The sequence below is a fragment of the Mustela putorius genome, unplaced genomic scaffold, assembly GCF_011764305.1.
Source record: "Mustela putorius furo isolate JIRA1106 unplaced genomic scaffold, ASM1176430v1.1 tig00003836_pilon_pilon_pilon, whole genome shotgun sequence".
Lineage (NCBI taxonomy): Eukaryota > Metazoa > Chordata > Mammalia > Carnivora > Mustelidae > Mustela > Mustela putorius.
In genome coordinates, this window is record NW_025421989.1 from 35,397,917 (window position 1) to 35,460,130 (window position 62,214).

General features: G+C 44.5%; 1 protein-coding gene and 1 long non-coding RNA gene across 2 annotated transcripts in view; both read left to right on the forward strand.

The window, feature by feature from the left end:
• Positions 1–1,530, forward strand: part of LOC123394742 — a 19,927-nt gene extending 18,397 nt beyond the window's left edge. Inside the window, exon 6 of the long non-coding RNA XR_006609498.1 lies at positions 1–1,530. This exon is cut by the window's left edge and continues 695 nt beyond it. This is a non-coding gene — a long non-coding RNA (uncharacterized LOC123394742).
• A 25,310-nt stretch (positions 1,531–26,840) lies between these two features.
• On the forward strand, positions 26,841–48,705 carry ATP6AP2 (ATPase H+ transporting accessory protein 2). The gene is made up of 9 exons (XM_004754908.3): positions 26,841–27,018; positions 34,002–34,132; positions 35,961–36,092; positions 41,597–41,692; positions 41,874–42,011; positions 42,874–42,927; positions 44,185–44,334; positions 45,087–45,206; positions 47,662–48,705. Exons 1-9 carry the CDS (start codon positions 26,979–26,981, stop codon positions 47,854–47,856), a joined length of 1,056 nt encoding a protein of 351 aa, XP_004754965.1. The 5' UTR covers positions 26,841–26,978; the 3' UTR covers positions 47,857–48,705.
• The last annotated feature ends 13,509 nt before the right edge of the window (positions 48,706–62,214 follow it).

Consider the following 62,214-nt stretch of genomic DNA (forward strand, 5'->3'; position numbering starts at 1 on the left):
TGCTTCTCCCTCTCCCTCGGCCCCTCCCCCTGCTTGTGCTCACACTGTCTCTCAAATAAATAAAATCTTTTTGAAAGGAGGGGTGGAAACGGCATGCTCTGCTTCTAGCATGGGGTACATTCTCCTTACATTCAAAGGGATTGAGGGTGTTTACAGAAGCCCAAGGTCCTGCTGGGGCTCCCTGAGGACAACAGCTCCCCCTAGACAGCTCTCCTGCCTCCCCTCCAGGCCACTACCCCCCTGGGGCTCAAAAATATTAGAAAAGGCTCCTACAGGCCGCCCTGCAGGTTGTCACACCACGTAGCCCACGAGCGCCACTGAACCACCGGCCTTGGCATAGCGGGAGGGATGCTGGCCAACACAGGACACACTGGCGAGGGACGCGCAGAGCCTGGCAGCACTCAGTGAGGGGCAGAGTGAAAGCAGGAGACAGTCCCTTGCAGCAACTTGCTGTCATTTCCAGTCAGCGGGCTCTGGCCTCTGCACATACTAATGAGAATCCCTGCCTGGTCCTGGCGGCTGAGCCTGGAACAGGACAGCTCGAACAGTCTCTCAGTGAATCCCCATCACAAGCCTCGGGGACAGCATCGCCACAACTACTCCACAGATGAAGGAAGCCAGGCTCAGGGAAGGCAAATCAAGTTGTCTAAGGGTCACGGGTTGGGTTCCCAGGGAAGGAGACTCTGAGGCAGAGGCGAGCACACAGGATGTTTATTAGGGACCGTGGAAATAAGAAAGGAACAGGGGAGGGTGGGCAGAGGGCAAAGTCAGCTATGACGCAGGCCCGGTGACAGCCTTGGTCACCCCTGCCCCCTGCAGGAAGCTCTGGAAGAAGAAAGGCCCTTCAGAGTTGTCCTAAGTTTTGCACAGAAATGAATGGATTTTGATACTCCGGCAGCCATCTGTCAATAGAGGGGGCCTGCCCTCAGAAGACCATGACCTTGGCAAGGTGTGCTCTGGAGCCAAAACAGACCATGAAGGGGCCGAGAGCTGAGGGCTGTCCACCAACAGCACTGTCAATGGCGGTCAGAGCAACACATCTTGACCTTGGCCTCTTCACATCGCTGTGCCCACCACACCAAGGACATCCAGGGGATGACAGAGCCATCACAGAAAGCTTGCAGTCCAATAGCTGCCATGTGTGCCGTGCTACTAAGCTAAGCTGCCCCCTCTGGGCTCCAGGTTTGGCAGCAGCCCCAAGCTGCCCGCTAAACTGGATCCTCTCCTAGACCATGTAGGAAAAATCGAGCCCCTATCCGAATCTGGATTACCAGGCTCTTCCATGTGCTCCCAGAGCCCAGCGAGAGGAGTTCCCTGCCCAGCTATTCCCATGACGAGGGCTGTGGGATCTTTCACTTTTCCCTCAACCACACCAGACATTGTGACTCTAGCCCACAGGTGGGCTATTCGGCCCCCCACCCTGCCCATCACCACCACGGGTTGCTTCTACCACCACCTTTAGCCCCACCACATCCTTTAGCAATTTTAACAATATTTTATTTATTTATTTCAGAGAGACAGAGATCGTGAGAGAGAGCACAAGTGGGAAGGAGGGGAAGAAGCAGGCTCCGAGCTGAGCAGGGATCCCAATACGGGACCCAATTGCCGCAGGACCCTGAGATCACAATCTGAGCCGAAGGCAGATGCTCAACCGGCCGAGCCACCCAGGCACCCCATTTTAGCATTTTTTAAAGATGGATTGTAAAGATCCAGGGGTGCCTGGGTTGCCCAGTGGTTAGCGTCTGACTTGGGCTCAGGTCATGATCCCAGGGTCTTGGGATCAAGCCCTGCATCAGGTTCCACACTCATCGAGGAGTCTGCTTCTCCCTCTCCCTCTGCCCTTCCCCCAGCTCCTGTGCTTTCTCTCTCTCAAGTAAATAAATAAAATCTTTAAAAAAAAAAAAAAAAGACAGATTGTAACGATCCAAAGGAATTTTGCCAAAACCTAAGGAGATTTACAAGGGAAACAAAGCATTCAAGCACGTGAGTGACACTTAGAAACTATGGTTTTCTCATCCTACAGTAGCTTTCCAGGCATCAGTAAGCTGAATTTGAAACTCTGATTCAGAGACGCCCCCTTTTCACCTCTTTTCAGGTTCTTACTCACCACTTTGGCCCAGGCCCAGAGCCACACCAGCCAGGAGTTAGCGAGCCCCTCAGCCCTATAGCCCCTGCAGCTCATTCCAGGGTGAGTGACACAGAGGACAACCCACTCAGGTAAGGCCCCCACACCCCCTCCTGCCCCTCCTTCGGGGAGAGCTGCTCTTTCATTTTGAGGTAACCGGATTCTGGGATCTAAACACACAGACACACAGCAATGGCTTGGGAACAGTGGTCTTGGCGGCTGGAAATTGGATGGAAATGAATGGGCTAAGGAAGAACATTGACGTAGATGCCAAGGGGCAAAGGACACAGGAGAAGAGACAGAAATGGGTCACAGATAGAGAGGGACAATAACAGCCTTTGTCAGCATCCTACTCTGTCCACCCTGGAGTATTGGTTTCTTAGGGCTGCTATTGCAAAGAACCACACACTGAGGGGCTTAAACAACAGAAAGGCTCTGTCTCACAGTTCTGAAGGCTAGAAGTCCAAGATCAAGGGTCCAGCAAGGTTGGTTCCTTCCAAGGGCCATGATGGGGAATCTGTTCCGGGCCTCTCCTCTAGCTTCTGGTGGTTTTACTGCCTTCTTTGGTGTCCCTTGGCTAATAGAAGCATTGCCCAGATCTCTTGAACACAGGGTATGTGGAGCATAAATGCCAGGTTATGGCATTTTGATTAGATGCTGCAGACTGGGGAACCAAAGGCAGTTTTCCAAATATAAGTAGCATAAAATGAAGTCTTCCTAGGACAGTAATTCCAGTGGGAGGGTAGAGGGCAGAAGCTGAAGTGGCAGGAGAGAGACTGGGGACAGGTCAGGTAGAGGGCCACCGCAAGAGTCCTGAAAAGGGATAATGAGGCACAAACCAAGGCATGGGGTGAGCACTGAGGCAAGAGGCCAGATGTAGGCAGAATCTCTGGGGTATAAGGGATAGATGTTGGGATGGAGGCCTGATGATGACTAGTTCCGGATGACTGGCCTGAGTCCTTTAGACAGAGACCTGAGGAAGGAACACCAGTCTATTGTGTCTCTGAAACTTGACAGAAATTTGTTTGTTCTAATTCTCTGCTTCCTTTTTTTTTTTTAATTCTCTGCTTCCTAAACGGTTTTCTGGTCTATACTTCAGTCTACTGAGGAGATCAACCTTCCTGGAAGAATGTTCTCTGTGTATCAAACACTCGTGTTCAGAACCCAGAGAGGGATCCCTAATCAAAATATACACTCCTGGGGGTACCTGGGAGGCTTAGTCATTGAAGTGTCAGCCTTTAGCTCAGGTCATGATCCCAGCGTCCTGAATCAAGCCCCAAATTGGACTCCCTGCTCAGTGGGGTGCCTGCTTCTTCTCCCTCTGCCTGCCTGCTACTTCTCCTGCTTGTGCTCTCTCTCTGTATCAAATAAATAAATAAAATCTTTACTCCTGTTCTGCTGCTAAGGAATTAGGTCCCATTTTCACATTTTGGCTGATGTTCTTCCTTCTGGAACAAATGGGTACATTTTCTCCTCTATATGTAAGATGTAAGAGTAAAGGAGACAGAATTTGCTGATAGACTGAATGTCGGGTGTGAGGAGAAGAGTGAAGATAACACCAGGCTTCGGACTTGAGTAACGGGAAGAACAGAATTACCACTTACTGAGAGGAGGAGGAGGCAGAGGTTGGGGGAGATAGGTTTTAGCTTGGGACGTGCTATGGGTGAGATGCTACTGGGCAGGCAGGTGGAAAGGTGGAGAAAGTACCTGAGTGTATTAATATAAAGTTCTACACTATTACCCAAACTGGGACAAAGAAAGACGAAAAGCATCAAAGAAGGATTACAGGATATGAAGGAGAGAATGAGACAGTCTAATAAAGGTTTAATTGAAGTCACAGAAGGGAAAAATAGAAGAAAGGTAACATTTGAGAGGATAATGGCTGACAGTTTTCCAAAATTAATGAAAGGCATGAATCTTCAGGTCTAGAGAGCCCAACAAATTCATATAGGATAAAAGAAATCCACATTGAAACATATCACAATGAAACTGTGGAATAAAAAAAGGAAAGAAAGAAAACGCAAAAAAAAACCCAAGAACAACAAAAAACTCTGAACACAGAAAACCAAGAGAAGATTCTAAAAGTAGTGGGGGGGGGGGTATGGAATAGGACACAATTACCTATAAACAAATGAACAATTAGAATGTCAGCATATTTGCCAACAATAACAGTGGAAACCAGGACAGCCAAATTCTTTAAAAATATATATATATATATATATTTATTTCACATACCATGCAATTCATCCTTTTAAAGTATGCAATTAAGTGGTTTTTCATATATTTACAAAGTTGTGCAACCGTCACCACTATTTGACTCCATAACAGTTTCATCGCCACCCCCTCCCTGCAAAAAAACCCACTACCACTACCCATTGGCAGTCACTTCTTGTTCCCCTGTCCCTTCTCCTCCCAGCAAGCACTAACCTACTTTCTGTGTCTATAGATTTGCCTATTCTGAACAGTTCACATCAACATAGAAATTTTCCCCGGCTATAGGCTAGTCATGCTTGTGTTCTAACCCTCCTACTCACCCCCTTTTCCTGAACCCTGTGAAACCCCAGAACCATGAGGAATAATAAGAAAACAATCGTTATTTTAAATCACTAAGATGATTTCTTAGGCAGCCATAGGTCACTGAAAACTGCTGCCTTATTTTGAAGGCCAATTTCCTAGCACCATGGGCAGAGTAGGGATGCTATCATGGTCATTCAGAAAGGATAAGGTCCCAAGCTTCTTCTTGTGTGTGTGTGTGGGGGGGTGCGTGTTGGGGGGATGAAGGGGGTGGTCCTAGGAAAGATAATATTGGTCTCTGAAACCAGTCTACTGGGCACCAAGCACCAATTATCTTCCATACTGAGGGCCGTATTGGGGGTTGTTATATCCATCAGGCTCCTTCAAGTTTACCTAATATGATTCAGTCCACAACAGCCACATCCTCCCTGGGTAAAGAGAACATCACATTTGGGGGCTCCAATGCTGAGGCCCAACCCACTCCAGTGACTTCACCAGAGGGGTGACCCCTATGAGGTTGTACATTCTTTAGCTGCAACATTTTGGCCAAGACTAAGAAAGCTTACGTTTGTGAAAGCATTTTCATTAGCTCAATACCTTTTAGTGCTTACTGCTTTCTGAAAAACTTAAGAATGGACAGACTTTGGGATGTCTGGCTGGCTCAGTAGGTGGAACGTGGGACTCTTGATCCTTGGGTCATGAGTTCAAGCCCCACATTGAGCATAGAGTCTACTTTAAAAAAAAAAAGAAAGAAAGAATGGACAGACTTCTACCTGGAAGCTTTAAAGTGGAGTCTTTATTATTATTATTATTATTATTATTATTATTATTGTTGTATTTAGAACACTTAACATGAGATTTACCCTTTCAACAATTTTTAAGTGCACAATACAGTGTTATTAGCTATAGCTGTACAACTTTGTGCAAATGAAACTTTATACCCATTGATGATTAACTCTCCATTTCCCCCTCCCTCTCAAGCTGCCACTTACTTGAAATAATTCTTTTTTAATTAACAAAGCATAGGCCAAAAATACATCCCTATGTTATGTATAACAAGTATCTAACCTTCTCAAAAATAAGTTCACTGGAAGTGTAAGCTTTACATTTCTCTTTAAGAAATCCTTAAAGTTTGAGATGTATATGCTAAATAATAAGTTTTCAGAATGAATTCTTCTGGACACCCACAATTATTACAAATGAGACCCCCCAAATTAAATATGTTATATCTTTTTTTTTAAAGATTTTATTTATTGGACAGAGAGAGAGAGAGAGATCACAAGTAGGCAGAGAGGCAGGCAGGGGCGGGGGGGGGAAGCAGCTCCCTACTGAGCAGAGAGCCCGATGCGGGGCTCAATCCCAGGACCCTGATCGTGACCTGAACCAAAGGCAGAGGCTTAACCCACTGAGCCTCCCAGGTGCCCTGTTATGTCATTTTTTAAAAAGATGGTACATTTTAACTAATTTCACAATTTTCTTTAAAGATAAGGGCATTAGGAAATATTGAATACATTTTTTAAAAGATTTTATTTATTTATTTGACAGAGAGACACAGTGAGAGAGAGAACACAAGCAGGGGGAGTAGGAGAGGGAGAAGCAGGGGAGCCCGATGCGGGGCTCAATCCCAGGACCCTGGGATCATGATCTGAGCCGAAGGCAGATACTTAACCAACTGAGCCACCCAGGCACCCCTGAATACATTTTTAAATAAAACAAATTACAAAATTACAGACTTTGTAGTAATACTGGCTCTCACTCACCTTTATTCACCCAGGCATTCATATTCAGGAACTACTCTGAGTGCCCAAGATAAATCGTAACAAACAGTGAGTCTTTTTATGTATCAGAGACTATGTAACACTGTAGATATCACCTTGTCTGATCCTTTTCATAGCCTTTCATGTGTATGTTTTTTTTTTAATTCCTATTGCCCAGATGAAAACAGATGAGGTCACTGAGGCAAAGAAAAGCTACCTTGCCTGGTTACTAAGTGGCCGCACCCAGATGGGAGCGGCGGGTGTGTCCAGTACTCTTTCTTTTAACCACTGTCCTCTGCTGCCTCCATGTGCCCGGCAAAAAACTTGGGTGCTGAGATGGAGAGAGATGTTGAAGGCAAGTTCTTCATTCCATGGGGGTGACTCTAAGAGTGAAGACATCAAATAGTTCAACCCAGCCAAGGAACAAATTGTATAGACCATAATTGACAGGGCAGGTTTTTACCAGTTTGGGGTTAAATAAATTCATATGCGGGGCGCCTGGGTGGCTCAGGGGGTTAAGCCTCTGCCTTCGGTTCAGGTCATGATCTCAGGGTCCTGGGATCGAGCCCCGCATTGGGCTCTCTGCTCAGCTGGGAGCCTGCTTCCCCCCCTCTCTCTGCCTGCCTCTCTGCCTCCTTGTTATCTGTCTGTCAAATAAAGAAATAAATAAAAATCTTTAAAAAAAAATTCATATGGCCTTGGTCTTTAAGAAAATATATATTTTTTTAAAAATTTAATACCTTCAAACCAAAACAAAAGAAGAGAGAATAGCGTAATAAGCCCCCACATACCCATCATCCAACCACCCAGTGTAACTAGTTCTACCAATTTATCGCCAGTCTCGGTTCCTCTATACGCCATCCACTTTTTCCTTCCCCCACCTCCTCCCTACTGGATTTTTTTAAAAAAACATTTTAAGATTGTATTTTTAAGTAGTCTCTGCACTCAGTATGGGTCTTGAACTCACGACCCCAAGATCAAGAGTCACATGCTCTACCAACCAAGCCAGCCAGGTACCCGCTTACTGGATTTTTTGAAACAAGTCTCAGCCACCCTATCCTTTTATCCACAGATCTTTTAAAGACAAGGAATCCTTGTTACCATAACCACAATACCAATATCTCACCCCCACCCCAACAATTAACAATGACACCTTAATAATCACTCAGTCTGTAGGGGAGGAAAACTCATTTTCCCTCTACCCTTCTAGATTCATGGCTGATAATAAATGCATAATAAAAGACAGAGTAACAAGAGAAAAACAAGCACATCTGATACTGTGTATACCTCCTTTATGCATGGGAGAGACCCAGGAAAACTGAGTAACTCCCCAAAATGGTCCAGACCTCCACCTTACATACCATCTCCAACTAAAAGACAAAAGAAGATGTTGGGGCGGGGATGCCCGGCTTGCTCAGTCGGTAAAGCATGCCGTTCTGGATCTCTTGGTTATGAGTTCGAGCTCCACTTTCAGTGAACAGATTACTTAAAAATTAAATCTTTAAAAAATAAAAAGTCAGGGGAGTAAAAGCTCACTTATGGGAAGTTATCAGGCAAAGCACAGTAATCAAGGGTAAAGGTGTTCCGCAGATTTAGGTCATTGCCTTCTCCACGGATAAGTTTCCAGAGACTGAGTCATCCTGGTACAGAGAGGGAGACACCTTACAAATGGAGAGCTCCCTTATACATGTAATTTTCTCTTACAAAAGGGTAACTTTCACGGGGTTTTCAAAGTTTTTCTTCTGTCCACTGTTTCTTTTTTTTTTTTTTTAAAGATTTTATTTATTTATCAGGGGGGGGGGAGAGCAAGCACAGGCAGACAGAATGGCAGGCAGAGGCAGAGGGAGAAGCAGGCTCCCCGCTGAGCAAGGAGCCCCATGTGGGACTCAATCCTAGGATGCTGGGATCATGACCTGAGCCGAAGGCAGCTGCTTAACCCACTGAGCCACCCAGGCGTCCCATTCTGTCCACTGTTTCTTAAAAAAGAAAAAAAAATCCGGGGCACCTGGGTGGCTCAGTGGGTTAAGCCACTGCCTTCGGCTCAGGTCATGATCCCAGGGTCCTGGGATGGAGCCCCACATCGGGCTCTCTGCTCAGCGGGGAGCCTGCTTCTCTCTCTCTCTCTCTCTCTGCCTGCCTCTCTGCCTACTTGTGATCTCTGTCTGTCAAATAAATAAATAAAATCTTTAAAAATAAAAAAAATCAGTCTAATGTAATCCTTTTGCCAAAGAGGCATAGTTTGGGATGACAGATTCCACTCCCCTTCAAGTCACTGACATATTCAAATTGACTGCTTAGGGGTCCACATACCCAGATGAATAAAAAGCCCAGTTTCTCTCTTGGAGCTCCTCTAATGGCGAATTATCCTAGATGCCAGTCCCATTCCAGTGCGGTCCTGCTTCCAAACACCTGGAGGAGAAAGAACTAGAGAATATGAGCCATCCCCCAGCAGGGGCCCTCTTGACTTGCCTCCATGTAGCCCCTGTTTGCACAACACACCTGGGGCTTGGTCTGCAAGAACTGATCTTCCCCAGCAACAGCCAACGTCAAAGGTATTGATCCTAGTCAAGCTTCTTCCTTCTTGGTGCATTTCCCCAAACGTTCCATGTCCCCTCTCTGGCCAATAGACTCCCCACCCCCGACACACACACAAGGACCCTTTCGACCCATCGGAGAAGGGAGACATCTTTAACATCCAGGAATCCCTTAAGCCCTGCACAGATCTGCCTGGTGACAGTCTCTGCTGGGAGGAGGCTGGCCACATCCAGCCTCAGGAAAAGATCCTCTTAGACCCCTCCCCCCCACCCGTCACCGCACATTTACATAACCAAAAAAGGTGGTTTAAGGATCTCTTTTTTGCCTTCCTTTTGGTTATTTAATTTCCATTTAGCGCATTTATGTTTTGAACGCGTCAGACATTTGCATGGTTCAACATTCAAAAGATATCGAAGGATACCTAGAGAAAGTGTCCCCACCACCACCACCCTGCTCTCAGTCACCCAGATCCTCCCGGAAAACAACCAGTTTTACCGGTTTCTTGTGCTTCCTCCAGAAATAGTTTGTCTGTACGGGCCAATATACATGCATCTATATAGTCCCCTCCTTTTTACAGAAACGGTTGCATACAGTCCTCTGTGCTCAGCTCCTGGATTTTTTTTTTTCACTTCACAGTATAATCTTGATAATCAATCCGGGGGGCTTTCTGTTCCTATGACAGCTGCACAGTATTCCAAGGTGTGAACATGCTGGAAGTTGTTTAACCCAAGGTCTTCGACGGGTGGATTCTCGGGTTGTTTGCCATCTTTTTCAATTATGAATAACACCGCACAGAATAAATTTATAAACAGGACCCAGACAACTTTTAACAAGCAACTTCTCTTGCCTCGAAACAAATTAAAATTCTAACTAAGTAGGCACCCTGCTGTATAAGATAAAGAATGATAAAATACTCCGGAGGATCAGAAAAGATAGAACTTACTTTCTAGCTGTCTGGGGGCCATGGAGAAGAGTTGTGTGGGGCGGGGAAGACTGGATCTCCAGGAGGGGAAATCACAGAGGAATTCACGGAAGGAAAAAAAAAAAATTAAGTTGCACTGAACTACGTATAGGATGTATGATCAGGAGGGGCCAAGTCGTTATTTCAATTAAAACAACAAACCCTCCTCTAACTTAAAAACTCTGGTATTCACATCACATTATATAAACTGCTCGCCTGAGAATGTACATATCAGGCACTCCAAAATAAATTACAGACATAATGCAAAATCTGACCCAGTTCTTAGGAACACAGACTATAAAACACTATAATGAAGGCAAAAATCCACATCAAAATCTTCATTGTCTCGGAAAGTGGAATTTAAAGAAGTCCCTTCCCTACTCAGTAGCGTTATGGCTGGTATATTAGAATAATGCTATTCCCTCCCTTTGTAATGAATATATGCTTGCCGCTTCTTGGCACATGTCTCTAGTTTGCCTTTTGGTTGGTGGGTGAAAGGTGATTGTAATGCAGTTAAGGTAGCAAATTTTCCCACAAACAGGCAGCGCAGACATAATATCATTCCACCCTGCATTTGATGCTCTGAATTATTAATTAGGATGTTAAATATATTGCTCCGTGCACGAGGTTATATTTAACTCCATTTACTGACAGTCTGGGCTTTGCACCTTCCTGGCTTTGAAAATTAGATTTGTATCGACAGGATTTCTTGTGTTTGTTCAGAAAAAAATCATACCTGTCACGAGGGTAGAGTCATTTCAAGTGGACCCCAAGAGGTGAAAAGTCAATTGAGGTCTGGGTTGAAATGCCCACATAGGAGCTGGGAGAAGAGCAACATCCACAATCAGTTCCTGGCACCTTCACGCCCAGGTTCCATGTTCTCAAAAATTCTGTCGAGCAGTATTGGACAAGACTTGGGCTTCTCCATCAGCCAGATCTGAATTCGGATCTAGAGTCTGCCCAAACCTGAGATACAAAATGATAGGAGATTCGATCGGTAAATTAGGGTGCATCCACACAAGGAAATAAACAATTATTGAAAAGATGTATGCGGGTAGTTCTGTTAAATGGATGGTCCCACAGCATTTCATGTAAAGGCAAAACATTGGAAACATTTTAACCATCTGTGGAGACGGGTTTGGAAAATTAAACTGTGGTACATGCATAATGTTGTGAACTCACTATGACCAGACAGGTCAAGGCACTCCCATGAGGCTGTCATGCTGCAGTCGTCATCAGTCCGAGGCATGTGGGACCTGTTTATGCCTCACCTTGCCACCAGCTTGTTTTGTTTTGTTTTGTTACATTCTATTTTTTTATTGAGGGAGAGAGAAAAAGTGTTGAGGGTGGTGGCAGGGAAGAAGGGCCAGAGGCAGAGGGAGAAGGAGACCTCCTGCTGAGCAGGGAGCCCTACACGGGGCTTGATCCTAGGACCCTGGGATCATGACCTGAGCCGAAGGCAGATGCTTCGCCGACTAAGCCCCCCAGGCACCCCTTGCCACCAGCTTTTAAGGAGAGTGAGTCTCAGGCCCAAAGCAGCCAGGTATATATTAACCAGCACACCCAGCAATAGTAGCACAACCTCTTCCATGTGTGTAAAGGAGTCCCAGCTCCATCCTTGCGTTCAAGGTTGATTTGAGGCCAAGGCTGGAATATTCTAGAAGCAGGATTCTGTTAGCCTTGGAGGCAGGCTCAAGCAACCAGAATGTCCAAATTCATGTCTGAATAAGGACCCGTTAGACATCAAGCCTTAGGTGCCACCAAGCCCAGGCCGTACGCCTGCTTAGGTTCAACTACCCTGTTTGTGCAAGTATGAGAAACATCTCAGAAATATAGCTCAGCCAGGGCACCTGGGTGGCTCAGTGAGTTAGGCCGCTGCCTTCGGCTCGGGTCATGATCTCAGAGTCCTGGGATCGAGCCCCGCATCGGGCTCTCTGCTCAGCAGGGAGCCTGCTTCCTCCTCTCTCTCTGCCTGCCTCTCTGCCTACTTGTGATCTCTCTCTGTCAAATAAATAAATAAAATCTTTAAAAAAAAAAAAGAAAGAAATATAGCTCAGCCGATCTATGTACATTGAACACTTCTCAATCCAACAATTAGAGCCCATTTTGAAAAGCAGAGCTTAAACTAAACAGCAGACACATACATAACACTCTGCCTATATGTAAAGTATAATACAGTGACACCCAGCTGGCCCAGTGGGTAGAGTACGCAACTCTTGATCTTGGGGTTGTCGACTTGAGCCCCATGTTGGGTGTACAGATTACTTAAAACAATAAAATCGTTGAGAGAAAGAGAGAGAGAGAAAGAGAGATAAGAGAAAGATACGCCCCCCCCCCCCCGATTTGGTGCAGTTGGTTAAGTGACTGACTCTTGGTTTCAGGTCAGGTCATGATCTCAGGGTCGTGAGATCAAGCCCCCCCCCACCCGCTCAGGCTCCATGCTCAGCACTGAGTCTGCTTGAGATTCTCTCTCTCTGCCCCGTTCCCCTCTCTCTTTTGCTTTATCCAAAATAAGTAAATAAATCTTTCTTAAAGGGACAGAGAGAAGAAAGGGTAGAAAGGCATAAAACCTATTGTTACCCCTAGGGAGTATAATTAGAGGGAAGAGAAGACGAAACCATCTACTTTTTTCTTTATGCATTTCTCTATTTTGATTTTTTTACAATGAGTATGTAGCTGATTACATGAATTTTAAAAATGCACACTTCTTCTAAAAGGATGTTGTAGAAGAATAATTATGTAGAGAAATGTTTATAATATATTCTTGGGTAGAAGACATGGGAAAGTATTATATTAGATGTGACAACCATTGTCTCCTAATCTGTACGCAAATCCCATGTGGCAGGTCATATTTTCCAAAGATGGCCAGGCCAATAAATATCCCAGCCCACAGGCTCTTCATCCAATGTGCCTTCAACAGGCATCCACTGACAGGTGGTGTGTTGTGGGGGGGAAGGGCGTCTATGTTCCCTCCCCTCACACATGGGCAGATCTTTCTATTGCCTTGTCCAAGCCAGCAAGCAAAGAGGTGATGTTCAGTGGCCTTCTGAAGCCAGATTCTAAAAGGTGATTGGGCTTCCACCTGGCTTTCTCTCCTTCTTAGGACACATGCTTGAACCTTGGAGTCCTGAGTCCCCCTATAGGACAGCTGGTTACCCTGAAGCTGCCATGCTGGAATGTCCATGTGGGGAGACCATGCAGAAATAGAGAGATGTCCTGTATGCTCCAGCTGGCCCAGCCCCCAGCTGTTTGAGTCTTCCCAGCCCAGGTGCCAGACAGGTGAATGTAGAAGCCTTTGACAAGATACAGCCTCCAGCCACCATCTGACCCCAACAGCACGAGAAACCTTAAGCCAGTACCACCCAGGTGAGCTGCTCTCAAACACCGGACCCACGGAAACCCTGACAGATCATCATAAATGAGCATTGTTGTTTGACGCCACTGAGTTTGGGGGTTACTAGTCAGGGATAATAGATAACTACCATACCCCCCTTTTTTATTTTTAAAGATTTTATTTATTTAGAGAGAGAGAGAGAGAGAGCAGGGGAAGGGGCAGAGGGAGAAACAGGCTCCTCGTTGAGCAGGGAGCCTGATGTGGGGCTCGATCCCAGGACCCCGAGATCATGATCTGAGCCGAAAGCAGAGGCTTTTAACCAACTGAGCCACCCAGGTGCCCCTACTACACCCCCTTTTAAGAGAATCCGCCACCCCCTCAGCCTACGAGAGAAAGCTTTAGAATCTGTTGGCTCCACACAAGCACCCACACATGCCCACACTTGTGGGACCCCTGGGGGTCGCCTGATCCTGATGGGGGCTCAGGATCTCTCTTCCAGAAAGTTTCTCTCTTCCAGAAGTTTGGAATGTGAATGCTGACACTGAGTCTTCTAGCTTGGGGACACTGGACACTAAGTTTTATTTTCTACCTGTGTCCCAGCCTGCAGAGGACAGCAGAAGGAATCACTCAGAGAGGAGCAGGAGAGAGATCCTGTAGCCTTAAACGAAAATGAGAGGAACCTTCTTTCCTGTTTTTCTGTCCTGTTCCTGATACTCGTCCTACCACTTGGTTCTTCCTTGAGATACTGTTATTATCATCATCATATTCGTTATAGCTAAGGATGACTGAGTGCTCACTGTACCCAACACTGTTCTAAGTGCTCGGCGTGTGTTAACCTTGATCCTCACCTGATATATGGCATTGATACCACCATTATTGTGATTTTACAGATGAGGAAACTGAGCCCTGAAAGGTAAAGTAACAGTAACTAAAGTAACTGTCAACAGACAGTTGAAAGATGCCTTTTTTTGTTTATTTATATTTATTTATTTATTTATTTAAGTGATCTCTACATCCAATGTGGGGCTCAAACTCACGCCCCCCCCCATCAGGAGTTGCACAATCTTCCGACTGAGCCAGCCCAGCGCACCCCACCCCCAACAGCAGTTGAATAACGGAGTCTGTGCTCTTAGGAGCTCTTTATCCAACACTGTTATAAACCCTGAGGTTTTGCCCATAATGGACCCCTGTTTTTGTTCCAGTCTTAAGGTGAGTAAATGAGTCACCTGAAACCAAATGATTTCTGAAGAAGCCAAGTACATACAGTTACCAGTTTGGTAGAACGTGATACGGCTAGACTTAACATGATTTCAAGAAGGAAGAGCACAATGGTTGCAGGAAACACCATGATAGCTGCAGGGATGAGTGCTGGTCAGAAGCGCTGGTCCCTGGGCCTTTCAGGGTTCAGGCTCACCTACCTGCTGGTGCCCTCGTTGCTGGGAGCTGAGGAGGAGAGAAGCATGGATGTACAGGGGTGGGGGAGGGGAGGGACCTCAGGTGCAGAACTCCAGGTCTAGGTCAAGGCAAATTCAGGAGATGAGGATGGAAGGAAAGAAATCAAAGCTCCAGCTGGATTATGTAAGAACTGAGGGAATCTGGAGTATGGGCTTTAGTGAATAATAATGTGCTCACATTGGTTCATCAGTTTTGACAAATATACAGCAAGAAGAAAAGATGTTAACAACAGGGAAACTGGATATGGGACGTGGGGATCTCTCTGTACTATTTTTGCAATATGTCTGTAGACCTATAACTCTTCTAAAATAGGAAATGTACTGGGGTGCCTGGCCAGCTCAGTCAGTAGAGTGTGCGACTCCTGATCTTGGGGTGTGAGTTCGAGTGCCGTGCTAGGTGTAGAGAGTACTTTAAAAAGAAAACCTTTAAAAACATTTTTTTTCAGATTTTATTTATTTATTTGATACAGAGAGAGAGAGAAAAAGAGAGAGAGAGATCACAAGTAGGCAGAGAGGCAGGCAGAGAGAGAGGGGGAAGCAGGCTCCCTGCTGAGCAGAGAGCCCCATGCAGGGCTCGATCCCAGGATCCTGAGATCATGCCCTGAGCCATCCAGGCGCCCCAGCTTTAAAAAAATTTTTTTAAAGCGTACTTAAAGGATCCAGCAAACTGCAGCTGGGTAGCTGAAGCAGGTACCAAGAGACAGCCTGACAACGGATGAAAGAGGGTCCACCCAAATGTCCAAACACAGAGTGGGTTAGGAACATAAGGCTGGGTCTGACCCACCTTTCTCTCCCCAACCCCAGTGCCTCACCTAGCATGGCAAACTTAAGACCAAGGCAGGCCAGGCGTAAACACACAGCAGTGCAGAGCCAAGGTCAGACGCTTCCCTTTCCACTCTCACTAATCTCACTAATGACCGAAAGTGGATCAGTACGAGGCACTCGGCGGGCTGCTGTGTGCCGTGTTCTTGGTAGGGCCTTCCCGAGGGTGAGGGAGGGTGTCTGGAGACTGGAGATTTTTCATTCATAAATCATCGCATTCATAAAGAAGGGGAAGTAGCTGGCAGCAGTGATGAGAGGAGACAGCGCAGTTGGTTTCCTGATGCTGGTAATGGATCGGTAATGACCAATTCACGCTTCACAGTCTAGACTCTTTCCCCTTATGGTCAGAACGATGGATGCCACCAGCTAGCTGGTGCTAGCAGTGTGGTCTCCCAGGGGACTGGAGGGCGGATAGGGGCTTAAAGACATTGCTGGAAGCTTTAAATAGCTGTGGAGGTGGGGGACGGTGGGAAGAGGCAGTGACCAGGTCAGGGGAAAGAATGGTCAGGCAGGCTGGAGGGCTCAGCTGAGAGCCTATCCTAGGGGCAGGGGAGTTTCCACAGCACCGGTCAGCAGCCCGGGATGGGAAGAGAAGGTAGGCAGCCACATGCTTCCCAGACCAGGGTTTGGTCCAACACGTAGAGGAGAAGACAGAGAGGAAAGGGAATCAGGGTGTGGTTAAGAGAAAGAATGAGGAGGGGTGGTACATCTGTTCAAAGTGGGCTGAGAAAAGCAGAAAAGACAAAAGGGGAGGTGTTGGGAGAAGTAGAGGACCAAGGATCTGTTCAGGTGATCAGGCATCCCAGCCAGCTCCTGTGAGCTCCAGAGACCGTCTTTTTTCCCCTCGGCCACTAAAGAGAACTCTGCAATTAAAAAAATGTTTTTTTCATTTATTTATTTGACAGAGAGAGTGAGAGCAGGAACACAAACAGGGGGAGAGAGAGAGGGAGAGGAAGAAGTGGTCTACCCGCTGAGCAGGGAGCCTGACCCAGGGCTTGATCCCAGGATCCCGGGATCATGACCTGAGCCGAAGGCAGATGCTTATTGACTAAGCGACCCAGGAGCCCCTCCAGAGAATGTCTTGAAAACACTTGTCGCTGAGGCATGGTCTTGTGCTGTGCTGGTTTTTTTCTCTTTTGTTTTGTTTTGTTCTGTTTTTTAAGATTTTCTTTATTTATTTGAGAGAGAGAGTGAGAGAGAGCATGAGAGGGGAGAAGGTCAGAGGGAGAAGCAGACTCACCATGGAGCTGCAAGTCCAATGTGGGACTCCATCCTGGGACCCCGGGATCATGACCTGAGCGGAAGGCAGTTGCCCAACCAACTGAGCCACCCAGGTGCCCTTGTTTTGTTTAGTTTAAGTAATATCTACCCCCAACATGGATGGGGCTTGAACTCATGACCTAGAGATCAAGAGTCGCATGCGTCGGGGCGCCTGGGTGGCTCAGTGGATTAGGCCGCTGCCTTCGGCTCAGGTCATGATCTCAGAGTCCTGGGATCGAGTCCCGCATGGGGCTCTCTGCTCAGCGGGGAGCCTGCTTCCCTCTCGCTCTCTGCCTGCCTCTCTACCTACTTGTGATCTCTCTCTCGACTCAGTCACTGAGCCAACCAGGTGCCCTAGTCTTGCCCTGTTTTTGCCTTCGAAATTACCTGGACGTTGAACTTGCTGTGATCTCTTCATTAGCGGAGATTCCCTCCATTTCACTCTTCATAGCTAAATAGAAGCCATCATTTGTTAATTTCTTCACTTATTCATTCATTTATCCATCCATCCAGTGTTGTGTTTACAATGTGCTCTGTGAACTTGGGTCCCTGCTCACAGGGAGGTGAACCGTATGAAAGGAAGCATTTTCCCCTTCCCCCACCCCAAACAGGATACAAATTCTCAACTTATTTCCCCAAGATTCAGCTCCAAGTTAGCAGAGCCGAATTCACAGAGCACATTGTAAAGGCACAACGTTGGATTCAGGAATGAATGAGTGAGTGAATGAACAAATTGAATGAACAAGGGCTCCTATTCACGTTGGTTTAAATACGATCATCCGCAAGGTGGAAACTGAGAATAAGCTAAAAATACGTTAAGTGTAATTTGCATGTAACACACATGAATCGCAAGCGAACAGCTTGTTGTATTTTCATCTGTGTGTATCCTCCGTGTAAACACCATCCAGATCAAGATATGGAACGTTTCCATAACCCCAGAAAGTTCCCATAGACCCTTTTTCAGCCTACCTCCCTCGCCCTCAGAGATAATCAATAGTCTGACTTCTATCATCATAGATTCAGAGAACCCAGTGCTTTTGATTAGGTTTTTTGGGGGGAGTTGAAGAGAACTATCCAAAGTCAGTGTAGACAGTATTCAGTGGCTTGATGAGGGTAAATGCCCTCAAAAGCTCAGAAGTGAGATCACCATGTCTCAGGCAGGGTTTAAAGATTTTATTTATTTATTTGTCAGAGAGAGAGAGAGAGACCAAGAGAGTGAGCACAAGCAGGGAGAACAACAGGCAGAGGCAGAAGCAGTCTCCCCACTGAGCAGAGAACCTGATGCGGAACTCGATCCCAGAACCCTGGGATCATAACCTGAACCGAAGGCAGACACTTAACCAACTGAGCCACCCAGGCATTCCCATCAGTCAGGGTTTAATCAGGGGAAACAAACATGATAGGGACCACAGATGGGGGTGGGAAGCTCTCCTGAGTGGAGAGGTAGGGTCTGTGCAGTTACGCCAAAAAAGGTGGCTTATTACAGCATTCTGACAGTGTGGCACAAATATCCAGCCTGCCCCGGGGAGTCCATTCCAGCTGTGGAGATGGCTACAGCAGAGAGCCATACATTAAATATTTGCTCTGATTGTATTCTCACCAAGTTGATTTTGAGTAACTAGGATTCCTGAGTTACTTCCGTTTCTGGGGAGAATACACTGACCAGGTTTTCATGACTATGAAGACTGCCACATACTTATATCTCATTGCGAATGAACAAAATGCTATTTTTAAACAGTAAGATCTTTTGAGTTTATTATTTTAGGTCGATGTCGTGGAATCAGATTCACTCTGAGACACTGACAGAACTGGGGTTCTCAGGCTGGCCGGCCGAGACCTAGATGCTGTCCTGTGGTAAATTCCCATGATAGATACCGCCTCTAAGATGTCTTGGAAGACAGTTATTACCATGCCAACCTAACTCTGGCCTTTCTTTGGAAACTTTCACACTCATCAAGGACATGTTTTATAAACACAAGATTCTCCAAACATACATTGACATCACATACAAATAATTCTTACCAAGTCTTACGATCCAAAAAAGCAAACTAGATTTTTAAAGCTTTTTTATTGTAAAATATAACATGAAAACCTACAACGTCACTGTTCAGAATATGGATAATTATGAAATGAGCACTAGTGTAACAACCACCTTCTAGGTCATTAAGAAATGGCCAGCATCACCAAATCCTTGTACGTGCCCCTTAAAAAAAAAAAAAAAAGTATCCATCCATCTATCTATCTATCTATCTAACTATTGAGAAAATGCAAGCAGGGGAAGGGGCAGAGGGAGAAAAAGAATCTCAAGCAGACTCTGTAGTAAGCACAGAGCCCAACTCAAGACATGATCCCAGGACCTTGGGATCATGACCTGAGCCAAAGTCAAGAGTTGACATTTGACTAAGCCACCCAGGCACCCCTTGTATGTCCCTTTTAGACACATCCCTTTCTCTACCACCACACAAGTAAGCACTATTGGATTGTTATGGTAATCACTTCCTTGCTTTTCTGTATACTTTGAATGCCCATGCTACATACCTAAACAATATACTTTTGGGGCACTTGGGTGGCTCAGTGGGTTGGGCGTCTGCCTCTAGCTCAGGTCACGATCTCAGGGCCCTGGGATGGAACCTTACATCCGGCTCCTGCTCAGTGGGGAGTCTGTTTCTCCCTCTCCCTCTGCCCCTCCTCCAGCTCATGCTCCTCTCTCTCTCTTTCATTCTCTCTCAAATAAATAAATAAAATCTTTTTTTTTTTTTTTTAGATTTTGTTTATTTGTCAGAGAGAGAAGCAGGGAGAGCTGCAGGCAGAACAGGCAGAGAGAGAGGGAGAAGCAGGCTCCCTGATGAGTAAGGAGCTCAATGCAGGACTGGATCCCAGGAGCCTAGGATCATGATCTGAGCCAAGGGGAGATGCTTAGCCGATTGAGCCACCAAGGCGTCCTTAAGTAAAATCTTTTAAGATAAAAACAGTGTACTTTCTTTTTGCCTGCCTTGGAAATTTTATATAAATGGAATCACATTGCTCACTTCTTATTTATATTTATTTGTAATATATGTGACATATAATATATATTATTTACATTTCTTAATTTTCATTGTGGTACAGTATCCTATTGTATGGGATATACTGCGATTTATTATCCATTCTATTGTTTTTTTGGTTTTGTTTTGTTTTGGGTTTTTTTTTTTTAAGATTTTATTTATTTGACAGAGAGAGATCACAAATAGGCAGAGAGGCAGGCAGAGAGAGAGGGGGAAGCAGACCCCCCACCGAGCAGAGAGCCTGACTCCGGGCTCCATCCCAGGACCCTGGGATCATGACCTGAGTCGAAAGCAGAGGCTCGGGGCGCCTGGGTGGCTCAGTGGGTTAAGCCGCTGCCTTCGGCTCAGGTCATGATCTCGGGGTCCTGGGATCGAGTCCCGCATCAGGCTCTCTGCTCAGCAGGAGCCTGCTTCCTCCTCTCTCTCTCTCTCTGCCTGCCTCTCTGCCTACTTGTGATCTCTCTCTGTCAAATAAATAAATAAAATCTTTAAAAAAAAAAAAAAGAAAGAAAGAAAGCAGAGGCTCAACCGACTGAGCCACCCAGGCATCCCATTGTTTTTGTTTTTTCAAGATTTTTATTTATTTGCTAGAGAGAGCAAGCAAGAGCACAAGCAGGGTAAGTGGCAGGCAGAGAGAGAAGCAAGCTCCCTGCTGAGCAAGGAGCCCAATTCGGGACTTGATCCCAGGACCCTGGGATCATGACCTGAGGGGAAGGCAGAGGCTTAACCAACTGAGCCACCCAGGTGCCCCTATCCATTCTGTTGTTAGTGAACATTTAAATGGCTTCCAGTTTCGGGCTATTATGAATAGTAAGCAAATGAATGTTCTCCCTTTTTATTTTTTGAAGATTATTTATTATAGAGAAAGAGCACAATGAGGGGGAGGGGGAAGGGAGAGGAAGAGATTGGGAAAGTAGCAGATCGCCCCCACACCCTGAGCCTGGAGCCCAACATGGGACTTGATCCCACAACCCTAAGATCACCATCTGAGCTGAAATCAAAGTCAGTTGTTCAACTAGCTGAGCCACTCAAGTGCCCCAGTGAGCAAACGGATGTTATGAACATTTCATACTTGTATTCGGGTACATGTAAGTGCATATTCATATCATATTTATTTCAAGGAATGGAACTGCTGGGTCATAGGGCCTGTATATCTTCAACTTTAATAGATTAGGCAAGGTTTAAAAAAAGTCATTGTACCAATTTATGCTCCTACCAGCATGTTATAAGAGTTTTAGTCGATTCACACCCTTGCCTACACTTGGTATAGTCAGACCTTTTAACTTTTGCCCCTCTGGTGGTGTGTTGTGGCATCCGATGGTTTCTTCGAGTTTGCATTTCCCTAACACTAATGAGGTTGAGTGTCTTATCTATTTACTGGACTTTTGTATTTCCTCTTCTGTAAAGTATCTGTTCACATCTGTTGCCCATTTTTCTATCAGGCAGACTTTTTCTTATTGATTTGTAGGAAAAATTTATATAGTCTGTGTACAGCTTACCTTTCATCTTCCCAGTTTTTGGCTTGTATTTTCATTTACTTTATGGTTTTTTTTTTTTTTTTTTTTTTTTTTTAAATAGTTTTTTTTTTTTTTTAAGAGTTCTTTCTTTTTTTTTTTTTTTTTTTTTTTAAGATTTTATCTATTTATTTGACAGACAGAGATCGCAAGTAGGCAGAGAGCAGGCAAAGATAGAGGAGGAAGCAGGCTCCCCATGGAGCAGAGAGCCCGATGTGGGGCTCGATCCCAGGACGCTGGGATCATGACCTGAGCTGAAGGCAGAGGCTTAACCCACTGAGCCACCCAGGTGCCCCTACTTTATGGTTTTTTAATTGACTTTACTTTTTAGAAGAGTTTGAGATTTAGAGGAAATTTGAAATATTTGAGAGTTCCCAGATACCTCACACGCCTTTTTCTCTATTATTAACATCTTATGTTAGTATGGCACCTTTGTCACAATGAATGAACCAATGTTGATCTATTACTAAGGAGAGTCCATACTTTCTTCAGATTTCCTTTTTCTGTTGCAGGATCCCATCCCGGAACACACCATTATGTTTAGTTGTCACGTCTCCTTGAGCTCTCTTGGCTGTGACAGTTTCTCAGACTGTTCTTGTTTTTGATGAACTTGACAGCTTTGAGGAGCACTTTGTGGTATCTAAATGTGGTGTCTGTCCAATCAGGAGGGGGCCCCTAGATGTAGGGTGACGATTGGGTGGAAGCCGGTGGTGTGGGTGGTAGAAAGATGTACCTGAGGCAGAATAAAGGAAACAGAGGTTTGTTGAACACACTGCCAGGGAGCCGTGGGCAGGACAGCAGGGGAGAGGCTGTCTGCAACCGGGCAATGGGTGTGGCTGTTTTTAAAGCAGGGAGGTGAGGAGGTAGAGCAACACATGGAATTCTTCCTTTTCTGGTAACTGTGCCTGGTTGTAAGTAGCCCATTGGTCAGTTAGGGCCTATGGGTATCTTGAGGTGGGTCGCCTGATGGGCCTGTCTGGATTCTGCAAGGGGGTTGCTGTGGGCCCTTTCCATATTCCATTGCTCAAGCCTGTTTGCTTAAAAGCTCCCTCTATATACTTCTCATCGGATATTTTGTAGGATGTCCCTCGATTGGGATTCATCTAATGTTTTTCTCATGATTAGACTGGGGTTATGGGTTTGGGGAGGTAGGCCATAGAAGTAAAGTGCTGTTCTTAACACATGATATCAAGACTACACACTATTGACATCATTTGTCACTAGTGACATTGGCCTTGATCACCTGGCTGAGGTTGTGTTTGTCAGTTTACTCCACTGTAGAGTTACTTTTCCCTCACCACCCCCAACTTCTCCATTCTGTATATGGCATCTTTTGAAAAGAAATTCTTTTTTTTTTTAAGGTTTTTTTTTTTTTTTTTTAAGATTTTATTTATTTACTTGAGAAAGAGCACAAGCTGGGGAGCAGCAGAGGGAGAGGGAGAAGCAGGCTCCCTACTCAGCAGGGAGCCCGATGCAGAACTCAATCCCAGGACCTCGGGATCATGACCTTGAGCCAAAGTTAGACGCTTAACTGATTGAGCCACCCAGGTGCCCCTTTTAGTAAGTTTTTTTTTTTTTTTAATTTAAACAATCCCTACACCCATTGTGGGGTTTGAACTCATGACTCCAAGATCAAGAGTCGCACCCTCTTCCAACTGAGACAGCCAGGCCCCCTTAAAAAGAAATTCTTAATCTTTTTTTTTTAAGCATTTCATTTATTTATTTGACAGAGAGAGATCACAAGTAGGCAGAGAGGCAGGAAGGGAAGCAGGCTCCCCGCTGAGCAGAGAGCCAGACGATGTGGGGCTCCATCCCAGGACCCTGAGATCATGACCTGAATTAAAGGCAGAGGCTTTAACCCACTGAGCCACCCAGGTGCCCCAGAAATTCTCAATCTTAATTGAGAGGCAGCTGCCTGGGCTGGGGGTGTGGCATGATCTTGACCTCCACAGAGCTCCTTGATGGCTGATTGGCGGGGACCAAGCCATCTCAGTGCTGCCTCTGGGATTACTCAGAATTTATTGCTGGAATTCATCAGGTGGGGGGAGAGGGGGCAAAATTAGGGAAAAAAACAGAACTGTGTATTCTTTCAAATCTTGTATCTGGACCTCTCCTCTTAAAACTCAAGAGCCAAGAATTTGACATCATTGTTTCCTAGTTCTTTGAGAATTCTCCCCATGGGGCAGTGAATGAGAGGAGTCTTGGCTATTTGGCTAGGGAGGAGAGGTGTGAGGAAGGTGGAGAAGGAGGCTTCTTTTAAGGTAAATGTGGGTCATTAGTTCTTATATTATCCCACCACACACATATCCACCTCTAAATGCTTCCATGAGAAAGTTAACCACACTGACATCACTGATTGATTGCTGAGCGCTAAAGATCCGAAACAGGAGGGCTACATACAAGAAGTAGAATTGAGGACAATTCAAAACGTGACCTTGAGTACACATGCCCTTCCCCAGGTTTCAATCTCTCAATCTATGAAACAAAGAGAAAGCTTCCTACAGTGTTTATCTTGCTGAATTCCAAGGCTATAAGGAGCAGTGATGCCCCTTGGAGACCTCCGAGGAAAGGGGTGGGGTTAGATTTAAAGGCTTAGATAATCACCCCTAGCTCAAAAAAGGGCCCTGTCTCAAGACACAGAGTATAAAAGAGACTTTGAGGTTTTCTTGTGAGGAGGGGAAAGAAGAAGGATTTTATGTTCCATCTATTAGTATTTTTGGTCTTCTTCAATTTAAAAGAAATAAGAATGTTCTAGAACTCTTTCAAGAATAGAAAAATCCACTCCATTTCCTGTTTCTTTAGGCTGGATGAAATGGTGGGAGGTCTGCTCCACTTTTAGCTGATTATGCCCCAAATAAGGTTTGTTTAGACAAATTCAAGGCCTTTGGTTTAGAATCTGTTTTAGGATATGCAGCAAGATGGACAAAAAATAAAATTTTAGTTGATGTAAAGAGAAATGACTCCATCGTTCTTAAAAATGAATTTCTAAAAAAATTATTAAATTTTTATTGATCCGCCCCCCCCCCACACCGCAAGCCAGTCATTTCAGAGTCGAGGCTACTTTAGACTTTTCTGGTAATCTAATAATTTCTCCTAATGGAAAATTATCTCTTCCCCTCTCAGATTTTTTTTTTTTAAAGAATTTTATTTATTTGACAGAGAGACACATTGAGGGAGGGAACACAAGCAGGGGGAGTGGGAGAGGGAGAAGCAGGCTCCCCACTGAGTGGGGAGCCCGCTGAGAGGTTCCATCCCAGGATCCTGGGATCATGACCCGAGCTTAACCACCGAGCCACCCAGGTGCCCCACCCCCTTTTTAAAAGTATTTATTTCCCTTTCAGATTTCTTTAAAGTCACATTTGTACAGAGACACCTGGCTGGTTCAGTCGGAAGAGCAGGCAACTCTAGATCTCGTGATTGTGAGTTCGAGCCCCACACTGGGTGTAGAGATTACTTAAATAAATTAAAATTTAAGAAAAAGTCACATTTGTGTAAATTCTCCTTTGAAAGAATGCAAATTTGAGAGTCAAGAGTTTTCTGAAGTTGAATGAGCAGATCCAGATTCCATTCCATAAATTGAGAGTGGCTTTGGTAAGAATAGTGCATTCTAGAAAGTTCAAAACTTGAGTATTTGGGGAATTTCTGATTCCTGTTTTGAGTTGGGCAAGTTTTTCCTGGCGTAGAACTGCTACCTGAGAAATCCTGGGATCACTGCTTTCAAGCCATCTCTTATTTTCTCCTTCAATTAATCCTAAGAAGAAAATGGAGATCAGAAACTGTGTAAACAGTAGGGCACCCCTCCCCAACTCTGTCTTGGCATTTGTGCACTTTACAAAGCTCAAACACCTTCATTGGCTCCCCATTTCCTGTCAGTTGTTGTCTAGTTCTTTTAACATTTAATATTCTCAATAAACATGTCCCTAATTGAAAATTTTAGCCCTATGTGCCGCTCGCCCGTATGATTTCTTCTTTGGTTAAATTTAAGTTACTGTTCAACCTCACAGGCTTTCTCCATGGTGCACCTTACAGTTTTTGCTTACCTGCCAGAACCACCCCCTCTCTTATACTTGCACATTGAAACCATGAACATCTTTCAAGGTCTTGGGCGGGGGCATCCTTTTCTGATCTTAGATGCTACGCAGTGTCACTTCTTGCTTAATATCATAGGCAAAAAACTTGTGACTGATGTGGGAGACAATGGCAGAAGGAAATGTAGATAAAATTAAAGGTCCTTATAACCTGCAGCCCATGGACAAATACTTGAGGCTGGCCAAGTGTAAGGTTTCTCCAGGAAGCTCCCTACAGTCTTAATGTTAATGCCTTGCTAAAGGGGAAAACTACTTTAGCTTGACAATAGAAAGGCCATCAGTATCCTGTGAGTCTTCTTTTGCATATGAAAATCCTTTATGGAATTTCCCATCTCTTTACCTCCCCCAACTTCATAGTATGTAATCAGTTGCTCCTCACAATCCCAGGGCAGCTGCTCTTTCTCCCGACAGGTCCTGTTTGGTGCTTCAATAAAACCACCTTTTTTGCACCAAAGAAGTCTCACGAATTCTTTCTTGGCCCACGGTTCCGGACCCCAGCAATGCTAGTCCAAAAACACATGATGAGCACTGGTTATTATATGTAAGTGATGAATCACTGAATCCTATTTCCAGAAACCAATGTTGCACTGTATGTTAACTAAAATTTAAATTTAAGAAAATATGTTATAGGCAAAAAAACCCTTGAAAGTCGGAAGAGAAGATCCTCGTCTAAATAGGAGGTCTAGTCCTCACCTATCACTGAGCAAATGGATGAAGGAAGTAATTAATGTTCTTGTTCTGTCACTCCTGGTGGATAGGAAAGTCTTAGGAGATAGGGTTACCAGATTTAGCAAATCCAGATATAAGACGCCCAGTCACATGTGAATTTCAGATGAACCACGAATACTTTTTAAGTATAAGCATGCCCCATGAAATATTCACGACATATTTATACTAAAAAGCATTCGTGGTTCATCTGAAATTCAAATTTACCTAGGCGTCTTGTATTTTATCTGGCACTCCTGCTTGGAGAGCAGGTCCTCCCGGAGGCGCCAGGCTTCTACCCAGCAGGTGCTCAGCATCTGTGCAATTGTTAGAACAAAATCCAAACCAACCCCGCAGCTTCCACAGCTGCACCCGTAGCGGGGCGGAGCCAAGTCACCGGGAAAGGCAGACACCCCGGTTGGAGACTATCACTGGAGATTGGCCAAGGGATCCGCAATTGGGCGGCAGCCCCACCCCGTGGGCCGTTGAGATCCATCCAAGGGCTCCGTCATCCCCCACATCCCCGACCCTCGGCCCTACGATCCACCTCGTGACTGGTGGTCACAGGCCGGGGGGCGGAGCTGCCCGGCTCCCCGATCGCTGCCTGCCATTGGCAGGGCCTTGCATCTATCACGTTAGGCTCCGCCCATAAGGCAGGCGTTCCTCTGCCTGCGCCTCTCGCGCAGGCCGCGACGTAGCTGGCGATTGGTGGAGAAGGCGGCAGCGTCCCAGCGGAGGCGACGACGGGGCGGTCTCAAGGAATTGGGACGAGGCGGAGCGCGTCACTCACTATCGTTGCGGTGGTCGCTTGCCTTCTGCCGGCCCGGTCCGTGCCGCCCTTTGCTGTTGTGGCCACCGCGGGACCATGGCTGCGCTCGTGGTGCTCCTGTCCTTGTTGGCGGCGGGTGAGGACCGGGGCGGCCGGGGGGCGTTAGGAGTGGCCGGGAGCCTCGGGGGGTCGGGGGCGGCCGCAGGTGGGCAGCAGCGGGGCGGGTGCCGCAGTGCGGGCAACCGGCGGCGGCCTCGCCCCAGCCGCCTCCCTCTGGGCCTTCTCGTCGGACCGACCTGTGGCGGCGAGGCCTGGCGAGCTGCCAGGGCGGGGCCGGGCTGCGTGGGGGCACCTGAGCCGGCCTCAACCCTCCGCTTCTTCCAGGAAGGCGCGGCCGCAGGTCCCGCCGCCTGTGTCTTCCGGATTCGGAGGCGCGGGGATGCATTTCCCAATTAACTGTGGAACCGCAGCCGTCTGCGAGGAAGGGAAAGTCGACTTCTGAGCTGCCATCAGATGCTGCGTTTTCTTGCATTTTTCTGGTGTTTTCTTTTCTAGCGGTTGTCATCGGTAATTGGCGAAGTCTTCTCCTTTACGTGTTTCAGAATACAAAAGTTGGAGGTGTGGTAATTGTTTTTGTAGGATTCTTTCTAAAGGCCAATTCAGAGTACCTCTGAGTAGTTTTTTAGGGTTCTCCATTTTAAGCATTTGGAAACTAAGATGTGAGTCACGTTCTGAAAGCCCTATGTCAAGTAAATGGTAGCTTTCTGAGTGGAACCTAGGTTCCCTCGTGTTCAGCAAGTCCGCTAGTATTTGGCCTCTTACTATGTATCATTTGAGTCATTTAATTTTACAGTAGTCCTTAGAAGAGGACATCATCCTCGATTTACAGGGTAGTCAAGCTTAAATAAATTACCCGACAACACGCAGGTAGTAAGCAGCAAAGATGGAATTGAACCCGGATCAGCTGGCCCCAGAGCATGGGTCTTTCCATCATTATGTGTATTGTGGCACAGGTGATGGAAATGCTCCTGATTGGGGATGATGAGGGCCTGGACTGGGGGCTCCAACGGTGGCGAACAAGAGGCCAAGTTGAGAACTTGGAGAAATGCGGTTCTGCCTGTTTAAAACCTATAGCTTAAAAATCTGTGTGAGGTGTTGGGATGACCCGACCCACTTTTAGAATTGTGGTTTAATTCTGCATGAGGTTAGGCCACTGACGGTCTTGAAATCTGCAGGTCCGCTCCATTCCTGGAGATGTGCTCAGGATTGTGTGTCGATGATAATTATACTTACTTTCATATCCCTAAGGTTTTAGGGATGTTTTGTTCCTTTGGTTTCTGCTTCTGGCTCCCGAATGGTTATCCTGATCTATCTAGTAAGTTATTTTGAGGGATGTTTTTCTTTTGTTTTAAATTCAGTTTTCGAAATTTAAAAATCTTAACTTCCATAGTGTGATTTAATTGAATATCTGTTGAAATGCCATCTTTTAATGTTGACTGATACTATTTTGATTCGGTGAGGTTTCAGGGTTTTTTGGTTTGTTTTGGTCTGAGGCAAAGTATTTGCTTCTGTACACCGTTTGAGCATGCTTTCTTAACTAGAATAGTCTAGTTCATACAGACTAAGAATCTGGTCTTGTCAGTTTCTGTATTCCTTGGTCTTGTCACCTGAGGTTAAATTACTGTTTTCCACAATGACTAAATGTGATTTAGTGGAAAACATCTCTAAGAGATTGGACTTCTCTATTTGAGGAAGTAAATAAGTCCTTTAAAATGGTGTTAACTAAACCCGAGAGAGACTAGAGGAAGGGAACTAGGGTTATGAATACCATGTCATGAGGAGTATTTGAAAAACAGATGCTTGTCCTGGAGAGGAAAGGCCAAGGGCAAACACGTGGAACTTGAAGGAGTGTAATGTGGAAGAGGGATTTGATGTTATCAGTGGTGCCCCAGAGGTCAAGAGTAGGACCTATTTATTTTTTCACTTATTGATTCCATCCACTGTTCATTGATCACAGAATAGCATGGTGGGAGTTCCCAAAGGGAAGGATACTTACCCCCTAGCCCGGGATGGGGAGATGGAGGGAACTCCCCCCCACCCCACCCCTCGGGCGGGGTATCCTCCCTGGGCAAATATGTGAAATAGGTAGTTGGCGGGGGTGGGGCGCAGTTTAGACAGAAAGGCCTGTGTGAGAGCAAAAGAGCCAATAGTTTGGTGGTGCTGGAATGTACAAGGGTTAAGTTGCGGAGCCACCAGAAGTAAGGTTGGTGAGGTTCCTTGGGTGTTATGTTTAGGGTTTTGTCTCAGCAGCTCTGGGCTGCGAGTGAAGGTAGTTAAGCTGATGGGTGAATGAACACGCTTGTGTTTTGAAAAAGTGCTGGAAAGGCTGGCTCAGAGTGGTGTGACAGGTCATAAGGCGGCCAGTTCTGGCAAGTCCGGTAAGGGCCTGGGAGTATGCACTGGACCTGGAGGGGAAAGTTTTTGAGATAAGAAGAAAAAAAAATCAGTGGAATTCAGTGATTGGCTGTGGTGCTGAGGAATGATTTAAAGATGGCCAGTGGGAGCAGCTGCCTGGAAGGTGCTGTCATCCTTCCGGATAGAGAATACAAAGGGAGTGTGTGGAAGGAGGGTCAGTTCAGTTTGGAACTTAATGAGTTTGAAGGACTCATGGAACTTAGAAGGAAATGCTTTTTAAAAAAGGGGGGTTGGGGTGGAATGCATAGCAGGCTGTTGGGTACGTAGGTCTAAGGCAGAAGAGCAATCTGGGCTGTCAGTTAAAGTCTGGGAGCCATCAGTGTTTTTGGCGTTTGTTGCCTGAGTCATAGATAGGCTCGGCCAGGGAAAGGGATTTAAGGATAGGAAAGCAGCAAGTTTCAAGAATGGAGCCTTTAGATCTTAAAAGTGGAGTATGCTAGGTGATCTCTTGGGATTCCAGAAGAAGATACTAGAACTTTATAGCTTTTCTTATCTCCTTTTTTTTTTTTTTAAATAGTAACGATCAGATATTTTTGAAAGATTTTATTTATTTATTTAACAGAGACAGATCATAAGTAGGCAGAGAGGCAGTCTCCTGCTAAGCAGAGAGGCTGATGCGGGGCTCAATCCCAGGACCCTGAGATCGAGCCAAAGGCAGAGACAACCACTGAGCCACCCAGGCTCTATCCTGATCAGATATTTTGTAGAATGTCCGTCAATTTGGGTTTGTCTCAGCGGCGCCTGGGTGGCTCAGTTGGTTGAGCGGCTGCTTTCGGCTCAGGTCATGATCCCAGACTTCCAGGGTGGAGTCCCGCATCGGGCTCCCAGCTCCTTGGGGAGTCTGCTTCTCCCTCTGACCTTCTCCTCTCTCATGTTCTCTCTCACTCATTCTCTCTCAAATAAGTAAATCTTTTTTAAAAAATTTGGGTTTGTCTCATGTTTTCTTCTGATTAAATTGGGAAAATTATTACACAAGTATCTCATCCTTTTTTAAAATTTTGTTTTTGTGTGCTTTGAAATATATTATGAATGTACAGTCTATTCTACAAGAGTGTCCTTTATAAATAAATATATCTATGTTGGGACTGCTTTCATATTTTGTACTGAAAGAGTTGAAATCGAAAAAGTTTGGCCATCTGTTTTAAAATGAAAGGGAAAGAAACAAGGGGAAACTGCTAGAGGGACTGGGGTGGGGAGGCGGGGTATGGCCCAGCTTCGTGAAGGTCAAGCCAGGAGACTTTTAAGGAGGGAGTTGCCCAGGATCAGGTGCTGTGAGAAGTTTTAAATAAATTAAGGGCTGAAATTGTCTTTTGGATTTGGTGAGGCGTTTCAGTGGTACAGGGGAGTCCAGAGCTGTGGGTTAGGTGGTAATGTGAGATGAAGAAGTAGAGAAGCAAAGAGGCATTGGCTGCTTTTCCAGGATCCTTCCTCTGAAGGGAGGCTGAGGCTGGTAGGACCAGAGGAGCTCGGTTTTGTGATTGTCGTTTAGAAAGGGAGCAACCAAAGTGAATTTTTTTTTTTTTTTTTTTTTTAGAATTTTGTTTATTTGACACAGTGAGCGGGAACACAAGCAGGGGGAGTTGGAGAAGGAGAAGCAGGCTTCCCACTGAGTGGGGAGCCCGATGTGGGGTTCGATCCCAGGACCCTGGGATCATGACCTGAGAGCTGAAGGCAGACACCTAACGACTGAACCACCCAGGTCTCCCTCCCTTCCCAAAGTGTATTTTTATGCTGAAAGAGCCAGTTGAAAGTGGGAAGTTTGTAGTAGGAGGCGTGGCTTCATTCAGGAACTCAGCAACTATTTTTTTTTTTTTAAAGATTTTATTTATTTATTTGTCAGAGAGAGAGTGAATGAGAGCGAGCACAGGCAGACAGAGTGGAAGGAAGAGTCAGAGGGAGAAGCAGGCTCCCTGCGGAGCAAGGAGCCTGATGTGGGACTCGATCCCAGGACGCTGGGATCATGACCTGAGCCGAAGGCAGCCGCTTAACCAACTGAGCCACCCAGGCGTCCCTCAGCAACTATTTTTTGAGCACTGTGTGTCAGGCACTGTTTTCAGCTCCTGGGGGATATTGTGTGAACAAGACAAATAGAAATCTCTGCCCTCGTGGAGCTTTTGTCCTACGGGCCAGCTTTTTATGCCTGCAGCCACATAGCGCCCTAACTCCTGACCCTTGTCCTCCCAGAATAGCGGCCTGTGATAAACACTGAATGACTAAGTGGTGAGTGAATGAAGGTCCCTGAGAAGGCTGAATGCGGGGATCATGTTAGACTGGAGGAGGGACGTCCCTGCCAGCCTCTGGAGGGAGAGAAGATAAGGCCAGACGCTGGTGCAGATAAATTTGTGGTTGGTGGGGAGGGGAAGCAGGCAGTGGGTGGGATTCCTCTGCTCTCTTTCCAAGCTGGAGGTGAGGTTATTTGGTAAAACTGAGGCAGGGGTGATAAAATAAGTTGCAAGAAGTTGGGAAGCTCCTTTCAGTTGAGTACCACAAGGGCCTTTTGGGGGAATTGGAAAGTTGGGACAATGGAGATGACTGCTGGCCGACATTGGGTTTGTAAGTTGAGGCAGCATTCCCCTTGACTGGTATATTCTAGTAGAGAATGGGAGACTTCCTGTTGGATCTCCAGGAGAAACCTGGATTAAGCAGCAGTTTCTCAGTCTAGGAGGCCTCACCTATAAGTTTTTCTAAAAGCCCAGGGTTCCCGAAGGATTGTCGTGCAGACACAGAAGTGGGGAGTCTACCTACGGTGTTGGGGCAGAGTAATTTAGCAGAGCTTTCTTTGCTAGGTTTGAGCAAATAGGGCAAACAGGACTATCTCCAGATCCAGTGTGGTTCTTTAAATTCGTGTATGGGACTTGGAAAGGGTAGGTCTCTTGCTGCCTCATTTTCCTTAGCATTGGCAGTGAGCATCGCTGTCGTGAACCAGGATGTCTGTCAGTTACCGACAACCATTCCGCTCTGCTCTTCTTTTTGGCCTGCCTTCGGCTAGAACATTTTGGAAATTCCTGCTCTGGCAGCTGTGCAGAACTGAAACTTCTAACTCTTCATGTTGTATCAGCACCATCCTGAGGCCTTTTATTTACTGTCAATACCGCAACACCAAAACATTTATTGTTGCTTCTGACTTTATTCCCATACCCTGTAAGTGGTGCTTTCCTTAGGTCAAGAGAATAACCGTGATGCTTTACTGAAGTCTGATTTTCCCATGCTACGTAAGCATGGGCCAAGATTTGTTTTGGACTTGGAGCTGATCTTTTCATAGAAATCTGAAAGTTTCCGTAAGTTTTCTTTGTGCAAGCTGGACATCATTGGGTTAACATAGAATGGCTAAAGAGGCCAGATACCTCATCTTTGGGGGGTTTATGAAACAGGCCCTTTATTCTCATCCTTGGTCTGTTTATCTCAGGCTCCTTACCCTAAGACTTGTTGGCTTTATTATTACAGAAATCCTGTTCTCAGCCTCTTGATAGACGCGTTGGAAATACTGTTTCTTACACTTGGCTTCTAAAAACTCTGCACTGTTTCTGTTCTGACTAGTAACATGACCAGTCCCCCTCCGACCCTCTGCCTTTGACTGTCCTCATTTCATTAGGTTTGCTTATGGGATATGAAGAAAAATCTCTATCCTAAGATTTGGTGACTTGCTCGAGTTTTAGAGTGAAATACTAGGAATTTTATGAATTTGCATTTTGAAGACAGGGTGGATGGCAGAAATAATTTAGAGATTTCAAGTTTCTTTTTAGTCTGTGCCAGGGGTTTGTTTGCTTTTATTTAAAAGATTGTATTTATTTATTTGCAAAAGGGAGAGAACAGGGGGCAGGGGGGAGAGAAAAAAAGCAGACTCCCTGCTGAGCAGAGAGCCTGGCACAGGGCTCGATCCCAGGACACTGGGATCATGACCTGAGCCAAAGACAGATGCCTGCCTAACTTACTGAGTCACCAAGGCGCCCCTATTTATTTATTTATTTATCTATCTATCTATTTATCTATTTATTTTAAAAGATTTTATTTATTTATTTGACAGATAGATCACAGGTAGGCAGAGAGGCAGCGCTGGGGCAGGGATGGGGAGGGTGGGGCAGGGAGCAGGCTCCCCACTGGGCAGAGAGCCCAATGAGGGGCTTGATCCCAAGACCCTGAGATCATGACCTGAGCCGAAGGCAGAGGCTCTAACCCACCCAGGCACCCCCTATTTATTTTTTAAAGTTTTATTTATTTACTTAATCTCTGTATCCAACATGGGCCTCAACTCTACAACCTCAAGATCAGCAGTTACATGCCCTTCCGCCTGTGCCACCCAGGCGCCCCTCGTTTGCTTTTTAAATTCTGGAGAAATGCCATTGATTTCTAATTCTTGCCAATTTGCCGATTGCCCCTGTTTTAAGAGACACCTGTAGGACGGCATTTTGATTATTGGGAGAATCCTGTTTCATCAGTGTGCCTCTGCAGAATGTATGTACTTTGGTTCTGTAGAGCAATATTTGAAAAAGAATTTGTTGATGTTTGGGATTCAGCATTTTGTCCAGTAATACGTAGTATCTTAAGTCGGTGGAGAATGGGTAAACATGTTTTATATTTAATAATTTTCTACATGGGTGCAAAAGATGTATGATGTTGATCATTTATTAATCTGTTTTCTTCCAGGTGTTTTGGGGAACGAGTTTAGTATATTAAGATCACCTGGGTCTGTTGTTTTCCGAGATGGAAATTGGCCTATACCAGGAGAACGAATCCCAGATGTGGCTGCATTGTCTATGGGCTTCTCTGTTAAAGAAGTATGTGTATTCTTTTTTTAAAGATTTTATTTATTTATTTGCTAGAGAGAGATCACAAGTAGGCAGAGAAGCAGGCAGAAAGAGAGGGGGAAGCAGGCTCCCTGCTGAGCAGAGAGCCCGATGTGGGGCTCCATCCCAGGACCCTGAGATCATGACCTGAGCCAAAGGCAGAGGTTTAACCCACTGAGCCACCCAGGCGCCCAGAAGTTATGTGTATTTTTAAAAAGATATTGGGAGCTACTTCTGAAAGTATTTTTGTTGATTTTTCTGCTAACAGCCCAAGAAAGCAAGAAGGAGACATAGGTATATTTGGTACAGATTACAAAAGCAAAACTCATTTGTGGTTGAAGAGATTTGGAGACGTGCTACAAGCTTGGCTTATGAAACCAAACCATCATCAATCATTAACCATGTAATTATTCATAGTGTTGATGTTCTTCATATATGAGAATTTATCTGCCCCATTAATAGGATGTACAATTTTACTTTATTTTCAGTACACAATAGATGTATGTCTCAGTTTGGGTTGCTGTTAGAAAATCCCATAGCCTGGATGGCTTATAAATGATAGAAATTCATTTCTCACAGTTTTGAGGGTGAGAAGTCTAAGATCAGGGTGCCAGCCCGTCGGATTCTTAGTGAGGGCCCTCTTCCAGTTTGCAGACTGCTGACTTCTTTTCGTGTCCTCACATGGTGGGGAGAAGTTGAGAACTCTCTGGGCTCCTTTTTTTAAGGCACTAAGCCCACTGTGAGGCTAATAACCTCCCTAAGGCCCGCTGCTAATACTGTCACATTGGGGAATAACTTTCAACGTGACTTGGGGGGGGAACACGTTCAGTCTATTGCAGTGTATTATACATGGTAAAACGTATCTGCATCCTGCTTGAGTCTAAGAATTTAGTGCGATCAGTAGCTGTGGGAGTAAAGCCATAAGCCGTTGAGTACCTGGCTGCTTTCGAGACTTGGTGGAGGGGGTGTAGAGCCTGGGGGAACGAGAGGTCTGCGGCTGAGGGCATGGAGACGGATGCAGTCTGCTCTGTCTTGCTGTCTTCCCACTTCTCTCTTCCCACTTCGGAACTTCAGTGCATTTGCTGTGGTTTCTAGATACCACCAGTCAGCCAAAGGATCTTTCCTCCTGGGTCCTGAGTGCCCTTGAAGCCAGAAGCAGCAGTGTGAGGGAGCTGCCTCTACCGGGCCTGGGTCTGGAGCCCCTGAGTGCCCTGTAGGGCCGTGGCTGGTTGCTTACATTTAAGGATGAAGTTTGTACCTCCTTCACAGACTTAAATTTGATTACGAATGGCTGTCAAAGTAACCCTGAGAAATAATTATTAGTAAATTAATGTGAGCTACTTTCAGCAGGAATTTGATGTATGACAAGCTTAGTCTGAAGGGAAGACTTTTAATGGCAGTTCTACTGCGTCCTTATGAAAGAGAAAAGCCAGGCTGTCCTTAAGGGCAAGTGACTGTGTGGGGGGAGAAGACGCCCATGGTTCTGTGAAGAAGAGCTTATAATCTGGGATTTGAAAAGGACCTGCATTTTGTTTACTTGTCCACTTTCTTCCACAAAAAGTTTGAGAGGACTTGCTAGTAGACTTTGTTGTAGATCTGTGGAAGTTTGAGAACATGAAGGTCGAAATCCCTGTTCTGGTTTGGAGATGGCAACTGCGGCCTTAAATGAAACGTTTGCCGCCCCCGTTTCTCCCCCCCCCCACCCCCCCCAGCCACGCCTTGAATTTTCATTGCCAGGGTCATCCAGGAGCCCCTTGACTCTGCTCAGTGGTTCCTGGAGTGGATAATTAAGCGCCATCTCCTGCTTTCCAATGTTTAGGACCTTTCTTGGCCAGGACTTGCAGTGGGAAACCTGTTCCATCGTCCTCGGGCTACGGTGATGGTGATGGTGAAGGGAGTCGACAAGCTTGCTCTGCCCCCGGGCCGTGTCATTTCGTACCCTTTGGAGAATGTGAGTATTAGAAAAAATTAAAGGCATGCATTTTTAATCTTGTCAGCTGTCGTTTTGAATTGTGTTATAAACACCCTTCTCTTGTCTACATTTTCTTGTCCATTATCTTGTCACCTTCCCATCCGAATTTTACTTGCGATTTTGTGTAAGTAGGAGACTGGAGGCTCTTTTGCTCGTTCACTTACTCCTTCACTGGCTTTTTAGGCTGTAGGGCAGGCCGAGCTGTTGTGAGAGGCCCTCTGTCCACTGCCAGCGCAGAGAAGTCATCAACTGAGACCTCACATAGCTGAACTTTTGAGCAAGGCAGGGATACACAGAGCTGTCAGATAGGAAAGGAAAGCTCAGGAGCCACAGTGGTGAACCAGACCTCCAAGTTTCTTGCGGAAAGCCGGAGGCTATAAAATGTGTTGTTCTCAGGATGAGGGCTGGTAAAACCCCAGCTGCCCTGGGATTGCCACGGAAGAGCTGGCTGGCTTCTCTTGGCAGGAGGACCCCAAGTGTCCCCTAAGGGAATTCGGAACTCCAGACTCAAAGCTGTGCAGGGCTGTGTGCTCCCAGCTCACACGATCCACCCCGTTGGGATGCCTCCACCACTCAGGGCTGCTTTGGTTTTTAAAAAAAAAAAAAAAGAAGAAGAAGAAGAAACGTAATTTATAGAGCATTTGCGAGGAAAAAAATGCCATGAGCGAGTCCTTAGGTGCAAAAACCAAATTCATCCCCTTAGAACTACAGGTAATAGACCAGTTCCCAGGAGATGAGAAAACCCACATGTTAATGATCATGGAGGAGTTCAAGAAAGGGACAGAAAACCGTGAGGCAGTTTGAAGACCTTGATATGTGGTGCATTCATTAATATTCACATCTAAATATTTCATAATTTATCTGGTGATTTCTTTAACCCATGAGTTATTTAGAAGTGTTTAATGTGTGGGTTCTTTTCAAATAACTTTAAATTTTTCAGCTTCTAATCTCATGGCATTGTAAGACTAGTCTGTATGATGATTTGGGGGGATTTTTCAGACTTTCTGTGGTCTAATACAAATAATTTCTAAGCACATATGACATAGTTACAAAGGTCCATGTACATAGTTGCAAAGGGCCATAAGGCAAATCGCAACAAATAATGGGTAATTAGTATCAAATAAACAAACCACCCTCTGTGACCACAGTGCAGTTAAATCTGAAAACGAAACCTTAAAAATGTACTTGGAAGGGTAGGGAGGATGGAGTAAATAGTTGCCGGGTATGAAGAGGTACAAACTTCCAGTTACAAACAAGTCACGGGCATGTAAAGTTACAGCTTGGGGAATACACTCTGTAAGACTGCAGTCACTTTGGTGACAGATGGTAACCAGACCTGCCGTGGCAGTCATCTCATAATGTGTATAAATGTCAGATCACGGTGTTGTGCTCCTGCAAACTAATATAATATTGCATGTCAACTATACTTCAGTAAATAAGAAGTAAATAAAAATGTATTTGGAAATGGTAAAAGCAAAATAGATGGTTCCTCAGATTTAAAGCGCACTGGAAATCTTAAAAGCTATCAGAAAAAAGACATTGTCTTTTCAAAGGGATGAGTAGAAAGCAGATTTCTCATTGCCATATAGGGACTAGAGGAGCAAGAACCAAAAAGCAGTGATTGTCGAGTATAAGGGCAGGCCGAGAATACAGTTTACATTGTTATCATAGTGAAATGATATGGATCCAATGAAAATTATGACTCTTAGGAAGGTGAAGACCTAGAAACGGAGTGCACTTATGGGGGGGGGCTGTGGTTGGTGACGTGGGAAAGCTAAATCCTCATTTTCTTTACTCAGCAGTAAATAGATTTCTCAAATGGAAAAATCAAGATGTAGTATTAAAAACACATTTAGAGATGGTGGCAAAAGGAAAAGGAAACAAAGGATTTCTCATGTATGTATGTATGTAACAGAGACAGTGAGCGGAAACATAAGCTAGGGGAGACAAGAGGGAGAAGCAGGCTTCCTTCCAGCTGAGCAGGGAGCCTGATGTTTGATCCCAGGACCCTGGGATCATGAGCTGAGCCGAAGGCAGACGCTTAACTACTGAGCCACCCAGGTGCCCCGAAACAAAGGATTTGAAAGTGGGGGCCTTGGGAATGGGAAATGGGGAGGCAAGCGTTTTTCTTTAAACTTATTTTTCAGGGAAAGTCTCATAGAACTATTTGTGTCTTTTTTTTTTTTTTTAAGATTTTTATTTATTTGACAGATCACAAGTAGGTAGAGAGGCAGGCAGAGAGAGGTGGGAAGCAGGCTTCCCGCTGAGCAGAGAGCCTGATGTGGGGCTCAATCCCAGGACCCTGGAGCTGAAGGCAGAGGCTTTAACCCACTGAGCCACCCAGGCGCCCCTGTTCGTGTCTTTAAACTGTATCATCTTTTTTCCTATGTAACTCTTGGAAACATTTCTGATTTATTTTAAAGAGCATGTGAGCTGAGGGGAAGGATAGAGGCAGAGGGAAAGAGGGAGAAGTGGACTTTCCACGGAGTGTGGAACCCTGTGCCACCCCCCACTCCCCAGAGCTTGTTCTCTAGAACCCAAGATCATGACCTGAGCTGAAATCAAGAGTTTGATGCTTAACCAACTGAGCTACCCAGGTGCCCCTCTCTTGAAAAAAAATTAAAAAAAAAAAAAATCAGCAGGAAAAGTTAGTTGGAATAGATGGACTCCCAGATAATTCATGAGTTGAAGAGAAAAATCACAGTGGAAGTTTTGAAATTATTTGAAACTGAGTATCAGTGAATATACCGTATGTTTAAAAATGGTGGGGTGGGGACGCCTGGGTGGCTCAGTTGGTTGGACGACTGCCTTCGGCTCAGGTCATGGTCCCGGAATCCCGGGATCGAGTCCCACATCGGGCTCCCAGCTCCACGGGGAGTCTGCTTCGCTCTCTGACCTTCTCCTCGCTCATGCTCTCTCTCACTGTCTCTCTCTCAAATAAATAAAATCTTAAAAAAAAAAAAATGGTGGGGTGCTGCTAAAGTGGTAAGGAAGGAAAAATTGATAACTTAAATGCACATGTTAGACAGTTCAAAAGATTGGAAATTAATGAGCTGAAGAAACCAGAAGAATTTTAGAATAAATGTAAGAAAGGAGACCATAAAAATCCAAAGGCAGTTTTAAAAAAGAATTTAATGTTAGTAATATTAAGAAGGCAATTTCTGTGAAAATTATTGTTGAAGATCCCTTTAAAATAAATGTATACAAATCCAAAATGCTATTAAGATTTTTAATTTGCATGCAGTCCAGAACTCAGCATTTTTAACACACTAGCCTTATTTTACCTGAGTGGAAGCTGTGAAGAGAGCTCATGTTGTTGCTTGACCCTGACTGACTGCTAATACTTCTCTTGACAGTGGGTGGTGAATGAAATACAAGACTCAGAGGGCAAAATCCACAAAATCTAAAATAAACCAGAGTGTCTTAATTCTCCGTAATGAAGCTTCTGTTTGATTAGCGCCTTTCATTAGAATTTCAAGTTCTATAGATACAGAAATTTCATTCTCTCCAGGACAAACACACACATCCTTGTACTACAGTGGAAGAAAACAGGAGCTTTAAGCGGCTGAGCTTTTTCCTTTTTGAGCTTCATGGTCTGTATTATTTTTTCTTTTCCTTCACAGTTTGGCTTTCCTCTGACTCAGCAGCTTCTCCAGGCTGATTGCTAAGGATATGTTACCTTTAATCTTCAACTTTCCTGATACAAGTGCTATTTTCCCTAGGTGAAAGGCGGGAGAGTGTCCCAGCGCTCGTGTTCCTCCGAAGCTTGTGTGGCGGCTGGAGGAGAGGGCCCTGTGACCGAGCGCTTTCGCAAATGGGACTTCCCCCTTCCGCAGTTACTCCACAACTTATTTTAAGAGAATTCTGTGAAGAGTTAATATACATCTTGATTAAGAAGAAAGTGGTTTTATTTCACAATATCATGAACTAGATGAGATCCCAGCATCAAAATTAAATTTATCAAAGATTAATCATACTTATTTCTGCTTGTACCATGTTAGCATTAATTTGCTACTTATAATTATTAACCTTTCAGTAGTAAAGGGAATTAAGGATGCCTGGGTGGCTCAGTTAAGTGTCTGCCTTTGGCTCAGGTCATGATCTTGGGGTCTTGGGTTCGAGTCTCACATCAGGGCTCCCTACTGAGTGGGGAATCTGTGTGCTGCTCTCCCTGCTTGTGCTCTCTGACAAATAAAATCTTTAAAAAAAAAAAATCACTAAAAATTTCCATTAAAACACTATCATACTGCTTGGTTTACTACAGTAATACTGAGAATAACAATTTTTTGAAGGGAAGAGTGACCATAACTTCTTCTAAAAAATGGGTAAAAACTAATCTATGCGGATGGAAGTCAGAATTTTTGGTTACCCTGGGGGGTGGAGAGCATGGCTGGGGGAGCCTTTTAGAGTGCTGATAATGTTGTCTTGATCTGGTTAGGCTTTATGAAGGTATCCATTTGGAAATACTCCTCTAGCTGTTAGCTCAGGATTTATGCACTATGCTGTATGTATATTATACTTTAATAAAAAATTCAAGAAAAAAGTAGATTTTACTACAATTGGTTATTCCAATTTGATATCATGTGGTCCCAAGATAGAGGCTTCAAAATTCTTGTGACATGCTTTATCTGAGTCTTCAGTCTATCTGGAGATAAACCCTTAAGTCCAACATTTTCTAAATTCTGAAATGAAAAATGAGGTCTAGTATTCTTTCAGTGAAATTTAATTCTTTAAATTCTTCAGACCTCCTCTTACAAGTTAATACTTTATTTTTTATTTTTATTTTTTAAAGATTTTATTTTATTTGTCAGCACAAGCAGGCAGAGGGAAAAGCAGGCTCCCCACTGAGCAAGGAGCCCGATGTGGGACCAACCGACTGAGCCACCGAGGCATCCCACAAGTCAATACTTTATTATAGAATATACATTCCGGGTGCTTGGATGGCTCAGTGGGTTAAGCCTCTGCCTTTGGCTCAGGTCATGATCCCAGGGTCCTGGGATCGAGCCCCGCATCGGGCTCTCTGCTCAGCAGGGAGCCTGCTTTCCCCCTCCCCCTCTGCCTGCCTCCTCTGCCTACTTGTGATCTCTCCCTCTCTGTCAAATAAGTAAATAAAAAATCTTTTTAAAAATTATTTAAAAAATTAAAAATAGAATATACATTCATTGTGACACAATATTAAAATGGAATGAATTGCTTAAAGTACATGAACTGCCACTAAAAAATTATGTCTTATGCAAGAGTGTTGTGTCCTTCATGTTGGAAAGTTCTTTCCCATCTAGACATACAGGAAATAGACTTGTGGCCCACTGAGGGGCTGTTTTATACGTGCCCTCAAAAGGGCTGTGTTTGGAAATGATTTGGGTCTTCTGAATTTCCATAAGTGGTGGGGGTTCTTGTTTTCTTTTAAGGTTCTTTTGTTTTTGAGTGGTTTTTCTTACCCCTCGGGTTCCAACAATAATTGAGGTCTTACTCTTAAATTTCAGGCAGTTCCTTTCAGTCTTGACAGCGTTGCAAATTCCATTCACTCCCTATTTTCTGAAGAAACTCCTGTAGTTTTGCAGTTGGCTCCCAGTGAGGAGGTAAGTGATGCAGTTTTTACTTCAGGTGCTTTAAAAAAATGTTTTCCCTAATGAAAACATTAAAACTATTTGTATGAAAAATTACATATACTCTCTGTAGTGTATGTACTTTTAAAAATATATATTCTGTATATTGGAATTCTTCTGCAGACTGTAACAAAATTTTGGATTCTCCTTGCAGAGAGTGTATATGGTGGGGAAGGCAAACTCGGTCTTTGAAGATCTCTCCGTCACATTACGACAGCTCCGAAATCGCCTGTTCCAAGAAAACTCGGTTCTCAATTCACTTCCGCTCAATTCTCTGAGCAGGAACAGTGAAGTAAGACGCGCCGCCATTGAATCGAATACGTGAATATCGTTACTGATTCTCCATCTTATGCTCCTTCATTTTAGAGCAGATGTGGAATTTTAGGAAATGACAAGTTTGGCAAGTTTACTGTGCTGGAGTAGATTGTTCAGTATAATTTTTAAATGAATCTCATGAACAAATAGACCTTTTTTTGGTGACTTGAATAAATAGTATTTTGTTTTTGTGCAGGGGTTGCCACCAGGTAAGGCAGACAGGCCAGGAGTCACACAAACTACTGACTGGCGGAGCTGTGTCGGTCTGGTCACGTAGAGACCGTTACTCACTGCCATCTCTAATGCGTTGCCTCCTCTTTCTGGCTCATTCTCAGCAGTCTAGTGGAGGGAGGCACTCTTACTTTCGACTCCTGTCAGTTTCCCGCTGTGTTCACCACATGGCATGCCACCTTTGTGGCAGCCTCTTCTCTTGACCTACCATGGACGACCAGCACTGCCATCTTGTCTTCTCCGATACGGAACATGTTCAAGGAATATGAGCAGAGCGGGCCGCTGGCAGGGCCTCACCACAGTGTCCGAGTACTTGGATGCCCTGAGGGAAAACCACTTGAGAGTTTGGGTGTTTTATCATACCATTATCAAAGATCTAGCTGTTGAGTGCTAGTCACTGTGCTGGGAATGACATTTTTTATTAGGAAATGTTTTTATGTGCGTTTGCGATTGAGATGAACTTACCAAATAGAGGACAGTTGTTGCATAAAATCACTTACTGTGCTTGACATTTGTAATATCCTGCCCTGTGCCTTGCTTGATAAATGGCAAATACAGATTTTGGATGCAGATTTAAAATAGTGCTTATTTCTTTCGGCCCTCTAAAGGTTGACCTGCTCTTTCTTTCTGAATTGCAAGTGCTCCATGATATTTCAAGTTTGGTAAGTTGGCTCCTCTAGTATTTCATTTCAAGTTTGGTAAGTTGGCTCCTCTAGTATTTCATTTCCCGAGAATCCTGATAGACCAGTTGAAGTTTGTGCCCTAGATTTACAGTACCACGGAAGTTGAGAAATTAGTGGTGATGGGAATTCTGAACTCCTCTCTTGTTACAGTGGGATTATTTTGCATTTTTCCTTCCAGGAGAGACCGTAAGTATATGTATGTCCTCAAGGGCACAGGCCTCAGAGGCCTCCCTCTCCAGAGACCTGACTTGGCTAGGTTGATTTCTTGAAAGACATTAAGACTTATTCCTGTTTCTGTATCTTTGGGTCTAAAATAGAAATAACAGTTTGGGCTAATAATGTTGTCAACCAAGTCAGGAAGGAAAAAAACAAACCTGCAGTGTATTTTGTACGTGTGAGTGATTTTAAAAAAAAAAACTCCTCCTGTGACTAAAATAAAGCATACCTGTATGCCATCTTCTGAAGGTGTTGGCCAAAGTATTCAGCAGGTTGGTGTGGGGGGGTCTGGAGGTCTTTTGCTGGGGGCCAGCCAAGTGCTCTAGGAGGGCACGCGGGAGGTATCTGCTCCCTGAGCACTGGGTGGCTCATGTTCTCCTGGGATCCAACTGGTCCAGTCAGCTGTTTCATACTGATGCCCGAATCTGAGGGTGTTTTGTTTGTTTAAGCTAGATGTAGTCCCAGTGTGAGGCTCGAACTCCTGACCTGAAGATGAAGGGTCGCATGCTCTACCCACTCAGCCAGTCAGGAGCCCCACATATCAGAGTTTTTTGGCTTAAGGTGTTTTTTTGTTTGTTTGTTTGTTTGTTTGTTTGTTTTTTAGAGCTTTTATTAAATATTCAGAGAGTCATACTTGCTCTTATCAGAAACTCCCATTTCAACTGATTCTGCTTGCCACCATTTTAGGCTATCTGTATCTTAAGGCACACTGCTATGGTTCCCTTCAGCCCAGTTTGTGTATTTATTTATTTATTTATTTTTAAAGATTTCATTTATTAGAGACTGCGAGAGAGGGAACACAAGTGGGGGAGTGGGAAAGGGAGAAGCAGGCTTCCTGCCGAGCAGGGAGCCTGATGTGGGGCTCAATCCCGGGGTTCTGGGATCGTGACCTGAGCAGAAGACTGAGCCCCGCTCCCCTCCCCACCCCCACCCCCCCCGTTCAGCCTAGCTGAGTTCAATACAAACTCAAGGTGGCTGTGTCTGACATCACTTTATCAATTTCCTTTTGTTCATTCTCAGTTGTCTCGACATAAGCATCTAGCCAAGGATCATTCTCCTGATTTATATTCACTGGAGCTGGCAGGTTTGGATGAAATTGGGAAGCATTATGGGGAAGATTCTGAACAGTTCAGAGATGCTTCCAAGATTCTTGTTGATGCTCTGCAAAAGGTAAATCATTGATGGGGTGGGAGAGGTTAGAATATGAGCATTTCACTAAGTGCTTCTTCATGGAAGTCTGAAGTCTCCCCTTTGGAGGACCTCTAATTTTAGTGATGAAGCTTGGAGTGGGTCAGTGGTGTGCCTGGGATGTCTCTAATGCTGGCAGAGATGGCAGAGGAAAGGGTCAATAACTCCAGCATAATACTTTTCTAATTGTGAAAAATACATAAAATTTACCATTTTTAAGTGTACAGTTTTGTAGCATTAAGTACATTTACATTGTGCAACTGTCATCACCATCCATTGCCAGAATTTTTTTCTCTTTCCTACCCAAAACTCTGTCCCCATCAACCCTATGAAATCATGGGAGGAAAACCCTGAGCACAGAACCAGACATTGAGTAGACATGTGGTAACTGCTGGTTTGTCTCTGGCCTTGGAGTTGCTCTCCTGCAGCTCTTCAGTGAGGTAAATTCTATAGGTGTTTGTGATGAACCAGCGAGCACTTGGGAAAAATTTCATTTCCCTTTCCTACTTCCCTTCCCCCAATTTATATGCCAACAACTTGTCTCAATTTTATTTTGAGCATTTGAATATATGTTGAAGATGAACACTTATCTGAGTATTTTGACAGTCAAACCTTTAAGACCACATATTTCCTTAGCCAGTAGGGGAGTGTATACTCTCGTGGGTACGCAGAGCTTCCACATTATTTCATGAAGTGCCTGTTCGCAGTTCATAGTAATGTCAGTAAGTCTTCAGTTTGCAGATGACATGTACAACCTTTATGGCGGGAATGCAGTGGTGGAATTAGTGACTGTCAGATCATTTGACACCTCTCTTGTCAGGAAGACAAGGACTATTCTTGAGGCAAAACAAGCGGTGAGTACATTTTTATACTGTTCTAAAACTAAAATTTAAAAACCCACTAAATCCTCAGTCACCTGTGGGCGACATGGATGAACAGTAAATCTGGGAAACAATTTCAGTGAAAACCTAGATTGCTTATCCACATAGGCATGTGTATTTTGACAGAGAGGCTCAGGTTTTTTTTTTTTTTTTTTTTTTTTTTTTTTTTTTTTTTTTTTTAAAGATTTTATTTATTTATTTGACAGACAGAGATCACAAGTAGGCAGAGAGGCAGGCAGAGAGAGAGGCAAGCAGGCTCCCCACAGAGCAGAGAACCCGATGCGGGACTCGATCCCAGGACCCTGAGATCATGACCTGAGCCAAAGGCAGTGGCTTAATCCACTGAGCCACCCAGGCGCCCAGAGAGGCTCAGGTTGTTTGTAATCAGATGATACAAGAATCTGAGTTGGGGGTAAGTCTGTCAGAGCCAGTAAGATCATTCAAACATTGCTCTTACGAGAAGACCTGAGAAGTGAATGTGGGGGAGTGCGATGTAGGATTCCGCACCTGGAGTCCGCTTTTCCTGCAAGTGTGTTGTCTGTGTGGACCAGTCTCTCATTTTCCAGGATCTGCTGTGCATACACCTAAGGATTTGATTTACGTCTGCAAGTTTTTGGCCTGGCTCTTGCTTTGATTGGAAGCATTTAGAGGGTCCTAGGCCAGGGCACCAGGCATAGCAAAGCGTGTGTGTACTTTGCATGTAAACCAGAGCAGCTCTGGGGACGCTCCAGAACATTTGTGGCCAGGAACCTTACTTATCATTGGTCTCAGAGATTGGAGCCAATAGCTACAGTCATTGATAGACACTCCCCTTTTATTTATTTATGAGCCCATTTACTGATCTCAGTGTGGGACTTAATCTAGATGTGCCTGGTTAGAGATGGTTTTATTCTAATGGGCGTGGGAGGACCTGTATTTAAGACCATATGGCAGGCTAGACGATCCTGAAAATTTTCCCAGTACAGAGCATCTAGAAATACTGACAAAATGTAAAGAGCTTTTGAGAGCACAGTAAGACAGACATTCTTAGGGAGCAAATAAAGAAGAGGAACTTGAAGTGAATTAACATTTTATGTGTAATCTGAAAATTGCGGTGTCGTATTTGTTCATTCTACTAGACTAAAGCACTTGGAGACGAGAGGCTGGTGCCCAGCATCCCTGGGAAGACCATTCTGCCCCTCAGCTCTGTGTGGGCGGTCTCCCCAGCCCCCCGCAGGAAATGAGGCGCTCAGCTTGAGTGTCCGCATAGGGTGACGGGGACGTCCTGCAGCTAGATGGTGGTGACGGCTGGGCAGCTCTGGGAACATACTAAGGTGCGGGGAGTTGTACAAAGGGAGAAAGAACCTGATTGCCCCCCAAAAGAAAGTGGTCTTCAGGAGTGAAATCTTTCTGCATTTGTCTCCTAAGCTCCCCACACAGATGACTGCCCACCCTCTTTCTCCCACTGAAATCACTCTCACCAGTCTGAGGGAAAGAGTCCAGGTTGAAGGAAACATTCAGGTGCCTATAGCATGCCAGTTGCTGGGTTTTGAGGCTCCATTGTCTTCTGTGTCCCTTTAGGACAAACCTGACCCTGTCACTCACTCCTGCACGTTTCCTCCCTGCAGCGAGGCTCAGGGCCAGGTTGCCCATGCCTTACTTGCGTCTAGCCACATCTGCTGTTTTCCTCCTCGCTTTTGTTCCTCAGCCAGAGTGAAAGAAGTCTCCTGAACAACTAAAGGCTAGCAAAGGCTAGTGCCTTTGCCCAGCAGTAGATAGACTCCACCTCGGCCCCAGCAGGAGGAAGACGGGTTTGAATGAGCCATTTGTGTTCCTCTTTAAAATTAAAATGGAGCATACTTAAGTGTATAACATGTGGGGAAGGGAATACGATACCTGTACCTCTGAGCCTCCCAGTGCTACCCCTGTGCCCCCACGCCAGTAATTGCTGTCCCGAGTTGTGAATCCTGCCCTTGATTTCTTTACATTTTGACCATGGAACGGATTTCATCCTTGAACACTGTTGTTTGGTTTTACGGGCACTTGAATCCTGCTTGCTCGTCTTCTGTGTTGTTTGCTGGCGGTCTCATTTCAGAGGCACACAGGCTCCCGTTGTGTGGACCTGCCACATTTTCCGTGCTATTAATGGAGGTGGCTGTGCGTGGCTCTGGGTACACACACAAGGTTTCCCTAAGGAATGGACTTGCTGGATCACAGGATACACACACTTTGACCATACTGGTGTCGCCACATTTTCTCAAGCAGTTGGACTGGCTTATACTTCACTGACCATGCACTTCCCCTTTCCAGGAAGGCTCCCCTTCTTGGCTTCTCCTGGTACAAGCATGTCTTAATGCCACCTAGGAATAAATGTTTGATAAACGAATCAGAGCTACCAAATGGGGATAATTTCCGATCTTAAAATTCTTCCCTCTTTTCTTCGTTGTAGAAGAGCCCATCGAGCCCCTATAACCTTGCATATAAGTATAACCTTGAATATGCGGTGGTTTTCAACATGGTACTTTGGATAATGATTGCCTTGGCCTTGGCTGTGATTATCACCTCTTATAATATCTGGAACATGGATCCTGGATATGACAGCATTATTTATAGGATGACAAACCAGAAGATTCGAATGGATTGAACTTTCCTCAAGCCAGAAAAGGGGTTTGGAAATTGGCTGTTTTATTAAATCTTTAAGTGTAGTTTAAAAGTAGATGGTATACTTCAAATTTATATATATAAAAAAAAAATTTGCTCTCCGTGTGCCTGTGATGTTCTTTTAGAGTGAATTATAGTATTGATGTGAATTGATTTGTGTGCTATAGAGTCCATAATATGCTCAAATATAACCATTTAATACAATTTCATTCCATTTAACATTGGAAATGTGCACTGAAATAAATGTAAAACATTTAGAATAGCTTGCATTATTTATGTTGGGGAAAATGCACTGAACTTATTAGACAAACTTAGGAGTGCTTAATTAACTTCCTTACACAGGCTACGTGAAAATGACATTTGGGCTGTTCTGTACCATGAACCATTTTAAATATCTTAATCTGATGTAAATATTTCTGAAACAAGACAGAAGGTTGTTAACTTCAAGTAGCCCTAAACTGTGGGAGTACTTCCCCAGTGACTCAGATTGAGAACTGCACCTGACAGACAGGGTGGCTGTGTTTTAACCTCTTCTGCAAGTTTGGTGATCCACATCGTGGGGTGGATATTAAAAATACTTTGATCTAAAAATAAACCAGCTTTGTGGAGTTAGAGATATCTGTAATGATATACCCCAAAACCAATTTTGGGGGGACATCTTGGAGCTTGACTATAAAAAATGTATTTTAGTAACTTTGTGTAAGTTACTATTAATGGCTTGTGGTACGTCATTCTCTAGAATATTAAGTGGAAGTAAATGCTCTCTACTTTTCATGTGGAAGTGGACCAATGTCTATAAAGAGTGACAAATAAAGTTAATAATGATTCCAAATTTGTGTTATTTCAATACTAAATCTATTTTAATTTATAAAATCCTAACTGGTTTTATTTAATCAGAATTGGCTGTTACACAAACGGTTTCATGTTTGTTTGGGTTTTTTTACATTTGTTTATTCTCACTGCCTCCTGGGATTCAGTATCAAGACAAGGAAGACATTTTAATTACCATCTTGTTATTGAATTTATACAGAATATGTGAATTCACATTAGACTTTAGGTAGGGAAAGCTTAAATTTCCCTATAGTATTTAAAAGATGAGTAAGTAATTGGTCAAAATAAGGGACTATCTAAGATAAAGGCTTAAAGATTATAATTTTAAAGACTTACTAGAATTTTAAATTTCATGATTATGTAGCAAAATCAGTCTGAGGGTTGCGCTGCCCTGCCTCTGGGAGCCCTGCTTGGGTTTAGTATGAGCCATTTCTGTGCCTCTTTGGAAAAATCACCAAATCCTTCCTAAATAACACTGAAGCTAGCAGGTTTGAAAAGATGGGCATCAAGCTAGTTGCGTCTTTACCACTTAATGCACGATGCCTTTAAGAGTGACAGTATTAAGGCTCCATAGAGGAAGGTTTTTCTTTTTTGTCTCTCATCTAACACAAATGGTCAAGCCAGTAAGCACCTTCACCCAGAAGAGAGACACTGTTCAAAATCACTTATTCTCTACCGCTACTGCCTGGCAGGTTTATGGGGGTGAGGGTGTTTTTAGCTGCCTGGCCCCTCAACAGGGCCTATATTTGGGAAGCCAGGAATCCATAAGGCTCCAGAGTAGTTACAAATCCATGTTTCTTTTACAAGTTTCTTATATAAACACTTCCATAGAAGGTTGTGGTTACATATGAGGTAAACCAGTGACTTTGTAATTTAAAACTGATGAGACTGTTCTGGGGAGAAAAGAATTACATGACAGCACCATCCTTAGAGGGTAAATGGCATCAGCACCCTTCTATCTGTTAGGCAGAAAGCAATTAATTAAAACAAATGTTCTGCCAAGATTATTACACCTGTTGCTGATGATTTGCTCTTAAGTCTAATTTGTTCAGGAACATAAATCACAGTGTCGAGATTTGTGTGAGAGGCAGGAAAGCTAGACTCGTGACAGGCTGTTCTACCGACAAGCTGAAAAAACCCAATCCCTTTATATCTAATTGGTAGACTATTCCTGGTTTATAAAAATCTGAGATTCTGCATGTGTTAAGTACTGCTTAGGCCCTAATTCGATTAGGAATGATACAGAATTGACTTATACTCTTTGGCTATGCCTGTTTTGAAGGAATGGGTCATCTGAACACATTTTCACTGGTACCAAATAATGTGGAAGCCATGAACTCTTTTTTTTTTTTTTATGAACTCACACTTCTTAATGGATGTTCAACAGTTTTTTTTTTTAAGATTTTATTCATTTATTTGACAGAGACCACAAGTAGGTGGCGGGGCGGGGGGAAGCATGCTCCCCGCTGAGCAGAGAGCCTGATACATGCCTCAATGCCAGGACCCTGGGATCATGACCTGAGCCAAAGGCACAGGCTTGAACCCACTGAGCCACTCAGGTGCCCCTGTTCAACAATTTCTAAGGGACACAGGAACTGGGATCAGTGGCCAGGCCTACTGGGTCCTGCAGTGGCATCAAGCCTCCTAACCTTGGGCTTAGGCAGTTTCTTTTTTTTTTTTTAAGATTTAAGAAATACAAGCCATGGTCCTTGTTCTTTTATTTATTTATTTTTTTATTTTAAAGATTTTATTTATTTATTTGACAGAGAAAGAGATCACAAGCAGGAGGAGAAGCAGGCAGAGGGAGAGGGAGAAGCTGGCTCCCCGCCGAGCAGAGAGCCTGATAACATGCCTCAATGCCAGAACCCTGGGATCATGACCCGAGCCGAAGGCAGAGGCTTAACCCACTGAGCCACCCAGGTGCCCCAGGCAGTTTCTTTGTAGCCTTTTTGTGACAGACTACGGAATGGTTTCTTGGAACAACAGTTGCTGGAGAAGGCCATTAGTAAGACGCACTAGGTTTAAAATGCCTCAAGAGTCCTACAGATGAATTCAGTTCACCATGTCACCATTTAATAGCTGAACAGTTTTGGGCAAATCCCTCACTCTCTGAATCAGTTTTATTTTTTAAGATATTTATTTGAGGAGCGCCTGGGTGGCTCAGTGGACTAAAGCCTCTGCCTTCGGCTCAGGTCATGATCTCAAGGTCCTGGGATCGAGCCCCACATCAGGATCTCTGCTCAGGGGGGAGCCTGCTTCCCTCCTCTCTCTGCCTGCCTCTCTGACTACTTGTGATTTCTCTCTGTCAAATAAATAAATTCTTTAAAAAATATATTTATTTGAGAGCGAGAGCATGGGGGAGGAAGGGAGAAGGAGAAGCAGACTCCCCGCTGAGCAGGGAGTCTGACGTGGGCCCAACCCCAGGACCCCCCCAAAACAGTTTTTAAATTGACATCATGGGGGTGGTAATACTCCAGGTTTGTGGGAATGAGCCTTAAGTGCACTACCATGTTCTAAGGTTTGTGAAGGCTTAATATAACAACAGTACTAAATTCAAGGAGCTCTGCGTGCACCCATGGATGTCTCATCCCATGGATGTGTCCTAGCTAGTTTTCTTGGTTGCAAACAGCAGTAATAGTTTGGTGAAATTATACCAGCTGCCCTACTAAGGACCTTTTGTTGGCCCAGAATCCAGTCCAGACGGATACAGTGCATTTAGTTCTCGTGTTTCCTTAGGCTTCTTTAATCTGGGACAGTTTATTTTTGAAGTGTAAGGGTCAGAATGTCCTTCACTTTGGGTTTGATATTTGCTTATGATGAAATCCAGGTTATATGCTTTTGGAAAGAATACTGGAGAAGTGGGATGCCTGCATGACTCAGGTTAAGCATCTGACTTGATTTCAGCTCAGGTCAGGGTCTCAGGGTTGGGAGATCGAGCCCCATGTTGGGCTCTGCATTCAGCACAGAGTCCGCTTGAGATTCTCTCCTCTCCGTGTGCCCCTCCCCCTGCTCACACGTGCTCCCTCAAAAAGAATACCACAGACAGGGTGTGTCCATTTTAGTGTGTTCTTATCAGGAGGCACATGGATGTCATTGTCTCATTTTTGGTGACATTAACTGTGGTGAGGGTGCTATCTGTCAGTTTTTTCCCCTATACAGTTACTTATGTTTCCTTTTGTAATTAGAACTACTAATCAGGGACACCTGGCTGGCTCAGTCGGTAGATGCAGCGCTTGATCTCAGGGTTGTAAGTTCAAGCCCCACAGTGGGCACAGAGTTTACCTTAAAAAATATATATGCACAAAGGGGTGGCTCAGTTGGTTAAGTGGCAGACTCTTTTTTTTTTTTTTTTAAGATTTTATTTATTTGACAGAGATCACAAGTAGGCAAAGAGGCAGGCAGAGAGAGGAGGAAGCAGACTCCTCGCTGAGCAGAGAGCCCGATGTGGGGCTTGATCCCAGTACCCTGGGATCATGACCCGAGCCGAAGGCAGGTGCTTTAAGCCACTGAGCCACCCAGGTGCCCCAAGTGGCGAATTCTTGATCTGATCTCAGGGTCGTGAAATCAAGCCCCACTTCGGACTCTGCACTCAGCGGGGAGTCTGCTTAAGGATTCTGTCTCCTTTCCCTTCTCCTCTCCTCACTTGCACTATCTCTAAAATACATAAATAAAATTTAAAAAAAAAAAAACGACTTACAGGGGCACCTGGGTGTCTCAGTTGTTAAGCGTCTGCCTTCAGGTCAGGTCATGATCTCAGGGTCCTGGGATTGAGCCCTGCATCGGGCTCCATACATCTCCCTCTCCCACTCTGTGTTCCCTCTCGCTGTGTCTCTACCAAACAAACAAATCAATCTTAAAAAAAAAAAAAAAGAGAGAGAGACATATTTCATTTGTTATCTTTCACCCATTCTAGCATATACTGATATTTTTGCCTGAAAGAATTATTGTGGTGTTTGCCAAATAATGATGTTTTATTTCCTTCATTCTATATTTATTAATTGGAATTCTGTAAAGAAGAGCTTTCCCTTCTCCCCATTATTTCTTCCATTATTTACACCAGCATGAACTGACGGATATCTTGGGCTCCGTGTCACAATCCAACACTATCCTTTTTGTTGCACAGTTGTCCCAGATTTGGTCACTGGGGGACCCTTTGGTTGGTTCCTGTGTCCTCTTGACATCTCCCTATCATTTTCTGAGCACTTCTTTACTTTCTGGCACCACATATTTATGGACTGAATTTTCAAGGTAATCACCAGCAAACTTACACGATGGAGAGGAAGATGGGCGTGGAGGGGGACAAGTAAGGAAAGAACAAGTGGTATCGGCTGGAATATGTAAATACACATGCGACAACATAAGAAATTAGGGGGAGCTGCTCTTGTTGCTTCACAAGGGAACGAGGTCAGAGTTGGATTTGAGAGGACGTTTTTTGGTCTACTCCTTTCATGTTCTCTTTACCTTTGGCGAACATCTCAGCTGGTCCTTCACTTATCGCAGAAACCCTCTGTCCCTGAAGTTTGAAGGTATCGTCCAGAAACCTGCCAGCAGACTCCGTGGGCTGCTTAGAATGGCTCACGGACTGACGCCAAGCTGTGGGCTGTTCCAGTCTGTGCGGCAGTAGGTATGGGGGGACCCGCGCTAAGAAGTTTTACTGCAACGTGACGTCATGTGATAGCCAAACACGTGATCGGCACACTCCTCTCAGATGAAGGCGCTACAGACCACAGAGCAGTCTGGGCGGAGAGCCTGCTCGGTGAGCCCCACACGGAACGAGCTGCGTCCCAGTCACGGAAACAAAAAGCATGTCCTTGTGGGAGGTATTTTGAGGTTTGCCAACTGTTACCCCAATGTACAAAAATTTAACTTCTACATCACAAATTGTTAGAACTGAAGATGTGAAGACCTATTTTGGAACTAAGTCATCACTTCCTTTAAGTTTGGATGAAAATTAAAAATAAATACCCTGAGCTTGCTGAATTATTTAAAATAGTTTCTTTCGTTTCTGTCAACATAACTCTAGTTTCTCTACTATAAATACATACACACACAGAGAAGTTATCCAGCTCTGTGTCACCCCTACGCGTGGCACTGTCCTCCATCCAACATGAATTAGGTAAGTTGACAAGCAACTAAGCTTACCGGTCACATTCAGAACTTTAAAAAATAATCTACATGGTTTTTGCTCAAAGTACATATAGATATCAGATATGGGAAAACTGCTTTGTCTCATAACCATTAACTGTTACTTAGTTATAACTGTGTAATGATCAAGCTATGAATATTAGTGATTACTAATTGCCTATATGTTCACTTTCAATTAATGTGTACAGTTTTTATAATTTTTTCCTTTGTTTCTTCTGATTATACTGATTAAAATGCAATTTTATCTGTTAAATAAAACAACTGGGCTTGTATTTTGCGGGTCATTTAAAAATACTCATTTTCAGAGTAATTCATTTTCATTGTATTTTACGAAAAATACTGGTCCCCACAACAGACATGAAATGAAAATTAAAAACTGGATGCTCACCACAGGTAGCACAGAACCACTGCCCCAGGAGAACCCTGTCTGTCCCTCCACCCCACTCCTGCCTGGTGTGGCAACAACCCTTTTTTCTCTTTGAGAGGAAAATGAAGGTACTCCTGAACTAAGAACTCTGTCCACAAAATGCCTGGGAGTAGAAAAAAAAATTAAACTCAGTGCACAATACTGTAATAACAAAACAAAAATCAGCTGATGAAAATTATGCCCATAAAAGCCAGTCATGAGGAAAAAGAAAACCCCAACACAAAAATCCAAACTGAGTTAAATGCTCTTAAGTATGTTTTTCAGTATAAAAAAAATTCCTAGAATCAGAAATGTAAAAACTAAGAATGGAAATGAACAAAAAAACAGGTAGAAATCCAAGAGAGCTGATTTAACTCAGGAACGAAATTGAAGTAAAAAATAAAAGACAACCATCTCATAAATGAATAAAATTACAAGGCACCCAAGGGAGAACAGAGTCCAATGAAAATCTAATAAAGAATACTGAATAAAGATGGGGGGGAACCCAAGAAAATGAAAAGCATATAAAGAAGTAGGTAAAAAGGCCCAGAAAAAAAAGTGGTTGATATAGAAAACATTCAAGAAAACTCCAACATAGACACACTTAATTCGAGTCCTTGAAGGAAAACAATGGAAGAGAATTTTTAAAAACTCTAATTCAAGAAAACTTTCCAGAAATAAGAGAAAACAAGTCTGCATATTGAAAGGGCCCACCATGTACTCGGGGAAAACTGACCTGAATCTATCAACTCTGAGACATACCTTAATACAATTTTAGACTTTTAGGACAAAAGATCTTCAGGGCTTCCAGGCAAAAGGTCAAATTACTTACATGAATAAGAAAATTTGCCTGGGGCGCCTGGGTGGCTCAGTGGGTTAAGCCGCTGTCTTCGGCTCAGGTCATGATCTCAGGGTCCTGGGATCGAGTCCTGCATCGGGCTCTCTGCTCAGTTGGGAGCCTGCTTCCTCCTCTCTCTCTCTCTGCCTGCCTCTCCGACTACTTGTGATTTCTCTCTGTCAAATAAATAAATAAAATCTTTAAAAAAAGAAAAAAAAATTTGCCTGGCATCAGAATTCTCAAACATAATACACAGAGTATTGCAACAATGGAACAGCATTTTCAAGAAAGCCAAGGAAGGAAAATCGAAGCCAAGAACAGTTTATCTACACTGGTTGCCCTTTAAGAATCATGTGTATAGGAAGTAAGTTTTCAATTTTCAAACACTCCTAAAAAGAGACAAAAATAAACCTGATAAATGAAAAGACATCTTCTGAATAGGAAAACATGTATGCCAGTTTGTGCACACCTGAGAGTAAATGAAAAAAATAAATGCATATATCCGTACATGTGCACAGACGTATTTTTGAGAAATCCACAGTCATGTGATTGTGGGGGTGGGGCCAGCAGGCTAGAAACTCAGGTATTATTCTTGTTACAGTTTTTTTTTTTTTTTTTAGGTTTTTGTTTATTTATTTGACAGACAGAAACACAGTGATAGAGGGAACACAAGCAGGGGACAGAATGGGAGAGAGAAGTGGGCTCTCCCCTGAGCAGGGAGCCCAATCTGGGGCTCAATCCCAGGACCCTGGGATCATGACCTGAGCTGAAGGCAGACACTTCATCACTGGGCCACCCAGGCGCCCGTCCTGCTATAGTCTTCTTTTTTTTTTTTTTTAATTTTTAAGATATTTATTTATTTATTTGACAGATCACAAATAGGTAGAGAGGCAGGGAGAGAGCGAGAGGAGGAAGCAGGCTCCCCACCGAGCAGAAAGCCTGACCTCAGGACCCTGGGATCAGGGCCTGAGCCGAAGGCCTGCTACAGTCTTAAGGCAGAATTCCTTCTTAGAAGAATGGTTACAGTGAAGGGCCCATCCTACTCCAGTAGGATCTCATTTTAACTCATTCCATCTGCAGTGATCCTATTCCCAAATGAGGTCACTTCTGTGGTACCAGGGGTAGGACTTCAACATGTCTTTTTGGTGGACAAAATTCAACCCAGAATAACATCCTAAAAAAGTCTGTTCTCTCTAAATTAATTTAATTTAATGTTTTTATGGAGCTGGACAAGGAGATAGATCCTAAAGTTTATGTCTGGAAAACTAAGAAAACACTAAAAAGGAAGAGTTAGAAGGCTGAACTAGTGTTACCCGATATGGAAACCTAAAGTCTCTATGATTAAAACAGTACAGTACTGGTCCGTTCACAGACAAACCAATGGAATAGAACAGAAGATCAAGAAATAGAGACATTTAGTAGAAGATACAGGTACATGTCAAATCAGTGGACTTTTTAATAAATGAGGCTGGGGCAACAGGATACCTGTTTGTGAAAAGATAAAACTACCCCCAGATCTCCCAGCATAGACAAGAATAAACTCCAAATGGATTAAAGATCTAAATTTTAAAGAGAGAGACCACACAAGTAGTAGAAGAAAACGGGATTATTTCATAGCCCAAGTGTAGGAAACAGCTTTTCTGTTTCTATTGCATCAAAATCCCAGATCCAATAAAGGAAAATGTTGATAAATTTGGCTATCTAAGAATATGAATTTTAAAATTTTCATTGAGGGACACCTGGGTGGCTCAGCCAGTTAAGCATCTGCCTTCGGCTCGGGTCATGATCCCTGGGTCCTGGGATGGAGCCCTGAATCATGTTCCTTGCTCAGCAGGGAGCCTGCTTCTCTCTCTCCTTCTGCCTCTCCCCCAGCTTGGGCTCTCTCTTTCTCTCAAACAAAATCTTTAAAAAAATTTTATTGAGGCATATTTCAGATATTACGTATCTATTTCAAATGTATAATGATGTTTTTGTAAATTTACCAAGTTGTACGACATCACCATCAGTCAATTTAGAGCACTCTCATTAGCCCAATAAGATCCCTTATGTACATTTCCTGTTAATTCTATCCTCCTCCCCCACCCCTACAACCCCTAATCTTTCTGTTTCAACAGATTTGCCTTTTCTGGACATTTTTTTTTATTATTATTTATTTGACAGACAGAGATCACAAGTAGGCAGAGAGGCAGGCAGAGAGAGAGGAAGGAAAGCAGACTCCCTGCTGAGCAGAGAGCCTGATGTGGGGCTCGATCCCAGGACCCTGGGATCATGACCTGAACGGAAAGCAGAGGCTTTAACCCCCTGAGCCACCCAGGCACCCCCACTTTTCTGAACATTTTATAAAAATGACATCATGTGGTATAGAGTCTCTTGTGTGTGGCTTCCTTCACTGGGCATACTTTGCTTTTTTTTTTTTTTTAAGATTTTATGTATTTATTAGAGAGAGAGAATGAGAGAGAGAGAGAGAGAGAGAATGAGAGGGGAGAGGGTCAGAGGGAGAAGCAGACTTCCCGCTGAGCAGGGAGCCCAATGCAGGACTCGATCCTAGGACTCCAGGATCATGACCTGAGCTGAAGGCAGTCACTTAACCAACTGAACCCCCCAGGCGCCCTAGGCATATGTTGTTTATGTCATAGCATGTGTCCACAGTTTGTTCTTTTTTATTGTTGAATGATACTCCTTGTGCAGATATACCACACTTCGTCTATCTATTCACGATCTGGGGCTAGCATGAATAACGCTGCTGGGGCGCCTGGGTGGCAGAGTCAGGGAAGCATCGGAATCTTGGTTTCAGCTCAGGTCATGATCTAACAGGGGTGGAACTGAGCCCCACATCCACCTCTGCGCTCAGTACAGAGTCTGCTTCCGATTCTTTCTCCCTCCCCCTCTGCCCCACCCGACGTGCTCTCTCTCTCAAAGAAATAAAATCTTTAAAACAAAATGAATAATGCTGCCAAAAACACCATAAAAGAGTCAAAATACAAATGATAAGGAGAAAGTATTTGCAAACTACACCACAGATAAAGATACCAATATCTCTAATAAAGAGCTTTCCAAATTGGGGGGAGCCCAAAGTACCTATTTAGAAATGAGCCAAAGACATGAACAGACAATTCCCCTAAAAAGATATTAAAATGGGGGCGCCTGGGTGGCTCAGTCAGTGAAGCATCTGCCTTCAGCTCAGGTCACAATGTCAGGATCCTGGGACTGAGCCTTCCCTGGGCTCCCCACACAGTGGGGAGTCTGCTTTTCCCTCCTCTTCTGCCCCTCCCCCTGCTAGTGTTCTGTCTCTCAATACATAAAATCTTAAAAAAAAAAAACAGATATTAAGATTACCCTTAAGCATACAAAAAGAAATTCACTCATAATAAGAGTGCAAATTAAAACTGTATTGAGAACACCAACTAGGATGGCTATAAAAAAAAGATAGGTAGTAACAAGGGTTGGCAAGGCTGTGGAGGAAGGAACCTTTGTGCACTGCTGGTGGGACTGTAAAGAACAGCAGACTCTTTGGAAGACAGTCTAGAAACTCTTTGAAATATTAAACAGAGTTACCATACGACCCAGCAAGTCCGCTCCTAGGTATGCAACCAAGAGGTATGAAAACATAGGTCCACACAAAAACTGGTACACAAATGTCCACAGTGGCATTATTCACAACAGCCCAACGTGCAAACAACCCAAATGCCCATCCATGGATGAGTGGACAAATGAAACGTGGTCCCTGCATGCAGAGGACCAGTATTCTGGCAGGAACGGGAACGGAGTAGTACTACAGGTCGCAGCACGATGAACCTTGAAGTCAATAAGCTAAGTGAAGGAAGCCAGACATAAAAGTCACATTATTGCTTTCATTCATCTAAAATGTCCACAACAGGCAACTCCTTAGAGTCAGAAAGTAGTTTAGAGGTTGCCAAGGGCTTTAGGGAAGGAAGAATGAGGGGACTACTAATGGGTATAGGGTTTCTTGTTGGGGTGATAAAAATGTTCTAGAATCGACTGTGGTGATAGAGGCACAGCTCTGTGGAATATACTGAGAAGCACTGAACTGTGCACCCCAAATGGATCAATTGCACAGCATGTGGATTACGCCCCAATACTGCTATTATACATATTTTTCTATATGTATACATGTAAGTATATGTATGTACACATACGTATATTTTTTAAAAATGGCCATGAGATACCACTTCTTAACTATCACATCAGCAAACATTCTGAAGCTTGACCATACATTCTGTTGACAAGGCTGTGGAGTAAGAGACACTCCTGTGCATTGTGCAAATGCAAAATGGAAGGCAAATTCGGTAATATCTGACAAGACTGTATTTGTGTTTACCCTCTGAGCCAGCAGAAACATTTCTAGGGTCTTATTTTTGTTCAAAAAAATTTTTTTAAGTGGGGCACCTGGGTGGCTCAGTCGGTTAAGCGTCTGCCTTTGGCTCAAGTCATGATCCCGGGGGGCCCTGGGATTGAGGCCCGCATCGGGCTCCCTGCTTGGCAGGGAACCTTCTTCTCCATCTCCCTGATGCTCCCCCTGCTTGCAGTCTGTCAAATAAATAAAATTTTTTAAGTTTATGTATATATGTATGTATGTAACCTCTATACCCAACATGGGGCTTGAACTCACAACCCTGTGATCAAGAGTCCCACACTCTTCTGAGCCAGCCAGGCACTCCTCTAGGGCCTTACTCTTAAAATACACCTATAGCAAGAAAATATACATGCGCAAGGATACTCATTATTACTCGTATTTGCAAAATAGAAACTAACTGTCTAAATGAAGGATACTGGCTAAATAAACGATGCCACACCCACATGATGGAGTACTATGTAGCAGGGAACAAATAAAAAAGAAGGTGGAAGATCCCTATGGGGCGATACGGGGTTAGTTTCCAAGACACATCATAAAGCGAAAAAGAATACAGTCTGTTCCCATGTGTGTAAGAAAGGGGAAATAAGTTAATATGCATGCATCTCCTTATTTTTGCAAAAGGAAACATAGGAATGATGAACCACAAAACAATGTAGTTACCTAAAATGTGTGTATGTGCGCGCACACGGCGTGCGCATGCGTGGCAGGGTGGACGGCATGGAATACATCTGGGACGGAACAGCCTTTGCCAGGTGTATCTTTTTGTGTCATTTAATGCCAGGGTCAGAAAAGACAGCTTCAAAGGGCTCCCACAGTCCAAATACAGACCAACTGGAGCATCAAAATTAAGAGGACAGTGAAGGATTCCGACCCACAGAATAAAACGGGAATCCACAAGACCGTATGAACAATAGGTAAGTACACAGATGGGGGGGAGACAGGAGGCTCTTCCCGACAGCAGTGCTGACGTAGATATGCAAGGACTGATAGCACTGGAAAAGCCTCACCTTGTATCCATCACAGTAAGTACTGATTTGGACGAGAACCATCCACGGACCGTTTATTAGCTGCAAGGGGCAAAGCTGGAACTCCGCAGTGGAGAAACCGGACAAGGCTCTGACCAGGTACCCAAACGCCCACGACAGCTTGGGGCAGACAGGCCCGCGCTCGTGGATGGGATGCTCTGAGGACGCAGACCGTTGACGGTGCTGCGGCTGAGAAAGTATAACCTGAATCTGTGAGGAAACATCAGGCAGGCCCCAACTGAGGACCAATTCTAGAAAATACCTGGCCTGAGCTCTTCAAAAATGGCCAAGTCATAAAAAGTAAAGAAAGGCTGGGGAACTGTTCCAGAGGAAATGCCCTGCGTGATACTGGATGGGACCTTGCACTGAAGGAAAGAATGCTATAAAGGACATTATTGGGACAGGTGACAAAGCTTAAATCGGGCCTAAAACGACAAAATGTATTGTAAACAATGTTACATCAAAGATTATTGTGGTTATGTGAGAGAACCTCTTTGTTCTTCTCTCAAATGGTTTGGATAAAATACACAGTAATGTGTGTTCGGACACAGATATATATAACACACAGGTACACACATGTGTGTGTGCACACACACACACACCCCTAAAAAGAAAATGATAAAACTCAGAGAAGTTTTATTTATTTTTTAAAAGATTTTTTTTTTTTTTTTTACAGACAGAGATCACAAGTAGGCAGAGAGGCAGGCGGGGTGGGGGGGCACAGGCTCCCCGCTGAGCAGAGAGCCTGATGCGGGGCTCCATCCCAGGACCCTGGGATCATGACCTGAGCCGAAGGCAGAGGCTTTAACCCACTGAGCCACCCAGGTGCCCCAAACTCAGCAAAGTTTTAAATTGGTGGGGGTGCCCTGTACTGTGTCAGCATGGCTGAGCCAGAACCCAGTTTTCCAGAAGCCTCCTCCCCTTACAGTTCCATGGCAGAGATCTGGCACTCAGAAGTAGCACAGGACTCTGAAGGCATTCAGGGTTAGGGACGCAGAGTTGCTGGCAGATTCCAGCTTATTCTAGGCTCTGCTCTGTGGCCAGCTCTTCTTCCTCACTGAGCAGCAATGCCCCCCTCTCCGTAGGCCCATCGCCAGACTCCTGGCTGTAGCACCCCCGAGGCAACAGCTCCCCGGGCCTGTCTGCCAGCCTCCTTTTCAGCGCCCTAGACCCTCCTTTGGCAGCTGAACGGGCCTGGCTCCTCACGATAACTGGTCGGTGATCTCTCTCCTTCCAGGTCCCCCCTTTCAGACACCGTCACTTCCCCAGCTCCTTGCATGGCTCTGTTCCGTCTAGTCCCTATAATAAATCTCTTCTCCCTCACAGCACCCCCGCCTCCCTGACGGAATCCATTGGTGAATCTGAGTAAAAAGGGTCTACGTATTCTTACAACTTTTCGGTAAATGTGAAATACTTTCCAAACAAGTTTTCACCATTCAAAATTCTGTTTCTGTAGAATTTAAAATACTGGATGATCCGCTCACTCAAAGGTTAAAAAAAGGGGAGGTTCATTTCATTTCTGGGGCAAAGACTACTAAGTCTGAGAAGGCGGCACTGCGCTAGCTCCGATGGCAGGAGCCTCCACTAGGGCCCTGGCAGGAGATGGCTCGTAGCCTCCTGCTCTGCTCACCAGCGGCCTGATCGGAGGACACGTGACTAAGGCAGAAACCCCACAAAACCAGCAGGTTGTTGGGGGCCAGACCCAACATAGCCCTCCTGCC

What these genes read in the sequence shown, in the direction of transcription:
- ATP6AP2 (XM_004754908.3), top strand. Translation starts at nt 26,979, where the DNA reads ATGGCTGCGCTCGTGGTGCTCCTGTCCTTGTTGGCGGCGG. An exon ending in TTTCGTACCCTTTGGAGAAT is followed by an intron (nt 36,093 to 41,596) that starts GTGAGTATTAGA and finishes CTTAAATTTCAG; the next exon opens with GCAGTTCCTTTCAGTCTTGA. An exon ending in TCCATGATATTTCAAGTTTG is followed by an intron (nt 42,928 to 44,184) that starts GTAAGTTGGCTC and finishes GTTCATTCTCAG; the next exon opens with TTGTCTCGACATAAGCATCT.